The sequence below is a fragment of the Mizuhopecten yessoensis genome, unplaced genomic scaffold, assembly GCF_002113885.1.
Source record: "Mizuhopecten yessoensis strain PY_sf001 unplaced genomic scaffold, ASM211388v2 scaffold1595, whole genome shotgun sequence".
Lineage (NCBI taxonomy): Eukaryota > Metazoa > Mollusca > Bivalvia > Pectinida > Pectinidae > Mizuhopecten > Mizuhopecten yessoensis.
Window position 1 is genome coordinate 439899 of NW_018404125.1, and position 72089 is coordinate 511987.

At 35.8% G+C, this 72089-nt stretch overlaps 2 protein-coding genes across 7 annotated transcripts in view; both read right to left on the reverse strand.

Moving 5' to 3' along the window:
* Window positions 1-6384, reverse strand: part of LOC110465880 (DNA damage-regulated autophagy modulator protein 2-like) — a 13210-nt gene extending 6826 nt beyond the window's left edge. The window contains exons 1-3 of one of the 2 annotated variants that reach the window (XM_021522012.1): window positions 6131-6384; window positions 3906-4119; window positions 462-584 (exon numbers count right to left, since the gene is read on the reverse strand). In XM_021522012.1, the coding sequence (XP_021377687.1) occupies window positions 462-584; window positions 3906-3976 (194 nt within the window). In that variant the 5' untranslated portion in view covers window positions 3977-4119; window positions 6131-6384. Of the gene's footprint in view, window positions 1-461; window positions 585-1184; window positions 1577-3905; window positions 4120-6130 lie in introns of those variants that run through there. The other variant, XM_021522022.1, reaches the window with a different exon arrangement.
* Window positions 6385-8304: 1920 nt separating this feature from the next.
* Window positions 8305-55827, reverse strand: LOC110465800 (DNA damage-regulated autophagy modulator protein 2-like). 5 transcript variants are annotated; one of them, XM_021521915.1, is made up of 9 exons: window positions 55526-55827; window positions 25058-25186; window positions 24090-24143; window positions 23747-23814; window positions 19262-19416; window positions 16409-16589; window positions 15784-15842; window positions 12827-12979; window positions 8305-12456 (listed from the first exon to the last, which is right to left on the reverse strand). In XM_021521915.1, exons 2-9 carry the CDS (start codon window positions 25147-25149, stop codon window positions 12391-12393), a joined length of 828 nt encoding a protein of 275 aa, XP_021377590.1. In that variant the 5' UTR covers window positions 25150-25186; window positions 55526-55827; the 3' UTR covers window positions 8305-12390. The 5 variants fall into 5 exon arrangements, with proteins under 5 accessions (XP_021377590.1, XP_021377573.1, XP_021377598.1 ...); XM_021521898.1 differs by lacking the exon at window positions 55526-55827 and adding an exon at window positions 34955-35226; XM_021521923.1 differs by lacking the exon at window positions 55526-55827 and adding an exon at window positions 31749-31808.
* Window positions 55828-72089: the final 16262 nt, after the last annotated feature.

Below are 72089 nucleotides of genomic sequence, written 5' to 3' on the forward strand. Positions count from 1 at the left end.
TGACCAATGTAATATAATAAATCATTTCATACAAATAATCAAACATACAGAGGTGAATTGATAATAACTAAGATGGTATAATTAGATGGTTGTTTACAAAAACACGAAACATCGTATAGATCTTGACCAAGGTACCAATAATTCTTTGAATATTTACAATAAATATCACATATAAATAACTATTAAAGTTGATCAAAGGCACAGTCATTAGTCACTCGCGAACCATCGACCCTATCTTTGAATAAAATAAGTGATGACCAAATTACTATTATTAGTTATTTAGTAATGACCGGATATTATATATATAGAACTAAATCGATAATATGCAACGCAATTATGCTGGTTGGCCAATCACAAAGCCATTAACTTAAGAAACTAAATCAATAATAGCTACAGTACAATCACACGCTTGTCGTTATCTATTGGGAAATTTCCATTTAAACACTCGTATATGTACTCACGTGATGAAGATGGAGAAGAATAGCCATAGGGACGTGACTAGAGGCAGAATCCATGGCCGTTTCTGTAAAAATCCCAAACATCCGGGCGTCTTTGTTGCAATCTCGGCATCAAGTTTGTCCGTGCTGAATATATAGATAATAGGCATTGTTACGTAAAATAAGGCAACTACACATTATCAATTATATGTCTTACACAATATCAGAAACAGTTAGTAAACACAATCAATATATATCATAACCTCGAAACACAGAACATAATTTCAACAATGACACTTCTGTTTCCTTGAAGTTAACACACAGAAGTACAATACTATTTAGCAGAAGCGAAAAGCACGTAGTTGTCAATATTTTGTGAGATCAGAATCACAGCGAGAGATGTTTCTATTTAGTATACCGTGGTACATGTATGCATGTGTCTAATGTGTTATTTGTGTTCCCTACATAGTGTTTGACCTACATTGCACATTGACAGGTAAAATGTGTACAGAACACAAACGGTGTGATATATTATGTGATATTAAACACGGAAACATATGTATTACCTTTAGAAGCGGGTAAATAAAAACACACATTAAAGGTAGTACTGTATATTGTAAATGGTCCTGACGAGAGACTAGGGACACTCGTGGTCGATTTTACATACTATGTATGTGGGTATAGCCTTCAATTAAGAACGCCGGCTAACCATATCCATATCTACTTCAATCTATAAATAAGGCTTACCCGTCACCCACAGAGTGTCGTGACTTGTGTGGAAGACAGCAAGTGTCCTCCGCCATTCTCTCTCCTTCAGTATATCTGGTGCCAGTGGAGGTCCGTGTTAAAGTGTACAATTACACTCGATCGTATACCCTATATTTACAACTAACCATGTGACAATCAATTAAACTACGTATAACCTCAAATACACACATGTATATATGTCAGATAAAGAAAACTATCCAACTAGCTAAATATACACTTGCTGAATAATTCCCAAAAGGTAAACAAATAAGGTCAGTTGTGGCTTAGTTCCAACTTCTTATCACAACACTGAACACACCCACTGATAAGAACATACTGGGAACATTACGTTTCTCTCCATTATACTCGGGATGTTCAGTTATATACTGTTATAAGTTTAAGTGATTGTGTGTGTTACCTATGTAAATCAACACTTCCGAATGACTAATTCGTTTCCGAAAAGCCTATGTAAGCAATGTACAGTACCTATAAATAATTATATGTAGGTAATAGTCATCATCCCTATGGTATGACGGGTATCAGATAAATATCTAGTATGCTTAGTTGATGTATGTTGGCGTTATATGCAGTATGTGTGTATATACATACATATACATGAATTATGGATATATCATTATTATCAAAACACCATCAAGGAAGAAAATGAAAATACAACAGGTCGATGATATCGGAAACCCCAACATACATACAGAATACTAAATAAATATGTAATGTATATGTAAAGGCATATGAATAATAGGTATCATATTATTTCAAGATAGTAAGTGTATAAACAAATAATTTGAACTATTGAAGTACGGGTAATCTATAGTATTGTATACTTATGAGTACGTCAACGTGTTAAAGCACCATCTAAATGTGTGGTATATACAATGCCATTCACTCAGGTACGCCATGTTGATTTTGTTTTAATTTTCTGATAAATCTTTATGATTCAGTTCATAAATATTTCATATTAATATTTTTAATTTTAACTTTCAAATCAGTTCCATCAACATCATGTATACGTCTGCAGTATATTTGTGGAGAGCAAAATATTGGTATTGTCGGGATCGATTTTCAATAGCATTTTAATGACAGAACAAACGTTCTCATTTTTTTTTAAATATGTGTCGAGAGGCTGTTTCTATAACAACTTTATCTTCCACTGCAAAGTTAACAAAACACTTTTTCATCACCTGCTGATATCAGCTTGTGGCGAGCACTTTTAATGCGTGCGCTAGACATCTGTTACTGCAAACATCGAAGAAAAAACCTCCCCTAGCTCTTTAAATGATCAATATTATGCTAGCAACCAATGCAGTGTTGTTGTTTATTTCAGAATAGGTATAAATAATTAAGCCTGCCTCATCATCTCGCCTGTTTATTACTTAATTATGCATAGAAATGACTTTGTTAGGCAACAATAACATCGTAGGCGGCTTGTATAATGGCATCTATATATGTAACAAGCCAATACCTGATACGTTCATGTCTAACTGTTTAAATCTATCATTATAAAGACAATACTAGTCCTAAACATACAAAACATGTCAAAGATGTTACAACGTTTATGGTTAAATTATGGTATATTATGGTGTACTTGTATTTATTGGGAAGATGTGGAATATTTTAGTAACCTTGTCTGAATGGGGAATACTTTTCATGTCACAGAGTCCAAGTATAACAGGAAAGATTTGGGAAAAAAATATTCTGGGTACAATGTACCTAAATGTACCAAATCTACTTTCACGAATGTGTCTATAGTTAATATACATTTTACACTCGAATCTTGACACTTCATTAAACAGTCCCTAAAACTAGGAAGATATGTTCAGTCTCGGATGTGATTACTTCCAGCTTAAACATTTCGTGTTTCTATTGTTTAGTAATTTAGTTGTTGTCATTAGATAACTATTGTAATGTTTAGAAAACAGTTTCTCTGCAGTAATTTTGATTAGTGTGCATGATCACGCGTTATATTTGTTTGTATGTGTGACTCTAGTCTGTGTCTGACTGAGAAAAACGATCTTCAAGATATTAAATATTGGAAAACATGTCGCTTTAGTTGTCGCCATATAACTATAGAAATAATGAAGATCCGCCCCATCAAACTATGAAATCAGACCATAATATGACTAACTTTTCTGTAAAGCGATGCGAAACTTACATAATTCAGATCAAGATAAAGGAGATTGATGACACGTCATAAAGATATAAATGCAATTTTTAATTTTTATAAAATAGTTATATGTTATCCTTATCATCATTTATCTAACATTTATACTCTTGAATGTGTTGCACACTCAAATGAGTGAGTATATAGTATAGCATATAATGTTCTGTATAGTTGTATACATCTAAATACTCATTCACTGCGATGATGACTATATAATGTAAAATGTCACAACATGGGTAAGGAATGCAATGTTCACACTCACGCGTGTTTCTACGTATCTGGCCTCAACAACATTCAACATAGCAAGATAACAGTTACTGTCACGATTCTTTAAATTCAAACATAACAGGACCATAATGATCACAATTATCAGATTCAAATTGTTGACCAACGAGATGTATTTAAAAAAAAAAAAAAAAAAAAAAACACTTGACATAAAGTTAATTGAGCTTTGTCATTATGATACATCTGGTTCCTAAAACCCAAACTGTCTATCCAAAGCCTATCTACTGGGTACCGACATCATAACAAGCCTGACCTACCTTGTATAGGGGAATGCATCCATAGTAGACTCCTGCGTAATCACAAATATGTGTGTTGAGTTCCTATTCATCAAAAATGACTGAGTGAGCGTCGTGTGTGAGGGTATATCAATGTTAAGAGGATGCAGTTAACCTTGCTGAACCAGTCGTGCTTGACCTCACTTCCCTTCGTCATCAGGAGCGCTTCATTCCGGCGTGAATCAATACACAGTGCCTGTACATACAACAGGGATTCGGAGAATTAACTGTCACGTGCACAAATCTATTATTACCATCTAAGTATTTAATATTATCATGTATTGAAATATCCTTTCAGTATATAACACAGTACACTTATATTATAGATTATTTATCTAGAACGTTAAGTTGATATGTACATTTTGACTATTTGTTTATACTATGAATTACTTATAGTGTTTTATATTCTACGAAGTTTATATATGTATTTTTATAAAGCTTCTCTTTTCCTCTCGGCCTTTAAATCAATATTTCTCTGTGTAATGTGATCCTGATGTAATAATAGGAAACAGTCTACACAATGTTGTCATGTGACGATTACACATGTTACTTTTTTATATATCTACTCGATATGTTATTGATGTTTTGAAAAACATTAAAAGTTTCACATTCTGTAGCAATTTTACAGTTATCTCATTTGTGACTTTTTCTAGCACAAGGGCTGTTTGTTTATTTGTATTTATAGACAAAATCAAAGTACATTGAAGATATCAAGTTCTCCAGTATACTTTCATAAAAGAAACAATAATACGTCCTTGTGTAGGAATAGTACATAATTAGAGATAAATATTAATCTTAATATAAATTTGTCGAATTATATTATTGGTCAACGTGAACTACACCGGATAACAAAAGCAATGGATAAAAATATCTCGTCCAAATACGATTCTTGTATTTCGGAAAGACCAACAGAAAGCAATATAAATCACAGTGACAACAGAAACAAACATTGGAACTAAGAGACAAACATCCGGAACAAGGAGACAAACATTGGAACTAAGAGACAAACACCCGGAACTAAGGGACAAACATCCGGAACTAAGAGACAAACATTCGGAACTAAGAGACAAACATCCGGAACAAGGAGGCAAACATTGGAACTAAGAGACAAACACCCGGAACTAAGGGACAAACATCCGGAACTAGGAGACAAACATCCGGAACTAAAGGACAAACATCCGAAACTAAGGGACAAACATCCGGAACTAGGAGACAAACATCCGGAACTAAGGGACAAACATCCGGAACTAGGAGACAAACATCCGGAACTAAGAGACAAACATCCGGAACTAAGGGACAAACATTCGGAACTTAGAGACAAACACCCGGAACTAGGAATAAATGAAAACTAAAAACGAAACAGCTCTATTTACCGGCAGGAAAGAGAGGAAGTTTGACAGTACTTGGTCTTGATCAATAATTCTGACACAACATATTGGGAAATAAAATAGAAATGTCCTACTGTTACCAAACGTTCTAACACCACAAACCGTAATGTGTCATAAAAATTGTCTTATCATGATCAAACGTTTTAACATGACATACCGAGACGTATTACAGTAAATCGTGTTCTACCCTAATTATACGTCCTAACATCACAAAAGGAAGAATTTTACAATAAGAGAAGGCATACCGTGATCAAACGTCCTAGCACAACAGAGGGAGGACATTTCGATAATTCAAGTCCTACCGTAATTACAATGAATGATGTTCTACCGGGATCAAACGTCCTAGCACAACAGAGGGGGGACTTTTACAATAAGTCAAGTCCTACCGTAATTACGATGAGTGATGTTCTACCGTGATCAAACGTCCTAGCACAACAGAGGGAGGACTTTTACAATAAATAATGTTCTACCCTAATTATACGTTCCAAAATCACAGAGGGGGGACTTCTACAATAAATAATGTTCTACCTTAGTTATACGTCCCACAATCACAGAGGGAAGACTTCTACAATAAATAATGTTCTATCCTAATTATACGTCCCAAAATCACAGAGGGGGGACTTCTACAATAAATAATGTTCTACCCTAATTATACGTCCCAAAATCACAGAGGAGGGATTTCTACAATAAATAATTTTCTACCCTAATTATACGTCCCAAAATCACAGAAGGAGGACTTCTACAATAAATAATGTTCTACCCTTATTTACGTCCCAAAATCACAGAGGGGGGACTTTAACAACGTCCTCAACAACATACCTTAATGTTTTACAGCAAATGATCCTAGCACAACAAATGTGTCCTGGTAATGTAGGGATTTCCTTGTTGTATTCAAATCAGGCTACGTAGCTCAATGTCCATGCAGTCCGAATCACATGACTTAGTCCACGAGATTGAATTCCTATTGGTCTCTTCCAGATCACCCAGACAGAATAATGAGATTGTATAAGATCTGATCCGGTTCCTACGTCCGGAGCGGTTTAAGTCCCATGCCAATACGAGTGATCTGTGATGTTGATGACAACATTTGTAGACGCTTATGGTCCCCTTCCGGAGCCTTGTACTAAATATGGATATCATATACATGTACATACTTTAAGCTTCTCGGTAGGCAGTTCAATACTTTGGTTATTTGAATGCTCGGGAGTGAATTGGATATGATCTTTAGTACAACGAATATAAAATTAACCGTCTACTCAAAAGGCGCCAGAGGATTACTGGGACTAGAACAACTTAACGTAGATGACTTTGGCTAGTTTGTTAGTTCATTGTATGACAATATAAATGCGACAATGTTATAATATCTTACCGAGTAGATCAATTAGATATTAAAACAAATCGAACAGGTCATGGGATATTTTATTTCGATGTGTACTCGGACATTTCAATACCTCTTTGCCTTGAGTAATGGTGCAAATGACTGTGGCATAACGAGCTAAGTTCTACTGTGTAATGATTATCACAAGGTGTAGAATTGTACGTTTACAACGACTAATATGTTAACGGCATATGTTTGTACGACAACACATTTACGGCATGTTTCATTATAATGACTCATACCAATGCCATGATTCTTTAAGATATATAGAATCATGACCTGATTTCTAACATTGATATCATAGTGTCTGCAATGATTACTGAAGTATATGTGTGTTATCAGATCATGTATTGCCAACCTAGTTTCTTCAGCAGCATCTGGCCTATTTTCAGTTCTCTTTTTGGTTTATTATGTCTGTCCTTTTATTTGTATTTTTGTTTCTTCTCATTTTCTGTTCTGTTTTTGTAATGACATGGATTTTGTAATTGTGTATTTGTTTTCTATTTTTGCTATCACGTGTTTTTTTCTGTCAAAGTTAAATGCATACAATAATCTTATCTTTATTCGGACAGCTGACTTCGCGACATTTCCAAACTTAACATGGTTTATGCTGGTCATTATTACGATATAATTTCGTTATCTTGCGTTTTGATGGGAAAACCAGTCGGAAGTGAAGTATTTCATTACAGGATAAAAGTGACTCGATTGGTTGATCAGATATGGCAATAACAAGTGTTAAACTGAAGTACATACTTCTATTGTACTGTTTAGGTGTGCCGGACACATCCTGGTGGTGATTTAGTGACTATGAAATGTTTCCTGTTATGGGTCAAGGATGTTATGCATAAAACTGAAATGTCGTTATTCGTGGCTCAACCTGACAATTGAAGTTAACAAATGTTTTCGAGAAAATCCCAAAAGATCGATAACCTCTGCTCCGTTTTTTACAAAGGCGTCTCAATACAGAGTGATGCTCTTTATCCTGATGGTGGGAACTTATCTCTCCAACTCCTGTTTCATGTTCTTCTTATCATTATCTTAGACTTCTTTTTATCAGTTACTTGAACCGTTTTGTCTTTTTTTTTGTTATCTTAACAGACGCCTTGGTCAAGTGTTTAGCCCTTGAATTCTATCAATTTATAGATTAATGAGGAATCACAATGAATAATTTGTCAAAACAGAGTTCATATTTTTTTACTTTTTAGCGGTTTTAACAAAGTCGAGTGTATTATTGGCATGATCGTCGGCTCCTACAGCGTTAAAACATACGTAGTCCTCTATGGCCCTTCCTTAATATTGACCTCTTTTAATGTCTGGACATAATAACAAACACATTGTCCATACGCTATAAATGTATTTCAAGATGATATCGTGAGTGAGTGAGTGATAGTAACCACGTTATATAGAGTAAGGATACACATCCAGGGAAATGGACGCTCACATTTCTTCACACAAGTGCACGCTTTACGACAAATAAGACGTCACAAGTACCAATAACCACACTCGACATACACCATCAAAATACGAGTTACAAATAGGTACATACTTCCACAATGTTTAACGTATCTGTTTCTGATTCTTAGAACAAATATATACAAAACATCGGCAACATTGTTTTATTAAAGATTTTAATTGCACTCCCCAACAAGCACTGGCTTTATAACTTGGGGCCTTTCCTATACATACATACCAAATAATGCAGAATATCCACATGTATTTGTCTTTGTTTAAAATCAGTTTTTTACAAGTAATACAAAATTAAGTATCTATAAATAACGTTTTTCATTATAAATGCTGTGGTAGGATTGCGCTGCGGCATACCTCTAGAAATATAGCAGAGTTAGGTATACAGTAAAAACAATCTCATACAGAGAATACTAAACGGGAGAACCATTTACAACATTATTAATTTTACAACAAATTTTTCATATATCTATGGCATCATTATGTCTCAGGAACTTCAAAAAATGCCATGGGTGCATTAATAATGATGATTGGTTTTTTACATAATTATTATCAAGAATTATTTTCGTGTGAGAAAGTGTTCTTACTTTCGTTTCATTTTCATTTTGCTTACACTGTTGAACAACACTTGATTAAGTCCGTTCAGTTAATTTATTTCAAGCTCCTTGCCTAAAAGTATATATTTTTTCAAATATAAGATTGATAACAGTTATATTTTTACAGGACGTTAGTAACAATTGTATTTTGAAAGACCTCCGACAGTTTATAATACCTTTACACTATTTAGTTACTGTGCATGATATTGACAATAAATAAAACAACTGTCTCACGAGATCCACTCCCACTTCCGTAAGACTCGACTTTCTATGACACAAACAGAATGGTCACAACCTGTGGCTGGTTCGTTAGAATTATATTAAACATAATAATCACATACATCACATGCATAATTGAAAAATGTAATTACCACGATATCATTTCTAACGTACTACGTCTAAATACAAACCATAAACACCTCTTTCTCTCTGTCTCCCTCTCTCTCTGTCTCTCTCTGTCTCCCTCTCCCCCTGTCTCCCGGGATAGCGCTCTGTCTCCCTCTCCCTCTCCCTCTCCATCCCTATCGCTCCCTCCCGATCGTCATCCTTTTCAAATTACAGTTTCAACTCATGATACACCCATAATTCAAGGAATTTAATGTAATCGTATGTTCCCACTCGCATAGAATATACATGATCAGTATATCTGTCACTCTCTCGCAACCCTGTCATCATCTTTCTCATATCTCAGTTCCATCACTTCTGATGATTCAAAAACAAAACATAATCATATTTCTGACTTGCATATAAATAACGTATTCAAGACCAGCTTCGTTCATCCAGACACCGTTAAAACGGAGGTCCGCCTACCCAGCAAATTAATTGGGGAGACATTTCTTTTTTTTCCTATTCGAAGGAGTCCAAGCACAACCCTCAACATTAAGAGATTGACCATTCTTTGCGGGTCAGAGTTCGAGAAATAACATACTGACGAAGTGTATAACATGAATAATCGTTGGTATTTATTTCTGTTTCGTTGATACTTTTTTTGCAGGTTGTCTGGTTTTTTTTGCGCAGAGAACGTAAAATTAGCTCAATATTCATTGTATTGTCTGTAGCAAAATACATAGCTTTACTGTTACACGAAACCCACGACATCAAATACACAGAGATATAGTTATATTATACATGTACATGCTAAATATTTCATTTTAAACTAAACAAATTCCCTCCATTTTTCTCCCACTCTATACAGTTCCAGATGTATCAGCATACTACACTTCATTATATCACACTGTGTGACGAGGGATTGGCACTATAATTGAGACTTCATGTCCAAACCGTAGCTGTATTGTACGCGCTATTGGTCAAAGCAAGGGGTATATCTCTGAGTGCCAACATTTTTAATTTATCTGTAGGGCAACTTGTTTTGATATAGTCTTTTTCCTAAAAAGAGTTTCAACAAGTGAATCTACCTGTAAAAGTTACCTGTTGGAACTAAAGCACATCTGTTAATATAAATATACATATATAAATGGGTTTTTCATTTTCTCAAGTTTCACATTTTTGATAATACTAATTTAACAAGCTGATCCATATAGTATTTGAGTTAAAATTAATTGAACTGATCTTTCAATAACAGATAGAAATCTTAATTATAAAGCACAATTAATTAAAACTTTATAATACCCGAATTAGTATATACCTTAGTCATTTAGTGAGGAAACAAAAATCTGTATTTATCAGTACATGTACCTTACAAGTGTTTAAGTGATAAAATAAAAAAAAATTAAATCAATATGGGTTTAAAAACTATATGGTACTATTGTTTATTTTAATTAATAGGAAAGTGAACTCGAAAAGTAATTTTCAAATGAAGAAAGACTATTTTTTGGAGTTTGAAAACTTTTGAAATAAGCGGAAATATGTATGAATGGATTATAATCATTTCAATAAACCACGCTTTTCAGGTGAGAATTTGCGCTGCCCCTAACAAGTATTCAGGCATCAGTTTCATAAAAGTTTCCTTATCTTAAGGAAATTCCTTATGTTTCTTTCCATATAAAAGCATTTTTGGATTTGAAGGGAAATCTAGTTCAAGACATTTCCCTTAAGTTTCGTAATGCTTTACTATATTTAAGATAATTTTAAGTAAAGGAATTTCCCTACTTAAGGAATGTTCATAAAACTTGTGGCTGTGAGAATGGTACTCGTAGGAGAGCTGTATCTGCCCCGCCCATTGCAATATCTGGATAATATTACATCAAATCAGATCTAGATAAAATAGTATGCAGATTATAGTGAAACGTGTTTGTATTTATATCTGGCAGTCCAGTCGTTATCCAAAAAAGAGCATGTAAAAATATATCATCAGAGCTAGTCAAAATCGAACACTAGTGACAGACCTTGGGCTTTAAAGTATAAACCATATCAAATAAATAAATATTAAAGTTAAATTTAAATTTAAACACGATAATACAGACAACGCAACACTTACTGAAATAAAAGGGTTAATAAATTCGTATGTATGTATTTGGACTGGGAGCTTATCTATTCAACTCTCATATGGGTCAATCTATGCCTCTTCAACCTTCTCCATCTTGAATGAGATCAGAATCTGGTCATGGAACCAGTAGCTTTTCCCTGTCATTAATTTAAGAATTTCTCTTTTATTTGAGATGTTTTCTTCAATTTCAATTGTTTTTTTACATTTTCAGTTTCCTTTTTCTTATATTTTCGGCATTTCATAAATTTATTTTCAAGCTTTCAACTTTCAAAAAAACATTATTTGTGCTTAACAAGTATCAAAACAGTTCAGCCTTCTTCATACATGTATGTTCCCTCATGACATAAATTCTCTTAGTTTTGTAAAAGGAAAATTCAGAGTTTTATTACTTTTAATCCTTACTTTGAAAGCAAAACCAGATAATAAAGGAATGGTTAGGGACTATATATTTATTACAGATGAAGGAATATTTCACTATCATTTCAAACTTTTTCTTTATTCTGATTTTTTTTCTCCAAAAATGTATGGAGACATAATTTTATGTCGGCACTCAGAGAACGCCCCAAACCCAGGGTAGCTTGTTCTCGCTGTAGGCCCTAACCGTGCCTTATTTCAAATCCTTGTTCCAACCATTGGTCCATATTGTAGCTGACTGTATATAACTTTTAGAAAATTTGTTGCTTATTTTTATTCTGATGAAAATGTTTTAAAAGTGATTTGATAACAAATTTCGCAAAAATAAAATCTAGGCATTAATTTGTTTGAGACATTTGGATGTTCAGATCATGTCACTAACGGTCGTTGCTCTATAGTGTCCAGACTGATTTCGTGTTTATTTCGTACTCACTTTAGCTGAAATGTACACCCGCCTCAGTGACCTAACTTCCTGCTAAACCTACAGTCAACAACGCTATATTTCCTTGTCTGACCTTATGATCGAACGGTCTTCAAGTATTTCCTTCTTGTTGCAATTCCCGATTGTAGAGATTGTATGCATATTACCTTTCCCTCATAAAAGGAAGTATTTTTCCGCGGTTGACAGGGAGATATAATATTTAGGATAATACGATGGCATTTGTATCAAATTAAGTTGCACTCAATCAGGAAAGTCTGACCGGACAGCTGTGTCTTTGTCCGGGATAGTGTTTGAAAGATTCGTGAATGGATTTCCGGTCTCGACCCGTGAGTTTTCATATCACACTGGAGTTGTTCCCCTTGGAGTAGCTTCCATTTCTGTTGATGTTCTGTTGTTATTATTACCCTAAAGGAAATGCAATGTAGACTAGAATAAACGTTTTGCTTGTTTTGATCTACTGAGTTCTATTTACATTATCTTGAAATGGCAAAGACGTTGTAGTTACAGTACAATAATAAGGTTTCCTTTACCACTGCCAAACACCTTCAGAGCTAAACGTTTCATCTACAATTAAAGATAATACGATGGCACTTTTGTCTAATTAAAGATGACCTAAATAAGGAAAGCCTGGTCGGACAATATTGTTGTTATTCTGGAAGACATTTTTTCATACAAATATTTAAATTAAGAACATTGTTTGGGAACCTGGTATATTTATGTTAACAAAGAATAAAGCATTTTAACCAAAAACAAATATTCCCACTTTTTTACTTACATTTTCTATTTGCTGGAAATTGAGTTTGACCTTCGGACTCTCAAGGACAATTGACCGGAAGTCCCAGGTAAAGGAGAGTGTGAAAGCGAGAATGGAGGCGGCGACTAGCCACTCCGATATGGTGGATGTAAGATAGACCACTCTTAACGTGTCCTGAAACATAAATACGTCACGGTCAGTTAATTACAATCAATACACGTATCGTGTATACAATCCACTGTTAGCGTTAAACGGAGTAACTACAACACATTTAATGGAACTTACGGATTGGCAAAGGCGCTGAAAAATGTTCAGCGAGGTGGCTAATGATATTTTGGGGCATTATAATCATAAAGCTGTAATGTATGACTAGGTAATATAAACTAGCAGACCCTAATAGAACCTTCCTTCTCATTTTTGCCAATCTTATTAATTGTAAAGGTATTTTTTCGCAGAAAGGCCGAGGTAAATTCCTAATACCAAATGATAATTTTTGTATGGTTTGATTTTGTGAAGCTTTGTAGTCCTTGCAACAGTTAAGGTTATATGGGAACGGTGACCATGACAGTTGAACTTCTCAGGGCTACTTGAATGTACCAACACACTTGGACACTCACATGTGGACACGGTTCTGAGAGAAAGCCAGCTATACTATTCTGATACCGGAATAATCAGTGCTTACCACCACACATTTAAAGCTAAACATCAAGCCGCGAGCTGCAAGTATCAATTTTAGGAACTTTGGTTTGTCTTATTGAGGGACAAAACCCATAAAACCGCGATAGGGCGAACGCTAAACACAAAGGCCAAAGTATTGCCGATATTTAGCGCAAGAAAACGAAAAAGCAGTAAGAACAGAGTGAAAATAATTCAAATTGTAAGTTTGACATGGTAAAATAACCACTTCATATTCTAAAATGGTTCTGATACACGCTATTGACACTTCTAGTGAATTGATATATACATGGAGATACGCTATCCGGACTGGTATACTAATACTGATGTACGTAGTACATTGTAGTACGCTATCCGGACTGGTATACTAATACTGATGTACGTAGTACATTGTAGTACGCTATCCGGACTGGTATACTAATACTGATGTACGTAGTACATTGTAGTACGCTATCCGGACTGGTATACTAATACTGATGTACGTAGTACATTGTAGTACGCTATCCGGACTGGTATACTAATACTGATGTACGTAGTACATTGTAGTACGCTATCCGGACTGGTATACTAATACTGATGTACGTAGTACATTGTAGTACGCTATCCGGACTGGTATACTAATACTGATGTACGTAGTACATTGTAGTACGCTATCCGGACTGGTATACTAATACTGATGTACGTAGTACATTGTAGTACGCTATCCGGACTGGTATACTAATACTGATGTACGTAGTACATTGTAGTACGCTATCCGGACTGGTATACTAATACTGATGTACGTAGTACATTGTAGTACGCTATCCGGACTGGTATACTAATACTGATGTACGTAGTACATTGTAGTACGCTATCCGGACTGGTATACTAATACTGATGTACGTAGTACATTGTAGTACGCTATCCGGACTGGTATACTAATACTGATGTACGTAGTACATTGTAGTACGCTATTCGGACTGATATACTAATACTGATGTACGTAGTACATTGTAGTACGGTTCTGTGTGATGATCGGTAGAATAACGTTACTGAGGACGTATAACAAACCAGGCGCGGACATTACGGAAAATCCTGCTTTACTTACAATAAGTTATTGACCTTAAGGAAACCGGAAGTGGGAGTGACTTACTCTAGTACATGATCAACTCTGACTTCCGTTTCAGGGAAACAACAAGCGTACAGTGATCTACGAGCACATGTGTGCTGTATTGGAGAGATTTCCTGATATCATGCTGATATCGCCCTATATTTGCATGTAACCCGTTGTTATATGATCGTTAAGACATACAAATAAATCCAGTCGTCGGAATGCTTCATAAATCCAAATGACAACATGATACAGCTCTATAAGTAATGTTCCCTATGAACAGTACACAGACGATAGTTAATGAACTGAAGGTCTTTTATCTGGAGATGAATAGATAAATGAGGGTTATCATTTTTGTTCTGAATGGCCCGTCAAACAATAAAGCCATACACTGACACACGGTAGGTGTACAAATCGACGTTACCTCAAATGAAATAGTCACCGTATAAATATTGTATGCATAAAATGTACTAAGACAGGCCCTAGAAGAAGAGGGGGGTTAATATTTCAGATGTAACAGGAAGGTCAATTTTCGTCTCTTTCATGTCTTTAGCAGAGAACTGACCAAGGGACCCACATTGGTCGCATCATATCATCAGGCAATACGATACAGCAGGCTAACGTTTACTCTAATCAGCAGAGTACCTACGGTAGAAAGTGTGTAGACGTTTAGTGTGATCTGAACTCTGATTCACCAGTTTGGCCGATTTTGTAGATATCACAGTTGTAGATATCACAGTTGTAGATATACAACAAAAGCAAATAATATAACCAAACTGTGATAAAAACTAAACCCAAACGGCTACTTTTTCAAATTCACCCTATAACTCTGCTGAAAATCCAGAATCTTTATCATGTAAAAGTTACTTCTTTTAACTCTTATTTACTTCGTCAACCACAGTACTAGGACTGTAATTTGTGAACGATATGAAAAACATAAAAATAAACTTGCGTGGTTTTACCATCAGTTACGATCCAAATATTTGTCTACCACCGTGAATTTCATGCATCAAATTTGATCCACTGCACCCATGTAGTTTGTTTTCTATCCATTATTTGTACAGCTGTTTGCTGCCAGGGTTTCTGCTGGGCCACCCACACGTACGTAGCTCTGTCCTGTAACTCTTTGTAGCCATGTACAGGGTACACACGAAAAATATAAAGGAAGGGAGATAACTGTTACTGAAATGAGCGCAATATTACAACTACTTACGTTTTTTGTACCCTCCCCTAGGTGCTCCTTTATTTTGTAATAGGTTTTAGATACGCTGACTGTGAAATGTCAAGGAAGCAAAATGTATCAATTGATTAAAATTTCAATATACATAAAGGCGTGTAACGTTTACATAAAGATTAAGTTCACTAATAATAATAACATCCAAATGAACAGCGAAATTGCGTTTTGGTATATATTATATTGCATCACATTGATATTGCGTGTTATGATTTACGTTAACATTGCATGTAATGATTTATAATGGAATCGCCAATCGGATTTAAAGAGCATCTTAACCATGCACATTACATACAATAACACATTTTTCTCACAAAACTCCACAAGTTTATATAAAAAAATGCAAAACTTCGGACCACTGTATATAGTTATATTGCACAAATACAGACAAACTGTAGCAGTGTACCGGACTGAAACTCCTAATCTTTCATATAATAGCCCAACAATTAACATACAAGGTTTTTGCTCTGGATATGAAAGATAATAAACCAAATAAAAGCATACATCCCGATCGACGTTACCTATTAAACCAACGTTATCTAGTCTATATACACGTAGCAAGTAATTTACATTTTTTGTATTTATATATCATTATAAAGGATACAAGTTATTAGGAAGCACGTGAGCACAAAACAGTTTATGAATCGCACTACTGCTAGACACTTGTTCCCTAGGCCCTCTCGACGTAAACGCCACGTGATGAGCGTCTGCAGCCACGTGTAAGCCGTTCCCATGACGAAGGCAAGACCGGCCCCTGCGTAGTGTGGGCCTCTCTGCACTTCTGTCTGCTTAGAAAAAGATAATGACAATAACATCGTATACTTAAACGATTCTTAAAAACTTAAAAAGTCTGGTCAACCAGGCTGATCAATTAGCGGCTAATTTTCGTCTATGCGTAGTGTATACATACGTCCAAATATAACAGAACCACAGAGCCATGAGGTATAGGGAATTCGTATTGTACCCACAGAGCCATGAGGAATAGGGAATTCGTATTGTACCCACAGAGCCATGAGGCATAGGGAATTCGTATTGTACCCACAGAGCCATGAGGAATAGGGAATTCGTATTGTACCCACAGAGCCATGAGGAATAGGGAATTCGTATTGTACCCACAGAGCCATGACGTATAGGGAATTCGTATTGTACCCACAGAGCCACGAGGTATAGGGAATTCGTATTGTACCCACAGAGACATGAGGTATAGGGAATTCGTATTGTACCCACAGAGACATGAGGGATAGGGAATTCGTATTGTACCCACAGAGCCACGAGGGATAGGGAATTCGTATTGTACCCACAGAGCCATGAGGCATAGGGAATTCGTATTGTACCCACAGAGCCATGACGTATAGGGAATTCGTATTGTACCCACAGAGCCAGGAGGTATAGGGAATTCGTATTGTACCCACAGAGCCACGAGGGATAGGGAATTCGTATTGTACCCACAGAGCCATGACGTATAGGGAATTCGTATTGTACCCACAGAGCCAGGAGGTATAGGGAATTCGTATTGTACCCACAGAGACATGAGGTATAGGGAATTCGTATTGTACCCACAGAGCCACGAGGTATAGGAAATTCGTATTTTACCCACAGAGCCATGAGGTATAGGGAATTCGTATTATACCCACAGAGCCATGAGGGTTAGGGAATTCGTATTGTACTAACAGAGCCATGAGGGTTAGGGAATTCGTATTGTTCCCACAGAGCCATGAGGTATAGGGAATTCGTATTATACCCACAGAGCCATGAGGGTTAGGGAATTCGTATTGTACCAACAGAGCCATGAGGAATAGGGAATTCGTATTGTACCCACAGAGCCATGAGGGTTAGGGAATTCGTATTGTTCCCACAGAGCCATGAGGTATAGGGAATTCGTATTATACCCACAGAGCCATGAGGGTTAGGGAATTCGTATTGTACCAACAGAGCCATGAGGGTTAGGGAATTCGTATTGTTCCCACAGAGCCATGAGGTATAGGGAATTCGTATTATACCCACAGAGCCATGAGGGTTAGGGAATTCGTATTGTACCAACAGAGCCATGAGGTATAGGGAATCCGTATTGTACCCACAGAGCCATGAGGTATAGGGAATTCGTATTATACCCACAGAGCCATGAGGGTTAGGGAATTCGTATTGTACCCACAGAGACATGAGGGATAGGGAATTCGTATTGTACCCACAGAGCCATGACGTATAGGGAATTCGTATTGTACCCACAGAGCCATGAGGGTTAGGGAATTCGTATTGTTCCCACAGAGCCATGAGGTATAGGGAATTCGTATTGTACAAACAGAGCCATGAGGTATAGGGAATTCGTATTGTGCCCACAGAGCCATGAGGTATAGGGAATTCGTATTATACCCACAGAGCCATGAGGGTTAGGGAATTCGTATTGTACCAACAGAGCCATGAGGAATAGGGAATTCGTATTGTACCCACAGAGCCATGAGGGATAGGGAATTCGTATTGTACCAACAGAGCCATGAGGGATAGGGAATTCGTATTGTACCCACAGAGCCATGACGTATAGGGAATTCGTATTGTACCCACAGAGCCACGAGGGATAGGGAATTCGTATTGTACCCACAGAGCCATGAGGAATAGGGAATTCGTATTGTACCCACAGAGCCATGACGTATAGGGAATTCGTATTGTACCCACAGAGCCATGAGGTACAGGGAATTCGTATTGTACCCACAGAGCCATGAGGCATAGGGAATTCGTATTGTACCCACAGAGCCATGACGTATAGGGAATTCGTATTGTACCCACAGAGCCAGGAGGTATAGGGAATTCGTATTGTACCCACAGAGCCAGGAGGTATAGGGAATTCGTATTGTACCCACAGAGCCATGAGGTATAGGGAATTCGTATTGTACCAACAAGTATTGGAATGCTTTCACTAACAGAAAGGGATAGGAAAGTTGGTAAATTCGATCTATTGTCTCGTTTTACTGCAGACTCTATCATCCTGTGACATATTAACGCCATTTCAGTTGTCGATTCGAACGTGTAGAGTATCATTGTTCTAACGGGTATCATCGGTGGCATCAACTAGCGTGTTGTCTATTATATGTTAATAATATTTAATCATTATTAACAATTCAGTGTAGAAAACTGGATCTGATAATAATTGAAATGGATCATTTTTACTAAAATGGTGTTTTCGGAAACGTTCTATTTTTATTGAAAAATAATGACAATACTTAAAATGCGATTATTAACTTTTAAAAATGTGTTTCATACGGCACTGGCAGTTACAATATAACGCAACACTCGTGTTTATAATAAACGTGTATCCAAGTAAACTTAACATCGGGATGTGTCAAAGATTACAAGTCCCTTAATTTAAAAATGATTAGTCCTACATATTACATATCTCATATCAGCCATAACACTTGTAAAAAATATGATAATGATCATTTGTATTAGATGAAATCTACGTTACCTGAAAGTTTGCGACCATGCTCATTCCAAGCGCCGATAACACCCCGATAACAACTCCGGCGATGTTACCGTTCTGCCACTTCTGAACGTTATGCATCTTCTTGTGCTTGAATATTTCCTTCAGGAAAAGATATCTAACGAGCACGTTCATTCCAACTGCAATAAAGCGGAATTGCGTCTTAAAAGATATAGTCAGTATCAAATCTCAACAAACAGCTAATAATCATACAAATTCAGCCTAATTAGGTACAGCAAAGTTATCTTAGCGAGCTTAATGTTTGAATGAACCTTATATAATAAAAAAAAAATATACGAAATATTTGTATATATTAAAAAAAGAAGGGAAATGCGAAGTCTCCACTAGTCTTTAAGAATGTTCTATTATGGTATAGTTGTTTTAGGTGGGGTGAGGGGTACTTAAATACTCAGATATATGTATGCCCAATGAAATATGTATACACAATAATATATTTATGCTATGTTGGGGAGGCGCGGATCCATTCATGAATTTATACTGCCCCCCCCCCCCCCCCCCCTTCGAATGCATAGTTATGTCATGAAAGATAAATTAAATTTTAACTTAACATTTTTATAATCTGATTCGTAGTGCTGTGAATTAGAATGATCATTTCCTGATCACCTTCAAGCAGGTGTGTGTGGAGGAGGTGATATAGACTGGGTTGGAGGGTAGATCGACTCCTCACTGGAATCCATTATCTCGTTTCACTACAGGTACTTATAATATGTCTATCAAACCCTGGAAAATACCGTCGAGAATAAATCTTATAAAATGAACTGTTTTATACTGCGAATAGCATTTTTCTATTTTTGAAATAAATTTAAATCTAATATTCTTTTTTCTGATTGTGCTGATACCGCCGTGGTGTTATCGAGGTTTTATTTCCCAAATAGAAGTGTGAATTGGAGATCTTGTTACACCAACAAGTTACAATCATTCCTCGGCAACCTTATCGCGTTGCAAACTGACGACGAAGCTGTAAGTACTTAGAATTCCAGACGGCGAACTGAACCAATTTGAAAATGTTACAGCATATTCTGTTATGAAATGTGTTACCATCATAGTTATAGTTTATCTAACATCCATAGGCATCTCCATATTCCATCCTATTAATGCTTAAGTCCCAGTGTTCTGTGTAATTAAAACGTTTGAAATTAAGCTCGTCCTAATTGAACTCTGTCTACTCCGGACATTTGTATGAACCAGACCATGCAGTACGACTCATCACGTTTATCCTGTCTAAAACAAACCCTATACAATCCGGAAATATGCACCGACCAGACCTTAAACAAGGTTTCCTAGTTTTAACAGGGCATCACTTTACACAGTATTTTCGGACAAAATGGATGTCGGCATTTTTATCACGAAATGGTGAAAGGGCGATAATTACGTAATGGTATAAAATGGCAAAGAAAACCCTAAACCATTACCCGGTATCCTGTACAAACCTTCATTACCCGGTATCCTGTACATTACCCGGTATCATGTACAAACCTGCATTACCCGGTATCCTGTACAAACCTACATTACCCGGACACAATACATTTCCAGCACACACGCAGGCATACACACATAGGGAGATATTAGCCAGGTGGCATAGGACTAGTAGCAAGCGCCTGATAAGGCAGCTCCTGCGAATTCCTATATATTGTATTGATTAATATATATGCTAATTGTATTGACTGTAAAACATTGTATATCTATGTACTGTAAAGCCCTTTAGAGTGGCTCATGTTAGCTAGATAGGGCGCTATATCAAATGTTGTATATTATTAATATTATCCTGTACAAACCTACATTACCCGGTATCCTGTACAAACCTACATTACCCGGTATCCTGTACAAACCTACATTACCCGGTATCCTGTACAAACCAACATTACCCGGTATCCTGTACAAACTTACATTACCCGGTTTCCTGTACAAACCTACATTACCCGGTATCCTGTACAAACCTACAATACCCGGTATCCTGTACAAATCTACATTACTCGGTATCCTGTACAAACCTCCATTACCCGGTATCCTGCACAAACCTACATTACCCTGTATCCTATACAAACCTACATTGCCCGGTATCCTGTACAACCTTACATTACCCGGTATCCCGTACAAACCTACATTCCCCGGTATCCTATACAAACCTACATTACCGGGTATCCTGTACAAACCTACAATACCCGGTATCCTGTACAACCCTATATTACCCAGTATCCTGTACAAACCTACATTCCCCAGTATCCCGTACAAACCTACATTACCCGGTATCCTGTACAAACCTATATTACCCAGTATCCTGTACAAACCTACATTACCCGGTATCCTGTACAAACCTACATTACCCAGTATCCTGTACAAACCTACATTACCCAGTATCCTGTACAAACCTACATTACCCAGTATCCTGTACAAACCTACATTACTCGGTATCCTGTACAAACCTACATTACCCCTTTTTTCGTATATATTACTATGTAAATTGTGTTAAATCCGATTTAAAATATCAGAGAGAATTTTTAAACAAGCTTCACTTTGAACTGGTATACTGAGTAGATTCAATAACATGAACTGTTGACGTATAGAAAACATCAAAACCTATACAAACCAGAAATTGTAGATAACAAGGGTATTTAGATTCGAGAAGCGTCGACAATTGGATTAAAACCCGATTTATTGGGATCAGTTTAATAATATTGTAAGTATTGCTATACACAACCTTATCATTTCCTTCAAATATGAATATTTTACAAGTGGCAACAATATGAGCACCAACAAATTACATTGCATTACATTAGGGCTGTCACAATACATCGGAAAACGGGTACATGTTGTGTGTGTATATCGCGATACACGGGTATATCATATCGTGCCACAATACAGAGATGAAATATTGCTGTATCGCAATATTTTTCAAAAGCATGTTTATGTAACTGCTTGGCGTTTTAACTTTGCAAATTACTACAAATTGTAATCGATGGTTGGTTTGACAAAAATCTTAAATATATGTAATCCATATTATATATGATTAAGTTTGATAACATTCTGACACCAACTTATCATAAAATTGAGCACATACTTCCTATGACAATATATCGGGATACGTATCGCAATACATTTAATTTGTATTGCAATATATCGTAATACACTCTTTGCATATTGTGACACCCCTACACTACATCAGCTATTTCGGTAACCCACTGTTTCAATATTAAGAATAATGGAAGTAACAAAGAAAAGAAAGATCGTGGTGTTTTGTACTACATGCGCATGTTCATATTAAGTAAACTAATTATGATATGTTTTTATCATTTGACATACATATGATACAGGTCCTAATCTAAATACCCAGTGTCCTCCGAGGAAAGCTGATAACACAATGAACTGCCCAATAGAACATCAGTTAATTCATAATCCGATAAATAAAACAATTGATAAAACAAAAGGTGTTCATTACAATGAACTGGCAGTGATGGCTCAAGTTGGAATCTTCCTATGATCAAAACACTTGTTTGTGGACCAGCTCTGTATACTACCAACCCTCCTTATAGTCAGACTCTTACACAATGGAAGATGTAGGGAAATCATTTCGCTGCATAATTTGAAAGGTGAACCCGATGTTACAATATACAAAATATACATATAGATACATAATATCAATTTTCATATATGATGATCAGTAATTGCTTATATACATATCAATTCGAATAAAATCTTAGTTTGATTTCGAATCCCCAATATCGTATTTTTTCAATCTCTCTTATATCATTTATCAAAAGGAATGAATTTGTTGATCTCCAGTTTCAGTCCTGTCTAGCTAGGGATACGACTAGTTCGACCCCCTATACAATGTCAAGGACTAGCTAGGGATACGACTAGTTCGACCCCATGTACAATGTCGGTACAAGTGTACGGAGTACTTGTAATGAACCAGTGTATCGATCACGCTTAGGAATGCAGGTTTTATCTAAAAATTATGCACCGAATTAAAACAATGAACCATTCGTTGAGACCTAATCTATAATTTGCTGTGATCGGCTTGTGAAAAGAATGAAAACAGATGATTTCGAAAAAGGTTTCATGGTGAAACACACCGCTAACTTGTTTTTGTGAGTTTATTTTGGGGAAATAAGACAAAGCAAAAGAAAAAATGTTGTTTCAAAATTTGCTGATTATTTTTTATGAATAACCATAGGATTACAGTAACCAGAGTCTTTGATCGGTATTGTGATAACCCGGCAACATTCGTTTTTCCGTAAGGGCTTTTGATTTTAGTTTTGACTATGATGAAACCACTCATGTCTGTCGTGTGTTAATATTAAAAAACGAGGTGAAAAAAATAAAGATTAATATGCTGGTATCGTTATTGTGGAGAAATCGAAATTCTTTTATCTCTGTGACTGCAAAGTATCCGGAGTAAAAAGGTTTCACTTGACGCGTTGGTACGAGATGATAAAGGTGTTTACTCACGCATGACGGCTCCTATATTGACCAGCTGACCGAAGACACATCGTTCTGGTGCTTCAATGGCTGTGTGACTAGACGAATAAAAGCAAGGTACAGCGTCCATGACATTCACTGCACAGTTCCTACTAGTTCGAGTGTCAGAGACAGTATAGGTTAGATTGGAGTTTGAGGCGAAGAATCAAACAAAAGTAATATTTAACATCTTGTACTCAGGCAGGTATGCAATAGTGATGTTGAGATAGAGACTAATCGAGTTTTTTTTCTGAGCTTAATTAATTATTTTATTATTTTTCCAAATTATGAAAAGGGTGACTTATTTATCAAAAACTTCTGTAAAGATTCTTACCTTATATAAGGGAAGTCTGGCTCCGTATGGCCATAGCTCACTGCTATTCCATATCTACAAACAAAAGTATTCCGGTATAAATATAAATGAAATGTCCCTCCCTATCCCCCACCCTAGTCAGATCGCGCACGTACATTTACATAATGTGCCCTCCTCACACAGATACCTCCTTATTGTAATACACGATACTGTATGTTCATTGTTTAGTACTCCCCCTGTGTGATTGTCTCAAGGACCCCTGTATATTTAGGTATATAATTCTGCTGTAACTGAGTTTAATGCACGCTCATTGCTGATAAAGCTCGAAATACATATTATGTAATAATGTTGAAACGAAATACAAAATGTTGATTTAGGTAAATTTGTTTCAATTATAACTTGGCCTTAGATGCAGACATAGTGTGCCTTTTTGTTCGGGTTTTAAATCATATGAGAATTAATTTATAAGAAATGGAACAGTCTGGCACCATTGCTATAGTGAATGTGTTATTTGTGTGTCTACAAACAACAATCTAGGTTTTAAATGTTACAGAGTTCTACAGATAGTGGGCCTGAAACCAACAAAGCTCCTACAGAGCTATGGAAATCCAAACAGATGCAATACCATTGCTAACAAATACTGCATCATTGATTCACGTAGCAACGCTTACGTATTCGTAAACTTTAATGGAAATCGGCCATTTAGAATTGTCTGGTAAAATAACAACTACGGCTGAATTTTAGGTACACTTTCAGGAGAAACGATACATTATGATACCCTGATCACATTTTAATTGAACGATATGAACAGCCTTCGTAATTATCAAATAATAACGTTATGTATGGAACCCAACTCAGTTCCGGAAGATTGCTAGCTTCATATTGACGAAACTTGTTAACATAACTACCACACCAGCTCACTCAAAGCACTTTTTTATCCTTACATCTCTTGCTAAGTGATCGAAATAACAAAAAAAAAGATAACTTACGATATGAAAAGTGACATGATAATCCATAATGTCGTGATGAGTGGAAGTAGATACAGGCGCCTGCGCAGACAGACCAGACAGGCTAAACTCATGACACCACGTATTTCGTTAACCTCTTCTACTTCAAGTCTGTAAAACAAAAAAAAAGAATGCTATCAAATCAAATGTTAAACTTATACTTTTGAAAAATAAGGTCGCTGAGTGTAAATCCAAAAAGAGTTTGGTATATATTATCCGTTCGGTCGGATCTCGTGTTGTTTCTACAAGCACTATTACCACAACACCCCTGTGACGCTGCGGTTGCTATAAACACGATACCTATACAGAGTTCACCAAACAGCTGGGTCGATCACCTTCTAGCTTAAAATAGTCAGGGAATCGAAGCCACATACACACCCAACAGGGGCCGAGGGTTCGAACACGGGTAACGGTGACTATCCGGTGTTGCGCCCCAGTGTATTTTCTCGAGGTTTTTGTTTTCGCAGGAATTATGAATATTTACAGGCACATGTACAAAGGCTCTATCTGTCATTATTTACTTCGCGGTTTAAAATTCTCGCGAATAATCATTTGCATATTCTCGAAAAAAGTATTACGGAGATTTTTAATATTATAACATACCGCCTGAATATGTTTTTTTTTCTTTTATAATTCAGTCCATTTATCAACATTGATTTTAAAAGATCACAAAACAGAGAAAACAAACAAACGTGCTCGGCAATTGAATAATAAAAGTTTTTATCAAAAAGGTATGTTTATAATGCGTTTTGACCCTCTAATTGATTCACAATACGTGATATATACAGCTTTGATTTAGTTCTCAATGGCATTAAAACTGACAGGAAGGAAAAAACATGGCACAAATGCATACCATAAACAATGGGGTTAGGTCGTCAGCTGTCTGCACCTCTACACAACGGTAGCATGGTCTGAAGGCAGTTGTCTGGTGTCATACACAGTCTCATTAGGGCTGCCGAGATTAAGCAAGTGGTGAATGAATGCTTGTATATGTATTTTTATGTTCTGCTCTTTTATTTCAAACGTACCACAAAACTTAAAAATGTTTGAAAGCATATGTTTAATAAAAAAAATAAGAACTTTAAAGAGGTATTTATTGAACAAATCCAAACGTGTTTTTGATTTGGTATTTCAAACTTGTCTAGTTTATTTACTATTTACTTTCGTTACGTCATCACTTGATATATGATGTTTGACACGATACCAGTGAGCTACTGGTCTTCCTGATGATGAGTTTTATTTATACAACCTTGTACGTAATCTTTAAAGTGAAATTTGCGACCTAAGTGACTTTATCTAGACATATCTTGGACCTATTCGCTATCGTGTAATTTTTCCATTTATAATTTCTAAGTGTGCGAGTAACTTTTTTTCATTCATCCCACCATTTGTTTGATGTCTAACCGCCAACCGGGACTCTTTTACGTAATCGGAGTTCCTTCCGCTTAATCACGAACGTAAAAAGATAAAACGGCGATAGGATATCTCATAATTACACAGTGGCTGGTGACGGAACTCTCCTGTGATAGAAACCACATTGACCATGCAATACGACTGATTGCCCTATTAACCAGCTACGTGTGTATATGCAGGTGCCTGCGTGCACGTGGCGGAGTACTCTCAAACGTGTTTAGATGACGGGGATACACTTAAAACAGGGCAAAATTTCGGTATTTTGGAGGCGGCGGTATAATCCGTTGTGGCAACCCNAACAAAACCCACTAAAATGTGAAGGTCTGGCAACCCGTATATTTAATCTAAAACTTGAGAAATATCATTCATCAAATTAAAATAAGGGAACTCTGGTGAGGTTAGAAGAAGTCCAACATCGTAGTCATTTGAGTCGTAGATGATGGCATGTTAAATAGGATGCCAAGCGTTTCATTGACAAGAATATATATGTCGCCAGAACTTATGGTGGATATGATTTAGACAATAGTGCGAAGTTCCGGAAAAACTCGGTTCCTTGCACCTGTCCTTACATACGTGTATTTTACAGAGTCTTCCGGGGCAATCCCAAATTTCACGATAACCTTGCATCCGTACATCATTTTTTTTTTTTTTACTATTTCACGTTTTCAAAAGAGAAAGATTGCAAAATTACAAACAGAATGATGGGTATATCTGTCTGACTAGAGAGCCGTAAAGCTCTCACACCTGAGGGAGATATAGCTGGAACAATTACAACTCGGCTGACACGTTTATGTCGATGAATAATAAGTGATTGTCTCGTGTCCATAAATCAGTACCAGGTAGTCATGTCTGTAGTACGTATAATGATGAGTACATAACGGCACCTTTGTCGATTAACAGGTCGGACACAGCTATGGCCGTTAATGTCCACTCATTATCAGCTGACCGTCAACTCGATTGATCATCAGGCCAAACCTCACTATACATTGACGTGTGTGTCTGATATAGCACAGCAATGGAATCCAAGTGTGTCGGGGGTTGTTCTTCATCAATAAACTTGTACATGTATCAATAAATAATAAATCATGGAAATACCAAAACATGCACGCGTAGCCAATGATCACGTGATCATGGCATTCAGTAAGATACGCTTATAATATACATCAATTAGCATGTATAGTAGTGGTTATATAAATGTGCAAATTTATTAATACATCACGTGGTCACGATCTGGTTTATACACCATCTCAAATACATCACGTGATCATATCTAAACAAAACCATGCACGTGCTTAAATACTTCCTGTTACATGTCTTAACCAAAACACGCATTGAACAAATATTTTGCCTGATCATTTTCCTCCAAAAACATGCACGTGCAAAAACACATCATTACCGAAAAAATGCATGTTTATCAACAAAATGCATGTTTATCAACAAAATGCATGTTTATCAACAAAACGCATAGTTATCAATAAAACGCACGTAACAAATACATAATGATATGTCATGAACATTTATTTTATGATGCATTGAGCTACATTTTAAGCAAAATACTGATAGCATGACTATTTTATTATTTTCCTTTTCAAGTCCAAATCGCGAAGCTAACGTTGTTGACTATTTGGTTTCTTGAAAATCACCCGAGGACGTTTGAGTGGCTCTGTACCATTAGTTAGTGGTATATAATTACGGAGCGATAGCATGTGTGTACTGTGTTTCTATCCTGGTCTAGTAACCTAAATGGCCATTCCATTATTCACACACTACTGATCCAGCTTTTTCAACAATGAATCATTTGCATGCTGGGGTTTTGGCTTCATAACTCATGCATATTTTCATTTTCTTTCCAAGATCACGTGATCATTGGCTACGCGTGCATGTCTTGGTATTACACGTACAAAGAATGTTACTTTTCCGGATGCATCGTTTATATTAAAAATCCTAACAAACCATAGGGGGCTCAAAGTAGGCTAAGTAGCAAAGGTATATATATATCATATGTATTATGTTTTTTCGTAGATTTGACATTAAGTTATTTTCATTTAACTTTTGAGGACACATATTACGAATCTAAAAAAGAGTGCAAACATATTTCAAATTTATAATTGATTATTCATAAAAATTCTAGTTTAACTTTGAATAAACACAAATTTCATATTAATACTGATTAAATACAAATTTCAAGTTTAAATTTGATGGAACTCATATATTTTAATTTATCTGTTGATTAAGCTTTCATATAAATGACTTAAACATATCTGTGTTTTCAGGTCAATACGCTAAATATGATCAAGTAGATATAGGCTTTGTTCACACTGATCGTCTGTCAGTCTAGATATCACATAACCATTGATTTTCAATTAAACATCCTAAATGACTGAAATAAATGATGTTTAACTCCAATTTAAGGTATTGTGAAATATTTGTAATTTCTATATCCAGAACAAGTCATCCTCAACCTGACGAGATTCGACTACACCACATTTTCGGATGAGTCAACACTTCAAATCAATACTACTGGTAACGCGATCTTATAAAATTGTCATCTGAAAAAACTGTTAAAATTTCGAAAGTATTTAAATGCAAAGATGATGATAATAATTAACATTTACAACGGTACATTTGTGATTGAAATACCGTACATTTACAATACGTACGGAACGAAGCTGATACGGCGGACAGATAGGAATATTTAACGGTAAAAATGCGTTATTTAGATATCTTAGCAACATCAGGTACGTTGCTTCAAGCGTCGGAGTGCTAAAGATAAGAAATTCGATCAATGAGACGCTTCGCAACCATTAAGGATGTGACAAGACAGCTAATTGACAAGTCACGTGACAAATTGACGTTACACCTCATCAGGAGTGATGAGTTGGTTTTCCCGTCACTTTCGTCGGCACGATGTGTTGGACGATAAGGTGAACGGAATGAGCTTCAGCCAATTATGTGGTAAGCAGTTATCAGACGAATCTGTTGTCGTTTAGATGTATGATAGAGTTGTACACGTGTCCATAAACACTGGGGCTCTACATAATGTTGTCTGCCTCTTTTGGCGAAGATAGAATCAGATTCTGTTTCCGTCTGTAACAGTATACGTCTAGGGTGTAATGAGTTTGTTGGCAGTGATATCAACTGTTCGTTAACCTCAAAATACCTCTGTTAATCTGTATAATTCAGCACACACCAGCGGGGTTTTATACTTCACTCGGCGACACTGACCAAATCCGTCCTTATCTTTGTTTTTATCAATGACTCAATTTATTATCTCGTGATCGCATTTTTTTCTAAAACCAATAACAACGTTCAGCTAAAAAATAAGAAGACCATGAAAATCTGATGTTATTGGGGAGAGAGGTGGAAAACCTATAATAGTTAAGTGTCACTATCTGGTAAATGGAGAGCTAGAGAGAGGAAAACAGTTAGCGGTTGAAATCAGTAACTGTCTCCCCGTTACGAGCACACACAGAGAGAGAAAAACAATCAGTGGTTTTCTGGTACGGAAGGAGAGATTGAGGAAAAGTTACTACGGAGAAATAGGGAGAAGAACAGCTAGTGGTTAAGACTGGCTACCAGCCCCTAAGATTTAATGAAGAGTTTCTCGTTTTAATACTAGCTTATCACCTCCTAGTTTAGAACCAGATACAAAAGTATTAGAGTTATTTTGTTTCTGAATAACTTAATATCTATATAATATTCCAGAGTCGAGGGCCAGTCTACTAGTGGCTAGATCTGGTATGGCGGGAAAGGGAGAAAGCGGAAGGAGACACACAGAGAGTGACGAAACCAACACCCAACTAGTAAGCAGTAAGGGGCTATCAGGTATAGGGGTAAGGAAACAGGGACTGTATCATACGAAGGGAATAGAAAGAAATATTTGGTACAGTACGAAGAACAGATTAGACCGGAAGCTTTTCCGAGATCAGTTGCTATAACCAATATTAGGCGCTGCCTCTACTCTGTTACGCACGTGAATCCATCAAATTTTGAAACAGATAAAAAGTGCCTTGTTGAACTCCCTTGTGCCCCTATCAAGGCCCTGCCCTGGGCCCACTTCTTAATGAATCCACACCGAAGAAGGGCTAGCTTCGCCCCTGATTATAATAAACATGCAAAAAACTATAACGTGAAAAATCTATATCTTTCCACAGGAATGGCTAGTCTGTGTTAGAGTGACACGTTTAAGATGATCGTCCAGTGATAAAGAGGTACAAACATTTGTTATCAACACTGGACCACAACTTTGGTATACGTATAGATGTGCTTTATATGAAAAAGACTAAGGGTCATGCACGAGATATCAGTGGACAGACGTCATACGGTAAGTCACGTTTATCGATTAATGTACACACATATATATATATATATATTGATGATGAAATAAAAATTATGATAAATTATGAGTGATTACACAACACATAAATACATCACACAGGAACGTGTCCCTGATTCGCGACCGTAAGCTCTTATCCAGCTAAAAATGGATCAAAATTGTGAAGAAAGTGTTTGAAATTCAAGACATAATATTTTTGTTTTATTGTGTATTAGATACTTGTGACAATATACTCCCGTCCAAATAATAAACAATACAGTCTCAACGGAGTGACAAACACGGAAGGCCATGTTCGTCGTATAGAAAGTTAAGCTGATTATATAGGTGTAACCGAGTAACACATACAAACAAAAGTACAGAAACAACCAATTAACTGTACTATGTAGGGAGGGGGGAGACTGTTGATCACTGGAAAAGGTGAAGGGGAGGGGGTAATTACAGAAGGGGGTTAGTGGTAATTACAGGAGGGACGATCAATTACGGAGAATGTTATATGTGATAGAGTATTGGGAGGGAAAGGACGACGAAATAAGCCAGAATACCACGGAATCAGAGATAGTAATTATGTCGTTGAGGAATGTCAATAATGTGAACGGTACAGTTCATCCAGACTCGGCCTTGACACGCTAACGTTTCATACTCTGTACTGAACTTGCCTCGAGGGTCAGGGTAGGGGTAGGAGGGGCTAAATCTTAGCGTATCCCCCCTTTATTATCATTCCCCACAACTTATTCTCATCCTGAAATTACAATTTATACATGATAGATATTTTATATTGTTCCAATAAATGTATATCTGGAAGGATACCTTATTTATGTCTTTGTTAAAATATGATCAATAACAACTAATTATCCTTGAACTTTTTCTTACCTGGAAACCTGACCTTCATTTCCATACCTTGTCCTATCCAATCAAATTTCTTATCTATACCTTCACAACGTTCCTCGTTCCGGAGTCTACACATCGTGTCTTGATGGATGATTACTTATATATGAACCCACTTGGGCAGAGACAAACAGGAAGGAGGAGCCGAGAGGTCATGTGCACCCAGAACGATGCATGTTCATTGTGTGTATACACACAACATGATCCTACGGTACGTACCTAGAGGTCAACGATTATCACTGCATCGGTTGCTGGAAATAAGCTATATTTCGGGGTACAAATATTCTGCTTCAGCGTTATTTCGCGATTATGTACTCGTGCACCTTTTTCTTCTGAATACAATTTTCCTGGTTAATTAGTTTTCAGACGGTCGCGAACAAATGTGACCGAAACAAATAATGAGACAATCTCTTAATATTCGCGGTTCTAGATATCCCTTTATATTCGGGATACTAGTAATCTCTTTATATTTGCGAGGGTTTATTTTCGCGATGGTGCTTCTTCATTCATGACAGAAATGCTGACATAGTGATAAACTTTAAGTATAAATAATGTTAAGGAACTAAATAATCTTGGAAAATATATTCATTTTGCCTTTAAGAAAAGAAAAAACGCACTTTGCTAAAAATGAATATTATCGTTATATACCTCACATATGTATTTCAGGTATATTTCGAATTCTAAGAAAAGCATGTCATCACATAAAACGAATTATTACTTTTACTTCTGTCTGTCTGTATAATAGTAGTATGATTGCTGATGTTGTACAACATATGTGTATTATTAAACTTAATCAATAAGTGGTACATAAGTGGTAGATTGACTCAGCACTAATGTAATCCCATTCAAGGTAACATTGGCTCATCTCCGTCAGTATGTGTCTGCTAAGTTAAATTTAACTTAAGTTAATTTTTCTTGTACTATTATGTTTATGATGTATTTTATACATCCATGTTTATGTTACTCTCTGTGTTCGGTATGCTTGTCATGCGAGATCACTCTCCAAATACGTATGCAATAGGTATGTTTTGTAACCATGTATACCTTGGCATTCTGTCGTTAAGTAAAGAAAAACATACTTCGGCTAGAAGCGAATGTTATCGTTAAACACCTTTCATATGTATTTCATGTATCATTTCGAATGCAAAGAAAAGCATGCCTAGACTGAAAAATAATTATTACTTATACTTCTGTGTGTGTGTGCGTGTGTGTGTGTGTGTGTGTGTGTGTGTGTCTGTGTGTCTGTGTGTCTGTCTGTCTGTCTGTCTGTGTCTGTCTGTCTGTCTGTCTGTATAATACAAGTATTATTGTTAATGGTGTAAAATGTATATTCATTAAACTTAGTAATAATTGGCATTTATGTAATCGCAATCACGATAGCATTGCCGAGGAGTTACCTCCCGTCTCTGTTAGTATGTTGTTTGTGTATCGTATACAGACATGTATATGTTACTTTCTGTGTTCTGTATGCATGTCATGAGAGATCACTCTCCACATATGTATGTAATATTATATATTATATTTATGTATGCCTATGGGTTGTAAGGCCCCCGGAATAAACATGTGCCTCGTTAAACTAATGTCCTCTATGATACCCCGTTGATGATCATGTACATTCCCTCGAGCCACAGTTTATGAGTTTTGGCAAGTGCATACAACTGTGTTTAATTTCCACCCAGGGTAAGAACAGACACCCCAGGGATAATTGGCAGTGGTCATATCTTACTTTACCAGAAACAAGATTATATTTATAATAATTTGATGATCTACTAAAAAGACAATGACAGTGTTTGTCACGTAAATATCTAGAAGAGATCTTTATAGAAGAAAGTTCACAGAAATAGACAGCGCTCGCTGACTCCGGATTATCATTGTAACATATACTTTATATATATTATATACGTTTAATTTATGGAAACTTAAACTGTGCTTTGTAGTTCACGCCTGACAGTCGGAGATCTGTCGGGGAACTTAATACTTCATGCCTTTTGTAATTTTATGATTTTGGTGTGGAACAACCATGTGAATATATATGAATCGTCTGATGTATCCTATCGAAATACGCCACGGAACTGGTCAACATCTGTCCATTCTCCCACAGGATGTATCACTGGACGTCCTCTGCGGTCAATTCGTCAATAGGAAAACCGTTGGGACGACTTGGCCATTCAATCCTTGTTACTGAAGTTGGCATTAGATTCTCTAAATACATGTATTTCAGTTTCAAGACACGATAGGAAATAATTTAAACAAGGCTCCGAAATAGATTTAAGGCATTCATTCAAATCATACACTGTGATGCTATTATAAGAACTATCTGATAAAAACGAAGGTTTTGTTCAAATCGCAAATGTGGAGACGAGAAGTGGCCGATCAAAGGGTTGATAAGTCATGTCAATTTAGTATCATGTACATTTTGTACATTCCAAACTGTGTAATCAAAATAAAGGCACTAGTCTATTCCTAACAGATAATATAAATCTCGCTAACAAGGGCTTAATGTTTAGCTTGGACTTTATTTTTTTTTTAATAAAAGTAAAACATCTGCCTATTTATAGGCGATTGTATGATACAACGGTAGTACGTCTCGTTTTGATGATTCCCATTAGACATTTCAAAATAGTTTAAATCTATTTATCCATGAAACATTTTAAGATCTCGAAAAGAAAAAAAATCTTCCGCTCTTGATAAGCATATGGGTATACATGTAGAAGATACGTGTTTTATGTAACGGCCCGTACGTACGGCTGGTGCGTGGCCCGGTACATATCTCCCCTGAGCCAGCCCTCTCTGCTGCAACTAGAGACAAACATACATCGACGCTGATTTAGTGCAACTAGGACAAAAATCAATAATTACCGGTCTGCAAAAAATTTAAACCTCCTCAAATCCTCAAATGATCATTAGTGTAACGTGAGAAAACTCGAATCCCTATTTTATGAGCATGGCTTCGAACAGACTCAATCAGACCTTCCAATCGATTTTTTGAAGGGCGGCTGTTTTTTTGTGTAAGCAAAAGAAGTCTGCAATTACTTGTGTTCACAATGTGTTTCAGTGATGGTAGTTTAGGTAGATCAGAAGGTATCTGTATATTAGATGTGTTAGTGATGACTTGGCATCATGGAGGCATTTAGTACGCATTCAGTACTACAGTACGATCGAAGCAATACGATTTTATGCTCATTTCAAGAATGTCAAGAATGAATTTTTGCCTCAGTGTTTTATCAAAAACTAAATTTACCTACCTCATACAAACGACGGCGTGTTCCGATATAGATGTTAAGTCCCAGTCTGTTACAGGAGTAAGTCAATCGGTAAATATCGTACCGAACAAACTGCAACGACAAACTCCAATCCGACAAAAAAGAGCTTCCGGTAATGTTACTGAACAGTGAAGTTCAATCCTCGTCCCTTCTGAGTCGGCAACGGGGGTATAAATAAATAATGCTGTTAACTGGAACCGGTATTACGATTCCAATGACCTGCCAGCTCAACACAAGATAGCTTTGCCGAAGAATCTTCGCCGTCTCCAAGGAAAGGACGGTCACCGGAACAATCTAACACACGTGTTTACTCGACGACCGTAATTGAGTGTTTAGCGGTCCATTCACCCACTTTGGTGATCAGAATGACCCATTGTGGTAAGCCCTAAAGGCGCCCCGACACAGTGGTCATCACTCAATATTGACGGATTGATACGTCTCCCCATCCATCTCGCAGTGTGTCACTCCGCAATCCTAGCCCAATGTTTGATTGAGGTGATTTGTCGCGGTCAGTAACTTGTTCTCAACCAAACAAAGGACTGTCCGATGTTGCTCAGGCAAAGACCAGCATAACATTTCAAAATCCTCGATTTTTTGTGGGTGTTTTTCTACTGTTTGTTTGTTTGTGTTTTACGTCCTATTACCTGCTACGGTCATACCTCTACTGTCGAATGTTTAGTTTATAATATATATCTGTGATGTATTTGGTTTATTGTATGTTCGCAATGTAATTGTTTTGTAAGTGGGTATATTGCCAAATAACGTTTGATTTTGGGTGTTCATTAACAGGTGTTCATTGTTTCCTTCGTTAAGTAGGAGTTCATAACGTCTTTTGTCTTCGAGTGTGAACATAATGTCGCTTGGGGGTATTTTTAATGTCGATTGTTTCAGTGTGTTTATGAAGTCTTTTGTTTAGTGGCCGGGTTCATTATGTCGTTTGTTTTAATGGGTATTTCTAATGTCATTTGTTTAGTGGCCGGGTTCATAATGACGTTTGTTTTAATGGGTGTTTATAATGTCGTTTGTTTAGTGGCCTGGTTCATAATAGGGGCCGGATTGCTCAGGTCGTTTGCATGTCGTTTGTTTGTTCATAATGTCGTTTGTTTAGTGGCCTGGTTCATAATGTCGTTTGTTTAGGGGCCGGATTGCTCAGGTCGTTTGTTTGTTCATAATGTTGTATGTTTAGTTGATTTTTCCAAATGTCGATTGTTTAAGCGTGTGTTCATTATGTCGTCTGCTTTAATGGGTGTTCTTAATGTCGTTTGTTTTAGTGGGTGTTCATAATGTCTTTTGTTTAGTGGCCGGGATCATAATGACATTTGTTTAGTGGCCGTGTTCATAATGTCGTTTGTTGTAGTGGGGGTTTACAATGTCGTTTGTTTTAGTGGGTGTTCATAATGTTGTTTGTTTAGTTGATTTTTCAAAATGTCGTTTGTTTAAGTGTGTGTTCATTATGTCGTCTGCTTTAATGGGTGTTCATAATGTCGTTTGTTTTAATGGGTGTTTATAATGTCGTTTGTTTTAATGGTGTTTATAATGTCGTTTGTTTTAGTGGGTGTTTATAATGTCGTTTGTTTTAATGGTGTTTATAATGTCGTTTGTTTTAATGGGTGTTCATAATGTCGTTTGTTTTAGTGTGTGTTCATTATGTCGTTTGTTTCAGTGGGTGTCCATAATGTCGTTTGTTTTAATGGGTGTCCATAATGTCGTTTGTTTTAATGGTGTTTATAATGTCGTTTGTTTAGTGGTCGTGTTCATAATGTCGTTTGTTTTACTGGGTGTTCATAATGTCGTTTGTTTTAATTGTTGTTTATAATATCGTTTGTTTCAGTGGGTGTTCATATTGTTGTTTGTTTAGTTGGTTTTTCAAAATGTTGTTTGTTTAATGTGTTGTCGTGATGTCGTTTGTTTAAGCGTGAGTTCATAAAGTCGTCTGCTTTAATGGTTGTTCATAATGTCGTTTGTTTCAGTGGGTGTTTATAATGTCGTTTGTTTATTGGCCGGGTTCATAATGTCGTTTGTTGAAGTGGGTGTTTACAAAGTCGTTTGTTTCAGTGGGTGTTCATATTGTTGTTTGTTTAGTTGGTTTTTCAAAATGTTGTTTGTTTAATGTGTTGTCGTGATGTCGTTTGTTTAAGTGTGTGTTCATTATGTCGTCTGCTTTAATGGGTGTTCATAATGTCGTTTGTTTTAATTGTTGTTTATAATATCGTTTGTTTCAGTGGGTGTTCATAATGTTGTTTGTTTAGTTGGTTTTTCAAAATGTCGTTTGTTTAATGTGTTGTCGTGATGTCGTTTGTTTAAGTGTGTGTTCATAACGTCGTCTGCTTTAATGGTTGTTCATAATGTCGTTTGTTTCAGTGGGTGTTTATAATGTCGTTTGTTTTAATGGTGTTTATAATGTCGTTTGTATTAATGGGTGTTTATAATGTCGTTTATTAAGTGGCCGGGTTCATAATGTCGTTTGTTTTAATGGGTGTTTATAATGTCGTTTATTAAGTGGCCGGGTTCATAATGTCGTTTGTTTTAATGGGTATTTATAATGTCGTTTGTCTAGTGGCCGGGTTCATAATGTCGTTTGTTTAGTGGCCGGGTTCATAATGTCATTTGTTTTAATAGGTGTTTATAATGTCGTTTGTTTAGTGGCCAGGTTCATTATGTCGTTTGTTTAGTGGCCGGGTTCATAATGTCGTTTGTTTGTTCATAATGTCGTTTGTGGAAGTGGGTGTTTACAAAGTCGTTTGTTTCAGTGGGTGTTCATAATGTTAATTGTTTAGTTGGTTTTTCAAAATGTCGTTTGTTTAAGTGTGTGTTTATAATGTCGTCTGCTTTAATGGGTGTTCATAATGTCGTTTGTTTCAGTGGGGGTTCATAATGTCGTTTGTTTTAATGGGTGTTTATAATGTCGTTTGTTTAGTGGCCGGGTTCATAATGTCGTTTGTTTTAATGGGTGTTCATAATGTCGTTTGTTTAGTGGCCGGGTTCATAATGTCATCTGTTTTAATGGGTGTTTATAATGTCGTTTGTTTAGTGGCCGTGTTCATAATGTCGTTTGTTTAAATGGGTGTTTATAATGTCGTTTGATTAGTGGCCAGGTTCATTATGTCGTTTGTTTTAATGGGTGTTCATAATGTCGTTTGTTTAGTGGCCGGGTTCATAATGTCGTTTGTTTAGTGGCCGGGTTCATAATGTCGTTTGTTTTAATCGGTGTTTATAATGTCGTTTGTTTCAGTGGGTATTTATAATGTTGTTTGTTTAGTTGGTTTTTCAAAATGTCGTTTGTTTAATGTGTTGTCGTGATGTCGTTTGTTTAAGTGTGTGTTCATAATGTCGTCTGCTTTAATGGGTGTTCATAATGTCGTTTGTTTTAGTGTGTGTTCATAATGTCTTTTGTTTTCATGGATTTCGATGATGGCGGTTTTTTTAATGGGTTTTCATAATGTCGTTTGTTTAAGTGAATGTTCTCGATGTCTTTTGTTTTAGGGGATGGTCATGTAGTTGTTACTTTTAGAAATGCTTTTAGTAAATAAAATTTACGTGACGTAAAAACTAGCAGAAATGACAACTTTAACAAACAGTACGAAGAGATCACGTATTTACCTGCTGTGATTACCTCTAGCAATGAAGAAAAGTAAGACGCACGTGCATTATATATGAGAGGGCTTTTGAAGGAATTACAGCGTATGTATATCGTTATGTACTGAATATCATTTCTACATAAATCTAAAGTTGTATCTACAGTATAGAGACGTTATCTAGCGTACCACTGTAAACGTTTCGATGTTACACCCGTTATATCAGCTTATATCGATTTATGAGAGAATTTGTCCTTGGAATTATGAAAAATTACGCATCATTTGAAACGTGTTATAAATATGCTCTGACGTACGCAATTAAAATCGGTTAGACTTTCCACACATGATTACGATGTAAATGTTCCGGGTCACAAGAGCCATGCTAAACATACAAATGTAGTACCAACGGAAGTCGACCGTGTCAAACGATATATAATGGGAGAGTATGACGTCATTGTGAATTGATTCAAGACCCACCCGTGGTGATCTGTTTGATAAAAGTGCCAGTTTTTATCTTTGAATACATGATGTAACTTTAAACCCATCGATGATGTTAGAATTGTAAATGTTATATCATAGTAAAGGGAAAGGTCAAAGGTCAATGACGACACCATCTTATCCTGTTATGACCTGTACCAATGCTGAATTCTCTGATGATGATATGAGATACGAGACGTCGTTATCAGGGATTTGCTATGTAAACAGTAAAGAAGTTAAGTTCATACCGCGTTGCCAGTGATCCGGCAAGAGAAATATTCTTACTCTGTAGATGTTGGCAATGAAACCAAATTGAAATAGGTCCGTATACATGTTCTTTTATGTCGAAAGTCTTCACTTGATAATTTTCCCCATGGGCAAAACAGTAAAACTTTGGGCTCGAGTTCCGTTAGTTAAAGCTCTCATGCAACTTTGTGTTTCTGAATCAGACGGGGTCGGCCTGATGGGGTCCACTACAAGTGCCACTAAGGAGGAACACGTTGCAAAATTACAGTTATCTCCCTTTCAATTCGTTTTGGATATCGCAATCTTATTAATTTATTTATAAAAAGTCCCACAATGTGTGTGTTTCTTTACAAAAATGATTTACCAAAGCTATATAGCCTTTACGTAAAAAACAGATATCAGTGTATAGTTAGAGTTCTCGGCAGTGGTACGTCGATCTATATAGCCAGTTAAAGAATCATTCCGACTTGTAGTTGACTTGGTCACCTGATGTACAGCAAAATGCTCATTTATCTGTAACGATCGTGATTGTTTTCTCCGACAGGTGCCCCTCCTCCATCCTGTGTACATTTACCAGTGATCAATTAAACAACGTGACCCTGTCAAATAGGGCATACACAAAAACTTGTGTACGGTACTTTAACATCATTTTTAAGCCGTTTGTCGTGAATATATTGATTCCCAATTTACTATCAGGTATCATGCAATATTCGTGTGACACAAACATTAACGAAATTCACTTCATCCATCGTCCAAAGCTATAAATAGCTCATAGTTCCTTCAACGTCAAACACTGTGTGTATTGCAAAATTAGTTATGCATTAAATCTGTATCACGTATGTTAAGTGTTCCAATAATTCACGATATAAATGTATCTTCTCACACGCACACACGACTTATCGAGTGTACACACACGACTTATCGAGTATACACACACGACTTATCGAGTGTACACAAACGATTTATCGAGTGTACACACACGACTTATCAAGTGTCCGTACACGATTGAGCACGTACACGCATTCGATATATCATGTTCGCACACGCGTTTTAAACGTACAAACAGACGATTTATCACGTACACACACATACACTATTACACACGTGCGCACGAACGAAACAAGCCTCACACTGATACTCCAGATTGCCTAGTTTATTCAAAACGATTAGGATAAACCTATTTACTACGCAGTACATCACCAATGTGTATGGGGAGATTGTCCTTATGAACATTTGCTATCTTGATGTTGATGTATACATCTTTTATAAAGCAGAGGACTGACGAATTGCCGCCTACGTAGCCGTGTAAATGTTCCGTCGTATCTGAGAAGAGGACTAATGTTTACCTCCCAGGCGATGACAGCATGGCCTGGTAACTGTTACTGTAAGGAGTTCTGCATATAACGCTCTTTCATAATTACAATGTAGCGTGAAGCAAAAGGCCAGCTCCCTCAAATATGTTGAGAGCACCTTTTAAGTATCTTACATGAGTGCCCATGTCATATGTAATTAATTTAATATGACGTGGACACTCATATAAGATTCTATTTATCACATTGCATTCATAATTTCATTTATTTGTTATCAGTTGACTCTATATAGGTCAAAACCAAAGTACTCCGTTCATAGTATTGTCGTTCCGCGCAGTACAAAGTAACTCCAGATTTATTTTTAAAACAGGTTTAAAAACAAAAAAGGAACATCTCAAATTCATTTAACAGCAAAAAATAATCATCTGAAAATAATGCAGCACTTTTAGTAAACAACGTAGTACCTGTAGGAATATGTTGCCACGGTTTTAAACAATCGTAGCACCTTCAGGTTTTATTGCGCGTGTGTATCACAATATTTATGACATGGTTGTATGACAAAGTAAAATGGGCTGGTTATGTAATAACATTGTTTATTTTTCATTAATATACATACTCTAGATTTGTTCATTTGTTATTTCGGTGTTCGGGGCGTTAATGTCGACGCCACGCAATAATGAACTTGTAAGAATGTCGTTCATTGCATGCGCCGTCAGTGTTAATGATATTCCTACACCTTGATGCGGATATACTTTTAAGTTGCAAACCATTCAATATTGTCATTTATGACAGGATACATTTTAACAGAGAGTTTAAGGTTTACCATAGGATTGTATTCATGGAAGGACGGAAACATCAAATTCAGTCCACCTAGTCAAGCTCCTACCGGACTGTAGAGGAAGACCAACCACACACATACAACTGAGAGTATACATGTACCCACTAACAGGATACTACAGAAATGGGTGTACTACAGGGGACTAGGTGACTCCTACCGGACTGTAGAGGAGAACCAACCACACACATACAACTGAGAGTATACATGTACCCATTAACAGGATACTACAGAAATGGGTGTACTACAGGGGACTAGGTGGCCGTAATGATAGATAGACCTAACTGTGTCGTCAGCCTTCATACTGCCAGCATTGCCCGTGATAGGGTGACCCGAATAAACAGCAATTGTACCAGCTACCCTTACGGCTAAGGTAGACACAATCCAAACCGCAGAGATGTGTTCAGGTTATAACAAATAATATAAACAAACTGTCATGGAAAATAAATTTCATTAGAAGTGGATGTTTTCTGAACTCCCAAACATCCCGCATGTTAATTACGGTGGAAGTGATCCCATTTTGGTTTGCGACACACTCCTTGACCATGAGGTACATACATGCCAAGTATGATTTCATATCAGATGAATATTTTGGTATTTAAGGCCAAGGTCAAATTTGTAAATTTGACCTTGACCTCCAATGCCCTTTTTCTTCATTTATTCTTAGAAAATCAGATTATGTGAATCGCGAGAAAGACTTTTATTCTCCTTACAACTTTGCTCAATACCATTACATACAATGTTTTGGGTAGTAACCCCCGTTGTCTCCGTTACGTTTGTAAAGTACCTCAAACGACCTTGATGAATTATTATTTTGCATCTTATATTCTTCTTCTTCTGCCGTTTTCCCGCTATTTGGTTTCCGGACGTACATGTGTAGCTTTGTATCCTTTTCTATTTACGATCGGTCGTCAAACATGGCCGCTGCGTCCTCTCAGTGGATCGAAACTTAGGAGGCGTCCCGGGTGTTTGATAACCTACATATATTCCCTATAATAAACGATACCTTGTATAAACAATACTGATAGCCAATATCGATATCGACATTAGAGTAAAGGATGGCCTAGTCAGTGTAGGTAGCCTGAACTCCGACGGAAGCGTGACTTTTATTAGGGGTATGTTTTATAGAGTATCCTATATCAGAAGATTTTGTATCTACTGACCTAGACCCAAACATCCTAACCTTCCCTCAGCTATATTATAATGGACACTTATATACACTTCACCTCCAATTTATCAGACATATTTCTCATAAACGTTTGCTCCGATACCGCCTAACAGAGTTTATCTAACAAATAAAGATACAGAAAATTAACAGATGTTTGGAGTAAAAGACCAATAAATTCAAGTAATTATTCTTTTTTTTCTAACGCCCGACTGTACAGCATTCCCAATGTCATATGTTCAAGTCGTCAGTCTGGATTTGTTGTGAGATTATTCTAGTGCTGTGCTGATAGAATTACCCCTCCACACACAAGTTACCCCTCCTATGAGTTGGCCCATTTCTCCCGCCTTATCTGTACTACCAAGTACAACAGATCCCTCATTTATGGCAGTTTCATTTGTTTTGGTTGAATCTGACATGTTTAGTTTATCCCTCACATTTACATTCGAGGTTGAGAAGTCATCGTATTATGTCACGTGCGCGTTACTGTGACAACGCGCATATTATGTATCATTTCCGGAAATAATGTACCGAGTTACTCAATCGCTGAGATAGAGTGAAAAGATATATCTTTTTAACATTTTATTTGGATCAAGACGATATCAGCTTATACATGTACCTATTATTCAATAGGACAACTGTTACTGTAAATCAACATTATTTCGTGAGCTGTGAATCTCGTTTTAAAACAGTTACAGTTCACAACATATTAGTGAAGAATTAAAAATCACGAATTTAACAAAACGTACGTTTAAGCAAACAATCAGTTGTTAACGGTTTTACTGACATTCAATATAAAGAATTCATTCAAATGTACAGATCTATACATTCGGTAAATATCAATAACAAATACACCGTGTTCCAATAGCAAAAACATCAAAGTAAATAATGTTGTTACCAACCACCTATAACTACGTACCACCTGTTCAATAACTACCAATATTTCTATAACTATAAATGTTTTTACTACCATTGCAACATACAATGTACTATCCACCAGTCTACTATTACCACCTGTCCATAGCTACCAACTATATATGTCTACCACCAGTCTGTAAAGTCCAATTGTCTGTAACTTTCAACTGTCTGTAGTAACCACCTTTATGTGACAGAAATATGGCCATAAAATCCAATTTTCTATAACTACCACCTGTCCAAATATACCACATACCTATAAGTACCACCTGTCTAAAGTTACCACATATCAATAACTAACACCTGTGTAAAGTTACCACATATCTATAATTACCACCTGTCTAAAGTTACCACATATCTATAACTACCACCTGTCTAAAGTTACCACATATCCGTAACTACCACCTGTCTAAAGTTACCACATATCTATAACTACCACCTGTCTAAAGTTACCATATATCTATAACTACCACCTGTCTAAAGTTACAACATATCTATAATTACCACATGTGTAAAGTTACCACATATCTATAACTACCGCCTGTCTAAAGTTACCACATATCTATAACTACCGCCTGTGTAAAGTTACCACATATCTATAACTACTACCTGTCTAAAGTTACCACATATCTATACCTACCACCTGTCTAAAATTACCACATATCTATAATTACCACCTGTGTAAAGCTACCACATATCTATAATTACCACCTGTGTAAAGTTACCACATATCTATAACTACCACCTGTCTAAAGTTACCACATATCTATAACTACCACATGTATGTAGCTACCACTTTAAATACCACCTTTTCTAACTACCAGTTACCCTAGTCAGCTTAGTCAATAACATCCACCTATTTATAACTACATTGTATATATAACTATGACTTCATCTCCCTGTACAACCGGTTGTTTATAACCAACCTTTCAGGAGTATTTGAATGCTATATAAACAAACTATAAACATGTTGGCACAGGAAACTGAGGAAAAGCATGTAGAACAAAAGCCTTTTTTCGACTTCGGTAAAAGACTGAGCTTATTCGGTCTTTAATTGTTTCGTTTTGATTGAGTTAAATTCTATATTTGAATTATTATATATGTACTTGATATACAGAACGTTAATCTTTTTGTTTTCGTTTTTATATGATTGAATTTTAATGTTGGGTTTGGGAGTAAACGAACTTTGAGGAATGAATGTAAGATTTGTTTCTATTAATACCCAGTGATAATGATAGAAATATACTCGGTATCCCCTCTTCAGTAATCCCACATAATTCCTAAAACGATTAAAACGAATAGAAAGTGTTTTTTTTGGTCTTTCTTAGTTTCGGCAACAGACACAGACAGTTGGATTTTAAATGGTTTAATAAAAAGGATAAATCTAGAGAAACTGACATGATTTCGTTTGGCAGCCTTAGATGGGAAAGTCCTAAAGCCAACATTATTGAGAATTGGCCAGACATGATCTTGTTTTAAGACTCGGAGAATCCTTTATTTAAGAGGCAATAAACATTTATAATCAGAGATATACGGGTATAAGTACACAACCTGCAGTGTTTAATATGAGAACGGGACGAAATGCGGCGAGAGGCACGGCTTAAGCAATAACTAGCGAGAATGAAACACTCAAACTCGGAGCATGTGTGTAAGACACATGTAAAGATGGCTATCGGACGTGGTATGGACGTACACTATAGGTGGTTTGTCGTAGCATGGGGTCTTCACATTTATAGGTGCCGAAGTTTGGGAATTGGATAGTAGTTTAAAAATTAAACAATTTTGTAATTGCCAAAAATATTGCTTTACACGTATTTTGTGCCGAGGACACATGTCAAAGATACCGATGCTTGAGCTAAATTGATGAACAGGCCTTATCTACACAGTTGGTTATCAAATGATAACGAGTACATAAGTATAAAACTCGATGGTGGAAATTAAAGATACCGTATTTTTGGGATTGGAAAGGGAACGTACGTTATTGCACATGCATGTTCTGCTGTGAATAAAGGTCAATGCTAGCTAGATTTATCTATAAATGAGGTGAGCTTGATGTGTAAAGACGTAAAAATTATAACAGAAATTTACGTACAAGAAACTGTGTGTGACACAGTATTTGGTTACAGATGCTGTACTCACCCAGAATACACGTTGAGTCTACAACTAAGATTATTTTACTGGGTTTAATCTTATACATCGTCATTTCAAAAAAAGTTTAATTTACCCTAGTGTGAAACCCATATGAATTTTGCTGATAATTCAATTCCATGCAATTTGTTTATTATTTTAAAATAGATAAATTTATGATTTTATGTGAAAGCCACGATAATCATATTACATTTTCTTTTTCTTTTTTCTCAAGTTTAAACAGCTGGATAACGTCGTGGCTACCACTTAGTGTGATCGTCACCTTCTCGTGGTTCCAGTAATATTTTTCACTTTCAGAATGCATCATATCAAAATAATACAGTGTATTCTTAATCGTTTTCATGACAAATCAACTGAATCAACAGAAAAAATAAACGCCTTATTATACTGTGTTGTTTGTCTGATGTTGACAATGAATTCAATGTCTATGACATTTACTGTGTTGTTTGTCTGATGTTGCCAATGAATTCATTGTCTATGACATTTACTGTGTTGTTTGTCTGATGTTGGCTTCCAATGAATGCAATGTCTAGTGTAGTGTAGAACAAAAAACATTAGTATAATGTTGTGACATAATAAAAGTATTCTTTTATTATGACGTATATTTTCAGGAAACAATAGGTAATACATGTACATACACGCTTCATTATAGTCTCAACACACAGCTATTACGTATCTCGTGTCAGAGGTATTTTTTCCTGTTTTATTTGTTTTGGGTTTTGTAAAAAAAATACATGTTTATGTTTTATTGTAGTCTCTTTGTGTTGAACACTGTTCATCTGATCTATCTGAGCGTTTTTCTGAGTTTTTTGTTTTGTTTGTTTGTTAAGACGGGACTGCAAGCATTTGTTGAAGAGTGGGTAAAGAAAAACCTCATTCCAGTAAAAGTCATCGACATTGAATTCATTGTCAACATCAGACAAACAACACAGTAAATGGCATAGACATTGAATTCATTGTCAACATCAGACAAACAACACAGTAAATGTCATAGACATTGAATTTATTGTCAACATCAGACAAACAACACAGTAAATGTCATAGACATCAAATTCATTGTCAACATCAGACAAACAACACAGCAAATGTCATAGACATTGAATTCATTGTCAACATCAGACAAACAACACACTAAATGTCATAGACAATGAATTCATTGTCAACATGAGACAAACAACACAGTAAATGTCATAGACATTGAATTTATTGTCAACATCAGACAAACAACACAGTAAATGGCATAGACATCAAATTCATTGTCAACATCAGACAAACAACACAGCAAATGTCATAGACATTGAATTCATTGTCAACATCAGACAAACAAAACAGTAAATGTCATAGACATCAAATTCATTGTCAACGTCAGACAAACAACACAGCAAATGTCATAGACATTGAATTCATTGTCAACATCAGACAAACAACACACTAAATGTCATAGACAATGAATTCATTGTCAACATCAGACAAACAACACACTAAATGTCATAGACAATGAATTCATTGTCAACATCAGACCAACAACACAGTAAATGTCATCGACATTGAATTCATCGGAAGCCAACATCAGACAAACAACACAGAAAATGTCATAGACAATGAATTCATTGTCAACATCAGACAAACAACACAGTAAGTGTCATAGACATCAAATTCATTGTCAACATCAGACAAACAACACAGCAAATGTCATAGACATTGAATTCATTGTCAACATGAGACAAACAACACAGTAAATGTCATAGACATTGAATTCATTGGAAGCCAACATCAGACAAACAACACAGTAAATGTCATAGACATTGAATTCATTGTCAACATCAGACAAACAACACAGCAAATGTCATAGACATTGACTTCATTGTCAACATCAGACAAACAACACAGTAAATGTCATAGACAATGAATTCATTGTCAACATTAGACAAACAACACAGTAAATATCATACACATTGAATTCATTGTCAACATCAGACAAACAACACAGTAAATGTTATAGACATTGAATTCATTGTCAACATCAGACAAAAAACACAGTAAATGTCATAGACTTTGAATTCATTGGAAGCCAACATCAGACAAACAACACAGTAAATGTCATAGACTTTGAATTCATTGGAAGCCAACATCAGACAAACAACACAGTAAATGTCATAGACATTAAATTCATTGTCAACATGAGACAAACAACACAGTAAATGTCATGGACATTGACTTCATTGGAAGCCAACATCAGACAAACAACACAGTAAATGTCATAGACAATGAATTCATTGTCAACATCAGATTAACAACACAGTAAATGTCATAGACAATGAATTCATTGTCAACATCAGACAAACAACACAGTAAATATCATAGACATTGAATTCATCGGAAGCCAACATCAGACAAACAACACAGTAAATGTTTGAATTCATTGTCAACATCAGACAAACAACACAGTAAATGCCATAGACATTGAATTCATTGTCAACATGAGACAAACAACACAGTAAATGTCATGGACATTGACTTCATTGGAAGCCAACATCAGACAAACAACACAGTAAATGTCATAGACAATGAATTCATTGTCAACATCAGACAAACAACACAGTAAATATCATAGACATTGAATTCATTGTCAACATTAGACAAACAACAAAGTAAATCACACGCCCACAAACAAATATTATAACATTGCCTCATAGAAAATTGGTCTTTATTGATAAGCGACGCTGATCCCAGATAATCATCCAATCAAGACGGCTCATTGGTCTTCGTCAGTCATTCGGGCTCTCTCCACCTAATGAGTGATGTTTGCCTCAACTTTACACTAACATTTACATTTGTACCACATGTATTACCAACAGTATCGCACAGTTCACAGTGAAAGTGGATTCGTCCAACTCCCTAACGAAAAATCTAATTAAGCCCAAATATAATATACATAACACGCCAATGATACATTGTATACAGTGTAATATACATAACACGCCAATGATACATTCTATACAGTGTAATATACATAACACGCCGAGGATACATTGTATACAGTGTAATATACATAACACGTCGAGGATACATTGTATACAGTGTAATATACATAACACGCAGAGGATACATTGTATACAATGTAATATACATAACACGCCGAGTATACATTGTATACAGTGTAATATACATAACACGCCAATGATACATTATATACAGTGTAATATACATAACACGCCAATGATACATTGTACACGGTGTAATATACATAACACGCCGATGATACATTGTACACGGTGTAATATACATAACACGTCAATGATACATTGTATACGGTGTAATATACATAACACGCCAATGATACATTATATACAGTGCAATATACATAACACGCCAATGATACATTGTATACAGTGTAATATACATAACACGACAATGATACATTGTATACAGTGTAATATACATAACACGCCAATGATACATTGTATACAGTGTAATATACATAACACGCAGATGATACATTTTATACAGTGTAATATACATAACACGCCGAGGATACATTGTATACAGTGTAATATACATAACACGTCGATGATACATTGTATACAGTGCAATATACATAACACGCCAATGATACATTGTATACAGTGTAATATTCATAACACGCCAATGATACAATCAATACAGTGTAATATACATAACACGCAGTGTAATATATATAACACGCCAATGATACATTGTACACGGTGGAATATACATAACACGCCAATGATACAATCTATACAGTGTAATATATATAACACGCCAATGATACATTGTACACGGTGGAATATACATAACACGCCAAGGATACATTATATACAGTGTAATATACATAACACGCCAAGGATACAATGTATACAGTGTAATATACATAACACGCCGATGATACATTGTATACAGTGTAATATACATAACACGTCGAGGATACATTGTATACAGTGTAATATACATAGCACGCCAATGATACAATGTATACATTGTAATATACATAACACGCCGATGATACATTGTATACAGTGTAATATACATAGCACGTCGAGGATACATTGTATACAGTGTAATATACATAGCACGTCGAGGATACATTGTATACAGTGTAATATACATAACACGCCAATGATACATTATATACAGTGTAATATACATAACACGCCGAGGATACATTCTATACAGTGTAATATACATCACACGCCAATGATACATTGTATACAGTGTAATATACATAACACGCCAATGATACATTGTATACAGTGTAATATACATAACACGCCAATGATACATTGTATACAGTGTAATATACATAACACGCCGAGGACACATTGTATACAGTGTAATATACATAACACGTCGAGGATACATTGTATACAGTGTAATATACATAACATGCCAATGATACATTGTATACAGTGTAATATACGTAACACGCCAATGATACATTGTACACGGTGTAATATACATAACACGCCAATTATACATTATATACAGTGTAATATACATAACACGCCAAGGATACACTGTATACAGTGTAATATACATAACACGCCGAGGACACATTGTATACAGTGTAATATACATAACATGCCAATGATACATTGTATACAGTGTAATATACATAACACACCAATGATACATTGTACACGTTGTAATATACATACCGCGCCAATGACACATTATATACAGTGTAATATACATAACACGCCAATGATACATTGTACACGGTGTAATATACATAACACGCCAATTATACATTATATACAGTGTAATATACATAACACGCCAATGATACAATCTATACAGTGTAATATACATAACACGCGAATGATACATTGTACACGGTGTAATATACATAACACGCCAATTATACATTATATACAGTGTAATATACATAACACGCCAAGGATACACTGTATACAGTGTAATATACATAACACGCCAATGATACATTGTATACAGTGTAATATACATAACATGCCAATGATACATTGTATACAGTGTAATATACATAACACGTAAATGATACATTGTATACAGTGTAATATACATAACACGCCAATGATAAATTGTTTACAGTGTAATATACATAACATAACACGCCAATGATACATCGTACACGGTGTAATATACATAACACGCCGATGATACATTGTACACGGTGTAATATACATAACACGCCAATGATACATTGTTTACAGTGTAATATACATAACACGCAAATGATACATTGTATACAGTTTAATATACATAACACGCCAATGATACATTGTATACAGTGTAATATAGATAGAACGCCAATGATACAATGCATACATTGTAATAAAAATAACACGCCAATGATATATTCTATACAGTGTAATATGCATAACACGCCAATGATAGATTCTATACAGTGTAATATACGTAACACGCCAATGATACCATCTATACAGTGTAATATACTAACACGCCAATGATACCATCTATACAGTGTAATATATATAACACGCCGATGATACACTGTACACGGTGTAATGTACATAACACGCCGATGATACATTGTATACAGTGTAATATACATAACACGCCAATGATACAATGTATACAGTTTAATGATACATTTTTGGAAACTTAGTTGACTGATACATGCTACGTTTACTGTGACAAGCATCTGTTTTCTAAAGGAATACAACATAAAAAACATGAACAGCATTTTTAAAGAAAAGTAACTGGGGCAAAGTTAATTAATTGAAAACATGTTTTTCGTAATTATGATAACTTATTGCTACATGTAACACCGTGATAATGCTTGAACATTTTTGAAAATGTTGATATATATTTTCTTAAACTCGGGGGATGGGGGTGGATTTAACTCGTCACAAATTACAGGAATCAATTGTGATGTACAAATGTAGCATACATCCCTAAATACAGAATCTAGTGTCGGAGCAGTCTTTATCCGGCTCTAGATGTAAGCTACTTCTTCCAATCATCTTCATACCACTTCTGGTGTATTATGATTGAAGATTTTAGAAGGAGGAGCAGGAGGGCGATTGTTTGTATGTGATACATTTAATGTAACAACGGCTTTCGAGAATAAGACGACGGATCGGAACGCTATAGAATATAGACAGAACAATAGAACTACCAACGTGTTACACTGGAGCAGATGAAGAATAAGGACTTCTGTTGATGTAGTGGTTCGTCAGTCTAAATAAGTTGACAACTGTTTAAGTTTGAACCGTCTTAAACATTGACCTTTCCCTATTACGCTCGTTTAAACCATTGGTGACGTTGTAATATAAGATTATTTGATATAACCCCAAACCACGTATATTTTACAAGACTCGGTGTCAAAGTTGTAGTTTGTATTGCAAGTGTAAAATATCTTGGTAATATTTGGCATACTGGACCATTGATAGATAGAAATCTTTGTAAATGTCGTAAGCTAGCAAATAGTACATGTTATTTCAGATTTACATGTGTAAATGGGGCTTAACACCAAAACAGGTTGAAGCACGACCGAAAAAATAAATATTTACGAAAAATACATGCATGTATTGACAGAATAACTAAGCGCATTATAAACAAAGACGTATCTGCGGCCTCTTCGTCAGACCTATAATTAAGACAAATAACGGACTGTAAATAGCTCCAGCGAACGGGTCAAAGTTTGACCAGCATGATCAAGACAAGGGGTAATATTGCCAAGTACAGCTAGAAACGACCTAATGTTCATTCAATAACGGTTCAGGACGCGTGTAACTCAATGAAATTATTTCCAGCACAGAAAGAGGCACCACAAAGGAAAAATGGTCACTTATGAATTAAATGTCATTTTGATGTTTAATAATAAACTTAATTTATTATGATAATATAAGTTAGTATGCGAACTTTCTTAAATATTTTGCTTACACTACACAATGCGTAATTAGCTCATGTGATTGACCCGGATACCCCCTCACGAGCCCCTTGACCAATGGTCAGTGGCCAGCCATCCCTCGTCTTGTTTAAAACCCGAGGTTAGGCAGCAGACATTTTCTCGTGTAAACGCCTACCTCTGTTTACTGATCAATAGAAAGTAATCAAAGAAACGATAAATCGGGTCATGAACTTTCACCTCGGGTCAAGTCCTTCGTCTGACCCAGCACAGCGCCATCTATTTTCATCAGTCTACTCTTCAGTTCACTTGTGGCATTTGGTTAATACAATCGATTTGAATTGTCACCAAACCAAAATATAGTCCTTCAGTGATACACACGGTTTACAGACGTAAATCGGTTTTGAGAATTACACAGAAATACAATGACACTACGAGTACCCTGGGTACACATATTGGTACAAATACTTGGCGTGTCGTCTCACACAGTAACAAACCATTCCACATAAAGGGCTTAATGGTATTTGTAAAAGAAATGAAATTAGATATCATTATAAAAACACGCATCAATTGCCTTTGTTCGGTTAACAAAAGCGCAAATTTTGCTTGTGTTAATTTGCTAAGAATATGGTATGTTGTAATGCTCATAAGCAATTAATTCCAGGGTCATGTCGCATGCTGTTTTATGTTGACATTATTGAGCACTTTCAGCTAACCACAGGGCATTCGGTGTGTCTCCAGGGTTTCGGGAAGCACACCAATGAGTTAATGCTGGACCTGTAGGTGTCTGGTATAGCCTGATCGTTTAACCGACAAAGGGCGTTTTGTTACTATGAATGTCTTAAACGTCAGTCTGGAAATTTAAAACCCCGTTATAAATACATGTGTAACACATGACGTGTTAGGAAAATAGGTTATAAAACACACGAAACAACGCGCACGCTAAACCAGTGGTGACGTTAATGTGGGAGAAACAATGGCTTCAACTTGTCACATATATAGTCTGGCATGGGCGTAAAGGCACCTTTTATCTTGATGTGTTTAATATATTATTAATGTTAACCCCTTTTGTTTCGTCTGGAAGCGTATTATAATGTTTTTCACCAAAGTCCTGTACTATGTAAAGCCTTCGCTGTGCATTAAAATTCCTGCAGTTTTCAAAAAGATTTATCAAGCTATATTTACATTTCCACTGCAAGTTCCTCTATGGGCATTAGCATAAGAAACTGCGTTCATAACCCTATGAACGCAATTTGATCTCCAACTACTAATAACACAAGACAACCGCTAAAAGCAAACATTTATGACGGTAGGCTATTTCAGGAATTTCTTTTGCACTGACGACAAAAACACTTCATCATCGCAGATATAAGAGTTTATCTGTATTGAGGTTAAAAATAAATTAAAAAAACTAGAATGTAAATATAAGGACTAAGAGGCATTTTTTCAATGTTCATACTCGTATGAAATTGAAAAAAATGCCGTTCCATCCTTATATGAATGAGCGATTTGTACTGTAAAATACAAATAGCACACTCTGTGATAGCTCGACAAGGGGACCAGTCGTTCTGGACACGCTGAGACGAGTTTGACACGTACATTGACGTTGTTTTGTGTAAAACGTAACATTTTGATAAATTTATAAAGTTTACGAATATAAGAATAACAAACACGTGCACAACATAAATGACAAACTACACAAAGTATTAGCGGACAGCAAATGTCACTAACCGCGAAAATAAGTAGACGCTGAGATCTCGCGTTAAACAGTACGTTATATTGGCTGTGGATGGTGTGCCTCTGTTACGGTCCTTTAGTGTAACACATAGTGATACTATAGGTGAAGTCTGTCTACCAATTTCTAGGAGAAGAAAGTAAGACGCTAACTCGGGGACCAAGAAATAGGATGCAAACTCTTCGACAAAAAAGTAGGACGCGTGCAATCATGGACTCTAAATAAAGTCAAATGTCATTATCAATATTTTTTTCACAAATGTACAACTTGATGGTGAAACATGCCGACAGTTTTATCAGATTTGGATAATAGCCAACACAGACTAGTGACATTAAGGCACTATTTACAATACGGCACACATGTAACATGATATCATTTGGCATTTTAAAACAATTTTACATCAATTTCTCTGTGGAGGATTTTAAAGAGTTTAAGTGTTCTATACACGTTACTATATCTGCATCTTCGTGAGCAAGTCAAAAACATTCCTTTTTTTGCCATTAACACGTGCTGTACGCCACCTATCATGTCCCTGTAAGTCTATCAATCAGCCCAGCAATCCTCGTTAGACCGTCTACATGTTATTATAGCTGATACCTTGTTTATAAACACTAGCTAACTGGTTACATTTAACAACTACCAGACACAGCCTTCCCAAGAGGCGTTGTTTAATAAATAACCCTACTTACGTTTTAAAAGTAAACTTTCGTTTTATTTCAATTAAATATCTATTCTGTGTAAACCTAATGTATAATCGGCTCTACTTCACAATTGTAACTGAATAAAACAATTGTTGATGGTTAAAAATTATCTCATTATATTATTCAAAGATTTTGTATATGAAAATTACTATGTACTTTTGAAAGTTACAAAATGACTGGCCACTTGGTTCATGGAATGTTTGATTAAAAAAACAAACGATAAAAGGGACTAGCGACTTAGGGCTTTACATGTATTCTAACGTCGTAAATTTCCACAACATAGGGAAACAATAATACACTCCCTCATCAATGTTACTACTTAAATTTCAATGCGAAATGAACATTTTTGCAACTGTCATTCAGTATAGTTTCAACGTAATTTCTGTCTAATTCTTACAAAAACCCAGAAACGTAAGAATTAAATCATTAACAGCAACAGCAATTCAAATAGACATGCATGCTAACTGATAGAGTTTCATATACAACGGGTACGTTAAATTTCCTCAGTGTGCAATATCAGCAAACGTCAATGTAGGCGCTTTTACAAGACTGGCATGTCAGACAATACTTACATTTGATGATCAGGAATCAACAGCTTCCATAAAATATCTTGTCGTGATGCAGATCCTCTTCTTGTTTTGTACCATGCCACACTGCTCTGGTCGAAGCGTGTGTGTGTGGTGGTTCAACAAGGCAATAAATACAACACTTATACCCCTTAATGAGATAAATCCCAGAAAAAAACGTGCCCTCTACCAGAAGTACTATTTTATCTTAAAGATCGTAAAATCCGTACAGAAGTGGTGTGCTGGACTATGTAGAATCCCCCTGTAACATCAGAGTAATACAAACCCGTGTCTATGATAGGGACCCGCCGAAGTCTACGGGCACACGAAAAAACATAACTAATAGGACTCAATATGACTGGCTAGGACCGAGTAGCCGAAACGCCTATCTCTTATAAAGAAATACTTTATTGCGATACAGCGGAACGAGTGTTATATCTTTCTCTAGCATTCTTGTGTAATAAGCAATCCTTTGTAAATTCATTTCAATGAACGTTTTATCTTTAAACGACAGTTTATGTCAACATAAAAGAAGAAAAACTGAAATAATTCCTCATTACACGTGCAAAGAAAACTTGAGAAAGTGCAATGCACTCATCTCCTTTTGAAATACATTTTTGTAGACAGGTCTCATTGTAAACATGTTCCTTTTACGTTTGTATCTATGTTTGACTTCATCTCCGAAATCAAAAGGGTTCCGTCTATGTTACACCTATCTTCACTGAAACCTGTAAGATGTAATGGCAAAATTGAATGTTCATTATGTAACACCTTATTGGTGGTACAGGTAAACAGTGTAATGTCTTTGATGAAGGAACATCGCTGCAGCAAAACAATCAAATCGACAGGGTGTGTAGCTTGGTGTGGCTCCCCAGTAATCTTTAAAGACAGGTATCAGCATGTGTTACCTTAAACCAATCAAATACATTTAAGTTCACCCGAGCCTTCGATTTTGCCATTAAATTCGCCAATGATACAGAGAGGATATGTATATCCGTTGGATTTCGAAGATGCTCGGACTAGTCGAAGGTCTGAGTCGAGTACCCAAATTAATTACGGCATGTGCAGTGACTTTGATTCAGTTTTTATGTGTAGACATTATGAACATTTTGGGTTTTATTTTCTGAGGTTGGTAATTTGGACCCCCTCCGCATGTTATCTTGTTTTTAGTTTTGACAGTAATGAAAATATCACCGATTAGGTTTTTCTGTGGTCGTTTTCATTTTTGTGTCGCCTGCGAATACTGGTGACACATATGTATTGCTACAGACCCTGGACAACGTTTCTTGTCCGTTTAAACGCAAACGCAACGGAAACGCATCAGAAACGCAACGGAAACTCAACGCAAACGCAACGCAAACGCAACGCAAACGCAACGGAAACTCAACGCAAACACATACAAACCGTGTGTACTAATAGGCAACATTTTCCCCGTCAGCACAAAAAATGGAATGATGATTTGTCCCCCGATTTTTTCGTGAATATTGATAATTCGTTTTGAAATGGAATTAAACTTCTAATGGCATCCGTTTGGAACTTAACAATACATTACATTTAACATATAATCACTAAATCTACACGACGCAAAAACACATTCCTTTTTATGAATTCATAAGATTAAAAGTATATTTGATGTTGGTGGTTTCTCACTTATCTTTTTGTTTAAAATTTCTATATTTATTATCCCCAAATATTATTTCAAGGTGAAGTTACGGGAATAGTCTTGAACAATGGTTCTTCGACATCAACAATACATATGGCTACTTCTAGTGGATAGTTATTTTTTTTAGTCTCAAATTCTGAATTCGTTGCTAAAAAAATATTTAATCAATTTGTCGAAAAATAATAAACAACCCAAACTAAGTAACGTACGTGTAATTGGTTATTTTTATTTAAACTAGGCGATTGCAAATGTTCAAAAGGAGAAGAAATATGAAACATGTAATTGGAAAATATTGGATATAATTATCATTATATGTATAAAAACAAGTAAATGTGATGTGTTTGCATAGAGTATTATTTCTGTATTATCTTACAAATCCAACTGATATGCTGCAAGCGAATTCCGTGTAATTAGTGTTTTTTTTTCCTAAAATCGACCTTCTCTATTTATATCTCAAACAGGTATAATTCTTATGATATTCTCTTTAGTGGTATTATATGATAATTATAATCAGTATGTATATGAATGATATTGAAGCCGGAGCGTTAGTTATATGTATTTTATCTATAGATCTTACAACACAACATACATGTATACATTCTATGCACTCTGTTACGCTTAATCATACTCATTGCTGTACCCACGGACTTCGATAATATAATCTAATTCCGTGCTGTACCCTCAAATTACACATTTTCATTTGTCTGAGTGATGAAAACATAATCTGAAATCTGAATTACTTGTGTAATTCCCTCCTTAAAACAGCCTTGAACCAAAGATTTTTGCTTTCTCTTGACAGTCATTTTGAAAAGTATATTGCACAAACAGCACTGATTTCACTATCCTAAACAATAGTGAATTAATCCCAACTATCATCTGGTCTTTGCTTTTACCCGGCCTTACGTTCATTATTGTTTAAACGTGTGGTCACCCCTGTTTCCTGCGGCTATTGTTATTTCGAAGGTAAAGACCACAAGGTTACTACCTGTGGTGTCAGGCACAGGGACCCGGGAATTTGCTACAGTTGGTTGTTTGGACCTATCGCGCCGTGTAGGAATATTAGATGTTCTTCTTCTTCTTCTTCTTCTTCTTCTTCTTGTGAAAAGGCGTCATGTAGATTAACTTAATCTGAGAATTAAGGAAGTATAAAATAGATGTTTTAGCGGTTAACACTATTTCTCGAAATAATTGCCGCCCCTCCTCTCTAACCGCACGCAAGAAATGTACCCTGAACATTTTGCTATATCAAGCTGTGAAAATACTTCGTTTAATACAATCAAAGGCTAAGAAAGTGCGAACGTCGTAGTCGACTCTGTTAAACACACATTTGGCTCAGCGGCGATCGTAGCCCACATCTGTGACGTCACAAGTTCAACGCTGTCAAAACAGCCCTATACCGGGAAGTTTTGATCGTGCGTTCGATATGTGAGCTTTTTAGTTACTTATATGATATAATCCGTCGTCACTTACTTGAGTGGTTAATATTTAAAGTGCTACATACATATATTGTGTTTTCCCCATTTTAATGAAGAAATGAGTTCCTACTGAGAAGGCAAATGATGTGCTGTATGCGGGTGTCCGAACACACATGCGGATGCTATCTAAATGAATCCGTGTTTTTACATAATTCGTTAATGAGTAAATGTAAATATTATACTTTTTATCATTTAATTGATCTCTAGAAAAAATGATGAGCACCTATATACAATACAAAGCAATTGAGTAAATATTGAGTCAAATTAACGTAGGCGCACCCCACCCTTTCTTTACAATATGTAGATATACGATTGAAACAGACGAAAACATGCACAGGTACAATAATTTATGCTCAAATTGAGCAGCAACCCGAGTATTTTTACCCCCAGTTAAAATCTTGACATTTTTTTTTTTATTCTTTATGCAATCTTACACATAATAGATATACACACCAATTTCAAAATAAAATCCTGCAGAGGGAGAACCGGTCCGTTCAAGTCTCAAAAAGATAAGTAATATATAATGCGCATAACAGGGTCCAGCATTATTTGGCTTGTTACTAACTTTCATCTGTCCGGTGATGCAGTTGTACTGACTTTGATTTGCATATAATGTGACTCTTTGGGCAGTAGTTACACATTTTATTTATTCGTCTTTTTCTTGAAATTGATCCTTATACCAGAGACGTAATATATACGTCTCTGCTTAAACGTTTGCCCGTTATCTAGACTGAGGACATTGCAGTTAAATGGAAAATTGGAAGACACATAATCTACACCAATCTACATACTGATTATTATAGTTCTAACTGCTTTATCGCATGAACATGTTTATATGATTCCATGATGAAAGAGCATATTTTAGCAAAGATATGGTTTATTTATAAGTTTATATTTTAGATGAATTATGTGATAATTCACTGATGTAAATTAAATATTAATAGTGTTGATTAATATGTTTAACATATGTGTATGCAATGAGTTGAGACGTAAATAAATAAATATAAATATACTAACTTCAGGTACCCTCTAGACCACTTGCTAACATCCCTTTGTGGTCATACTGGACACAGGTATATTGGTGCGTCTTAGGCCTCCTGCTGTCAGCACTGGGCACGGGTGTGTTTAGTGTTATTTAGCTGTACACAAATGTCACACCTTAGGTAATGGATCGAGACGATTTTCATTATTGAACCAAGATGTTAAATTATAACTTGGGTACATAACTGATTACATGAAGACATATATTACGTATTGTATTCTAACACGATTCGTTTGCAACACGTGTTTTGATTGGATATGGACCATGTTCTAATCTGCGATAGTATCATGATCAATCGTGTTAAGCTCCTCCCATCGCTCTTCAGCCACGCCCCGTTTCTAACCAAAACAATATGGCATCGTATAGGCAACAGAACACGACCGATGAAATGTATTTGTTGAATGTATTAAAAAGTAAAAAGTACACATTCCTTGTTCTTACCTCCATTTATTACTGAAACGTTCGTTCCATCCGTATGAAGGCACCTAGTTTGATCCGAAATAACATGAAACATTTCACATGTGTCGTATGAATTTACACAAAACTCTTCACAAATCTGTACAAATAATCACCGATTTTGTCGGTAAGCACATACTGGTATGCATACTGACATGGAAATGTAAGAATTTGGTCAATATTAATCCAAACGTGTCGTATAACCTTTGGTAACAGGACGTTTACGAACATACAGATCGAGCGCACGCCAGTATGGGCGGGGTCAAATGACCGAGTTTGAAAGTTTCTTTCCGATTGGTCAGTCCGCTGCAGAATGACACGTCGCCAGTTCAGGTCACAAAGTACTTTACTACGTACTTTTGTACAAGTTTCTAAACATATTAGCGTAGTATATTTGTTAAGATGTGTTAGAATGGGGATAGTACGTTGTTTTTCGTGTCTATACTGGCGATTAGAACATGAAATTTGGTTTAAACTCTCGACCTATCGGTCTCGAGTTCCAAACCAAATTTCATGTTCTAATCGCCAGTATTTATTATTTTTTTTATTTCCTCCAAATTGAAGAGTTACAAAAATATACAGTGTAGTCAAAATACAAATCAAATATTACTAATTGATACTTAAATGCACATAAATACATCAGTTAACTACAGAGTTGAAGAGAGAAGTTAATGAATCTTGAATTAGTTTTGTAAATACAGGAAGAATGGTCTCGTTAACAGCAAATCATACAAAATAATTAGAATGCCTGGTAATCCTGAGGTTTCCAAGGCTTTGGGGAAAGCCCTAACAACAAGGTCCTCTCAGGCTTACCCACACATAAACACACACACAATAAGAGAAAAATAGTAATAAGGTAGACATTGCTATTGTACGTACATTTGTACGTGTTATTTCGTTATTAACGCTGATACAACAGCAACATTTTGTCAATAAAAATAGCATTATGCAGTACAAAGGTTACATAATCAGATGAGCTTAATATGTGGGGAAGGCTACCCCCAAGTAATACATGAATTAAATCATAATCAGACAAAGAGTATAAGAACAGTTCTATATCAAAAGCCGTACTTAAAAGACACCATAGATCGTCTCTAAGACTTTCAGTTTTTGTACAATGGAGTACTATATGTGATATACAGTCATTATGTAAAATACCACAAAAATGGCATAATTCAATAATATTTGTTGATCATAAAATAGCACGTAATCGAACTATAATGCTTATCTTGCTTAGATGTTCAGGGAATTGTAATGCTATTGTCCATAAAATGTGAGGAGAAATTACATCATGAATGAACAAAAATCTTGTGAAATCTGAATCGTTGTTCATTCTTTCGTACATCATTAATTCTTCCCAATTATAAACTGCTTTATAGGCAATTGACTTCCATGATGAACTACTTGGAAAAACTGTATCTGAAATATACTGCAACAGATAATTAAACAAATCATCCTTGCGAAGTATTTTCACAATATCAGGAATAAAACCAGTTTGACAGGACTCCTTCAAAATATGCATGAATAGGCGTTTGAGAAATATAGTATGAGTTAAATATTTACTGTCCAGTCTACAAAGACGTCCGAAAAATAAAAGTTTTCTTATATCAATGTAACCTTCTATGGAGGTCCATCCAATTAAGGAGTTGGCCATATCAGTTCTAGTTCTAATGTTTAACCCTTGAATGGATTTTACGATGAAATTTTGAGCGCGCTCTAATTTGATTAGTTCAGGTCTAGACAGTTGCCATAGTTCACACCCGTACAGGGCAGACGGGAAAACTTTAGCCTTAATCACCTTTGCAACTGTTAAAGGACTAAGAGTCCTAGGATGAGCACTAGATCGAATAAGAGCTATGGTTCCACTTTTTAGCTTCTTGCATGCAGACTCAGTTCTGTCCGATGTACATAATTTAAAATTCAAAACAACACCGACGTGCGTAATGTTTTCAACAACTGGTAATGCTTTACCATATACATACACATCTTTTACCAAGACTTGTCTTCTGCCTTTTGTAAAAACAACTATTTTACTTTTATCAACAGAGAATGAAAATCTCCATTTACGGCTATAGTTTTCGCTAGTTGTTACCATATCTTGTAAACCAATACTTGTGTTACTGATCAAACATATGTCATCTGCTTGTGTGGGGATATTAACCCTGGTATCAATAACAAAAGCTCCTTTATCTGACGATTCAACATCATTTAGTAAATCGTTAATAAAAACCAGGAACATTTTTTCAGATAATGATCCCCCTTGTAAGATCCCTCTCTTCATGAGGACAGGTGATGACTGGTCTCGTGTTCAAACCCAAATTTCATGTTCTAATCGCCAGTATAGCCACTCAAAACAACGTACTCTAATTACATGTATATGAAGAGAAAAAGTTTGAATCTCATAACTCAATTACATTTTTGAGATAACTATAATCACGGAATTTGATTGTCTAAGTCCTTGATATAATTTAGCATCGCATACAGAAGTCCTCGCACGCATGGAATATCAGAGAAAGTGTTTTTTCTCCTGAATAGTAGAGAATAGCACTATATTAGTTTCTATTTTCATTCAGGGTACAGTTTAAGACTCTCGGGTCCCTGTGGACGCAGATACGTCCTTTGTCGACGTATCTAGATTAAATTTCTCTAACGGAATCTGAGAATTTAGGATGTATAAATTAGATGTATCTCAACCAACACTTGGGGAGAATGATAACTCCGACCACGGAATTAGATTAGGTTATCTAAGTCCGTGCTCCGACATATCAGGTTCAGTCCAAACAAACATTATTGTAACTAATTAAATAGCTTATACTACTTTGTATACGTCTCTGATTGAATTTTACGTATCGTTTTAATTTAATTAAAATATTGAACAGGGAAAGTATAAAGACGACCACCGTGTACGGGGGGGTGTAACTTCGGGTATATAATAATGAAGAATGAAGATGAGTAACACTTACTTATGAAAACGTATGGTTGTGAGTCATAGATAACAAAGGAGTTCAAGAGATTAGTGGTTTGGATTAGTGTTTATTATTTGAAATAACGCTATAATTATGTCTGAATGTGCTTTATGTATTTTNACGGCATCATTTCTTTTTGAAATAATTTTTGAAATTCAAACTCTCCGCTGTATCTATTTAAAATTTTCATATTTTTCAACTTCTTTTTATATCTTTAAGCACATTTTATTCTACTTAAAAATCATGAATTTATGTTTCTAGTTGTTACTCTTTTATGATAATTTCAGCAAAATCACAATGTAAATCCTAACGTGTGAAGTCATCTTATATCAAATCCTTTTTGCTAATTTACATGGATATTTAAACCTGGCCCCGGTTTCATCAACGTTCCTTAACTTTAAGGAGCTCCTTAAATCGGCTTTTTCCTTAAATTTAAGGAAATTCCTTAACTTAAATAACATTGCGTTTCATGAATCTTCCTTAACTTAAATCCTTCCTTAGATTTAAGGAATCCCTTAAATATTTAAGGCCACATCAACCCAGAATAAAATCGCTAAGGAGCTCCTTAAATCAACAAAGATGTCTGCCATATATTCCGAGTTTGATGAAGACGACACTGAAGAATTTGACAAAGATTAAGTTAGGAGGTTGAAAACCAGCTTTCCAACTAACGTTTCGGTCCATTTCACTTTGTTGACAAACCTATGTCCGGATATTCACCATTCTATGGTTGATTATTGTTTGAAGAACAATAATGTCGAATGTGGCATTTATTTGTTTGCTGCAGTACACCTATTTCATTTTGTATTTTGACATTTTCGGGGTACCTACCTGTAATTACGTGAGTCGTGTGGCCAAAAATTATAATTCGTGGGCATAATAAGTAATGTTCATCGTGGTCTCTGCAGGAAAGGCAGTGTCAATGAATATTCGAAGCCTAAATAAACAACGGTTTCTAACATTTTCTTGGACAAATTCGTCTGCTCTTGTCTACATAAAACCTTATTCCGGTACTAACGCAGTACTAAATACAATGCCTCACCCATATAGCAACATGGAGCGGCAGATCAAAGTTACCTACGTGCATCGTTGAGCGCCCTGATTATGTAAAAGATTGGGTTGGAAAAGAAGAAGAAAACACACACACATCCAAAACAGACATCTTAGAAAGCTGAACATAGCAGAAACAGAAATTGACCCCTTCATGTACAAAAGTTTATTAAGTTTACATATAATGGCCCTTCTTAAGTTTGATATTGACTAAAAATTGCTGAAAATGGCCCACTGCTTTCAAATTCCAGGATTTTCTCCTGATATATGGATTATAAAATAAAGCTAAGACACTAGACCTCCTGTATCAAAACATTGCATCGTTGAGCGCCTTGATTATGTAAAAAGTACCATAACAATTTGTAATTATTGTTTTCTGTAAACACAAAAATTGTCCTCACATCAAAGACAACATTGATTGTCTTGGTTTAAGCTGTCTAATGTTAGTTTTGACACCAATTTTTGGAGTGTATGGGAAATTCCATTTGTTGTCTATCCATGCGGAAAACATAGGTTAAAACAGTTTATTTATAACATTAATTAGCTGTATAATTTAAAGAGTTATTCACTATATGAAAGTATATATACATTGTATATGTATACTTCACTACAGTGAAGAGTAACACAATTTTCTTTCCACTGTTAAATGTTCAACACATTTTTGGATTTAAACCTGTATATACACAAACATAGAATAGTTGTACAATGGAAGGTTATATTATAATGTATAATGAGAAACAATCAAGGGTCTTTGTAAATTACTGGTCTCTTTTTAGATTTACCACTGAACTACATATATATGTTAAAAAAGAATGTTATTGTCGATGTACAAGAAATTTTGTAGTCCCACCCATACATTCTCCCGAGGGACAACTCAAAAAATAAAAAGGTTACAGAATGAAAAAGTATAAGAATTCCAACAAATTTCCAACAAATTTCGAAGTATGCATATGTACATGTAACATGTTCCTTAATAGCATTGGTTGCACAGTGTGTTTGGTATCTGCTATATCCATTTTCACACCTAACCTCCTCCATCCCAGGTCTGTCCCTGTTACACACTTAATGTGTGTCAGAGTGTATAAATAAACCTTAAAACCTTTAGTGATTACATAACAGTGACTGCCCTACAGTACTGTGTGGTGGGGTTGACCTACACCACCACATTTGTAGTGGGCACTTCACCACATACAGATATTTCTTTACTGAAAACAATTATATACCACAAATTTGAAAAAGTAAATGTGGAGAGTTTTGTATAAAACATAGACAATACATTTGACAAATACAACACATTAGCCAAGAACCATCATATACAGTGTATAGTATATACATGCTTACAGTGTACATGCCAGCATGTTGTTTTGTATAGGAATAATATATTCAAATTCAATTATGCATCTTTATTGCATAATGTGATTTTCATTTTTCCTACTTAATAACTTCATTTATTTTTAACGATGTGCTTTTGTTCTGTATGTGTTTGCCTCTCAACAGAAATGAAAAACCTGTCTGTAGAAGTCATATCTCAATTGGTAAGATATCAAATAGCAGTTTGAGGTACATGTAGCTATACAGATGATTACAGAACTATGAAGAGTGTTCTGTATTAATCTGTATCTGGACCTCCTTGGCGATTTAAGTCAGGGTTGATGTGGCCTGAAATATTTAAGGGATTCCTCAAAGTTAAGGAACGTTGATGAAACCGGGGCCAGGGCATCCCCATCTCAGTCCAGAAACGTAAACGTCTCTGATCAGACACTTTGTTTAAAAAGGTTTTGTTTTAAAACATAAACATCGGGCGGTTCAAACAGAGGCGTTTAAAACCATGCAGTATATACAATGGAAACATAGTAAATTTGATGCTAATAATTATTTCACTATGATTAACAATACAGTAAAACCTCACTCCGGACATTTATTCAAGTTGACATTTCCTTAAAACCCAAAACTTTTGGACCCCAGCGTTGTTTCCGTCTCTGCCTCTAGACTCGTTGATGGGACATTTTAATCCAAAATAAAATTCGTCATCCACATCAATTTGAATAGACGAAGTCTAACGAACGGGACCTACATTTCGATTGTTTCAAGATTCAATTAAAACCGTGTGTACCTTGTCCTCCATGTTAGATAAAAAGCAGGACGAACCGCTCCGTTAGTTGTAGCGATTGTTTAGATCCCCGATGTACACGAGAGAACTATGTACGTGTGTGAGAAAGGGTTGGAGGAATGAAACACTGCTGGGGTGGGTCACCTCGAATACAGTTTATAAAATGAGTTTGTAAAATATACAATCAAATCATCTCTATATTTGTAACTAAACTGTGTCGCTTTACGTAAAACAGCAACGGCTAAATCATGCGACATTTGGAGTTTTGATACAAATAAACATTTATATTTCGATTTCTATTCGCAGACAATATTCCCCATCATGTAATTTTCTTGTAAGATACAATAATACGTATTTTATTGTGTATTATATGGCAAACTAGTAATCGTGCAAAATAATCAGGAACCGCTTGAATACTATAAAAATAACACCTCCATACCTGAGGCACGTGTCAACGGCGTGGCTGTTGGTTTGTGTACTGGCCACTTCGATTAATACCGATAGAAACCAATATGTACCCTTTATGGAATACAATATAGCAGATATACACTATTTCAAAATAACTACAAGCTATATAGGAAGATTACATGCAATGAATTGTTTCCAATCCTATCCGGGACTTACCACATACCTGCTAATCAGGGGCGGGATCGCCATTCCAGATTTCCAACTTTGTGGACACATTTGGACTGAATCACGTCAAGTTACTTCAAGTTAAACAACAACAAAAGTGCTAATATTCCTCAGGTTCATATTATTCCCTAGTTATCGATGTCGAATTCGAATTATACTTCGATAATCTCTATCTCTTTTCTATACCTCAGCGGATTGAAACATTGTTATTATATATAATACTTCTAGAAATGTATAAGCTGTAGTATGTTAATTCATAAAGAAAGCTCAATTGCTGTATTAATGTACCATTACTTCCTTTACCACCTATACCATCCTATAGCATCTATACATCCTATATCACCTATACCCTTCTACAGTAACTATACGTCCTATACCACCTATACCCTTCTTCATCATCTATACTTCCTAAACCACCTATACCTTCCTTCATCACATATACGTCATATACCGCCTAAACCTTCCTACATCACCTACACGTCATATATCACATATACCCTCCTACATAATCTACACATCATATACCACCTACACCCTCCTACATCACCTATACGTCATATACCCCCTTTGCCCTCCTACATCACCTTTACTTCCTATACACCCTTTGCCCTCCAACATCACCTTTACTTCCTATACCCCTTTTGCCCTCCTACATCACATTTACTTCCTAAACCACCTTTACCCTCCTACATCAACTATACTTCATATACCACCTTTAACCTCCTACATCTTCTTAACTTCATATATCATCCATACCCTCCTACATCACCTTGACTTCCTATACCACCTATTCTATCCTACGTCACCTTTACTTCCTATATCACATGTACTTCCTATACCACCTATAACCTCCTACAAGTACATCACCTATACTTTCTATACATTCCTACGTCACCTTAACTTCCCATACCACCATAACCCTTCTACATCACATTTACTTCTAAACCCTCTTACACCACCTATACCATACTACATCATCTATACCCTCTTACACCACCTATACCATCCGACGTCACCTTTACTCTCTTTACCTTTATACGTCACCGTAACTTCCTATACTACCTATACCCTCCTACATCATCTTTACTTCGTATACCACCTATACCCTCCTACATCACATTTACTTCATATACCTACTATACCCTCCTACATCACATATACCTCCTATACTACGTATACTTCCTATACCACATATACTTTCTATACCACCTATACCCTCTTACGTCATCTATACTTCATATACCACCTATACGTCCTATACTACCTATACCCTCCTACATCAGCTTTATTAACTATATCCCCCTACATCACATGTACTTCATATACCACCTATACATCATATTATTCATATGCCACATATCCCCTCCTACATCAGCTTTATTAACTATATCCCCCTACATCACATGTACTTCATATACCACCTATATCCCCCTACATCACATGTACTTCATATACCACCTATACATCATATTATTCATATGCCACATATCCCCTCCTACACCACCTATACTCCCTGTACCACCTACACCCTTCTACATCACCTACAAATGAAAACTGTCTTTAGTTTAAACATATTTTTATTGCCTTGAAAATGACAAAAAGGATTGGGCACAAGTTCTTACAACTTAATTAAGCCCTCAATACATTTTACGTACATCATAGCTGTCTTAACATTTCATTTTTATTTTTTTTTAATTTAAGTTGATTTAACGAAAAAGGTTGTTGACGACTGTTTCTCTGTACCTCGACCTACTCATAGCGAATTAACCGAGGTTTTCACACGGATTAAGAAAATTTAATTCTTCGAACATGATGTATTGTTGTAATTAAGACTACTTACTAGAAGCGGTTTGTATCCTTAATGTACTTACATACATAGTTAAAGGTTTTACTGTTTTGTTTAAAAGTGAGATCATGATTACCCCAGAGAAGTGTGTTTATGTCCGTTAGGAGGATCTCTGGAAGATTTAAGTTCCTAAGATTTCTTACCAGATGATTTCTTACAGTTGAGTAATTTGGACATGTATAGAAATAGTGATGTACATTTTCTACTTCCCCACATAAACATAAAGGGTTATCACTGAGGTTAACTCTATAAACGTCATATTGAAGACTGCTGCATTTGTTCCTAAGTCTGGTGTATAAAATTGTAAATTTTCTATCTCCTACTGTTAAAAATTTGAAACAGTTTTTAAATGCAACAAGAGAATGGGTTGACTTTATACAGGAGTTGAGGGAATTCCATTGTGTTACAGATGATGGTATGAATGATTTTCTAAAAAGTTCAGTCCTACATCGTGGGATAGTGAAATCGTCTTGGTTACGAGTAGCATATGTTGATGTTTCAGAACGGAGACTAGGAAGGATTTCTACCAGATAATTTGGTGTCATATCGTTTTTTATTTTGAAAAGGGTTGATAGCTTAATATTTTTGCGACGTTCGGATAAGAGTTCCCATCCCGTCTCAAAGTAAAGCGATTCTCTTGATGCGTATACAGGTAGGCCGGTAACTACTCGAGCTGCAAGTAACGGAACTCTTTCGAGTTTTTCAGAGTCTTGTTGAGAACACCGATCCCTGACTACCGATGCTTACTCCAATAAGGGACGAATATATGTTTTATAAAGAACAGATAAACAATATCTAGACACTGAATATTTAAGTTTTTTGAGTAATTCTAGTTTTTTGTATGCTGACTTGGCAATACAGTCAATATGGGCTGACCATCTGCCATCACTGGAGAAATTAAGACCTAGATGTTTATGATGTTGAACGAATGGTAAAGTAATGTTTTGAAATACAATATCGGGTAATGTAGTATTTCCTTATTTTGAAATAAAGATCATATTTGTTTTTTCTGCATTGAATTAACCATTTCTTTGACCATTTTTCCAAAATAGATAGATCATGATTTATACAAGTTTCCATCTCTCCGATGGTTGCAGATGATTTACCCAAGGATGTGTCATCATATTTTCAGCAATATCATTTATAAATAAGAGAGGACCCAGTACTGACCCCTGGGGCACTCCTGCTGATAGGTTAAGTGAGTTTGATTGACAGGATCTATAAACAACTCTTTGTTTTCTATCTAATAAGTATCTTTTTAACCAATTCAAAACAATACCTGTTACACCATATTTTTCTAATTTGTACAACCATCCCCTATGCCATATGATACCCTATCAAAAGCTTTGGATAGATCACAAAAGATCACTATACAACAGTATTGTTGGTTGTCCAGAGCAAAGACAATACTATGGTTGATTTCCAAAAGATGGAATACGGTGGAGTGGCCTGGTAAGAACCCTGATTGGTATTTGTAAAATAAATTATTGGTGTGAAAGAACTTATGAATATTCTTAAAAACTAAACGTTCCAACACCTTACTGATACAACTTAGCAGAGATACTGGTCTATAGTTTGATACCATACTGGGATTATCTTTCTTAAATAAAGGTACAACATTTGCTAATTTCCACGTACTAGGGAAACAGTTTTCTGAAAGAGATCTGTTAAAGAGGATACACAAAGGTTTACAGACAGAGGAAGCTGTATATATTAGCATCCTATTATTAATTGAGTCTGGACCAACAGCTTTATTTATATCAAGAGTTTTTAAACATCTTCAACCTCATTCTGATCTATATGAATATCTGTAAGGGAAACGGATTTAGAACAGTATTAGGTTCTTCTATTGTTGATATTGACACAAAGAATTTGTTTAGAGCATGAACCTTATCAGAGTCCGAGTATGAGATTGATGAACTGCCATCAGTATTTGTGGATTGTAATGGAGGAATTTCTGATGATGATGACTTGTGTGATATAAGCTGTTTTAACAATTTCTAGTAAAGTTTCTGGTTGTTGATAGATGCATCGGTAATTTTACACTCTATATCATAATAATAGTTTGAAATAGCATGTTTTTTTCATATTACACACCTTGTTCCGTGCTGCTCTGTACATATTATAAAATCTGGAGGTATGAGTAGATTGGGCTTTTTGTCTTAATTTGTCTCTGAGACGAATTTGACTTCTTAATGCTGAATCGAACCAAGGGTTGTCTCTTGGATGAATAGTAATTTGTTTGTGAGGTATACATTGTTCTATAAGTTCCATTAAAGTTTGTGTAAATATGGAATAAGCTTCATCTATATTCTCTGGACTGTTAATTATATAATCCCAATCTACATCAGTTATCTAATTGGTTAATTCAGCAAAATCTGCATTTTATATAACCGAATGGTCAATCCAGATCGACTACCCTGGTGTCGTTACGAAACCATCAGCCCATGCGTGCAGTGATGGAAGTATTTGTAGATTTTGTTGAATTCATATGAACAGAATGATATAAGTATGAAAATTAAATATCTAGAATATACAAATAACTTATTACTCAATTATTTTCTACTTATAATATTACTGGCTAATTGAGGTACGTGTATAGGCGTGCATCAATCAGCACACGACGCAGCCCAAATATTCGAATATAAATGTAAGACAGTGCTTAACTTCAAACCGATTATTTCAAGTATTATCTATTTTATTTATATATTTATTTTATTTTTTAATTTGCAAACTTTATTATACATATAACTATTTTTTTATTAAAACTTTTCAGCACTCACATATTCTTAAAATAACCTGTACATAGCCATCGATCGTTTTCTTAAATAACCAGCAAAACGCATATTCAACGCACATTAAACGCTAATTTTAAAACGCACATCAAACGGTCAACGCAAACTCAACACAAACGCAACGGAAACGCAACGTACTTTTGGTAAAGAAAAACGGTCTAGGGTCTGTATGTCGGCGTCGGCGGCGGCGTCGTCCGCACAGAGGTTTTCGTGCGATAACTTGAGTTTCCTTGTGCCGATCAAACTCAAACTTCATGCAGTGCTTTCTTACCAAAAGTACATGCTTAGGATTGCTTTGCAGGTCCGAAGGTCAAGGGTCAAGGTCACTGTTACTAAAAATAGAAAATCTGTTTTCGTGCGGTAACTTGAGTTTCCATGGGATGATCAAACTCAAACTTCATGCATTGCTTTCTTACCAAAAGTACATGCTTAGGATTGCTTTGCAGGTCCGAAGGTCTAGGGTCAAGGTCACTGTTACTATAAATAGAAAATCTGTTTTTGTGCGGTAACTTGAGTTTCCATGGGCTGATCAAA

What these genes read in the sequence shown, in the direction of transcription:
- LOC110465800 (XM_021521898.1), bottom strand. An exon ending in CAATATAGGAGCCGTCATGC is followed by an intron (nt 19,417 to 23,746) that starts GTGAGTAAACAC and finishes GCTTTATTGCAG; the next exon opens with TTGGAATGAACGTGCTCGTT. An exon ending in CACGTGCTTCCTAATAACTT is followed by an intron (nt 15,843 to 16,408) that starts GTATCCTTTATA and finishes GACATTTCACAG; the next exon opens with TCAGCGTATCTAAAACCTAT.